This window comes from Haemaphysalis longicornis, unplaced genomic scaffold (assembly GCF_048455015.1).
Source record: "Haemaphysalis longicornis isolate Haplotype H1 unplaced genomic scaffold, Haemaphysalis longicornis Haplotype H1 scaffold_8, whole genome shotgun sequence".
In the NCBI taxonomy this organism is placed as follows: Eukaryota; Metazoa; Arthropoda; class Arachnida; order Ixodida; family Ixodidae; genus Haemaphysalis; species Haemaphysalis longicornis.
Window position 1 is genome coordinate 84,213,605 of NW_027526445.1, and position 72,089 is coordinate 84,285,693.

At 43.8% G+C, this 72,089-nt stretch overlaps 1 protein-coding gene across 1 annotated transcript; it reads left to right on the top strand.

The window, feature by feature from the left end:
- The first annotated feature begins 12,376 nt into the window (after window positions 1-12,376).
- On the top strand, window positions 12,377-57,816 carry LOC144149118 (uncharacterized). Its single transcript, XM_077680656.1, has 7 exons — window positions 12,377-12,525; window positions 21,293-21,517; window positions 24,508-24,711; window positions 29,455-29,658; window positions 40,870-41,073; window positions 42,896-42,976; window positions 57,595-57,816. The coding sequence occupies exons 1-7, from the start codon at window positions 12,492-12,494 to the stop codon at window positions 57,765-57,767; spliced, it is 1,125 nt and encodes a 374-aa protein (XP_077536782.1). The 5' UTR covers window positions 12,377-12,491; the 3' UTR covers window positions 57,768-57,816.
- The last annotated feature ends 14,273 nt before the right edge of the window (window positions 57,817-72,089 follow it).

Below are 72,089 nucleotides of genomic sequence, written 5' to 3' on the forward strand. Positions count from 1 at the left end.
GTCACTCTCTATTACTGCTTGATGACTACAATCAGGAAACATTTTTTTATTTACCCGGCGTGAATCCGTTAAGCGGGACCTTTCATTTGATACCTTACACTCATTAGCGTCATCAGTATGACATTTCACCCAATATAATAGTGCCATTATTCTGTTTAAAGGGGGGTTGCCCCGTCAATTCAGCTAATTCATTTGAAACAGCAGAAGGGACAGCCCCCGCCCCGTTTTCCCCCCGGCTCTCACCTCTTCCTTTGTGGCCCCTAGTATATCAAGCCGTAAACAGTTGCAGGCGAACAACAAGCAAGCAAGCGCCGCAGTGTGCTTTCCCAGCACCCTTTCCCATCCTCTTAGTAGATCCATCGGGAGGAAAAGTTAATACAACCCTTTTTTATGACCTTACAGTCAATTATCACTCACGCGCCACGCGCAAAAACTTGGTATACAGCAACTGCTTAGGGTCATGAAAATTGAAAAAGAAAGTAAAAAAAAATCAGACACCCCATCCCTTCCAACCAATCACGCTGATCGCAAATTGTTCCGTACCCGCAGGTAACCTGAATTCCGAGCCCACGGCGACGCATGAAACTCAACACTCAACCATAGCTACCTGCTAGGCTACTCATATGTACTGAAACTCAAAATGGACTTAAAACTCATATGTACACAGAACTCAAAATGTACTCAAAACTCGGTATGTATTCAAACTCAAAATGTACTCAAACTCAAAATGAACTCAAACTCAAAATGTACTCCGAACTCAAAATGGACTCAGAACTCAAAACGGACCCAGAATTCAAAATGGACTCAAACTCAAAAGGTAACAGAACTCAAAATGGACTCAAACTCAAAATGTGCTCAGAACTCAAAATGACTCCAATTCAAAATGTACTCAAACTCAAAGTGTACTCAAATCACGTGGGAGAAGTACAAAAATCCTTCTTGGTTATAACAATGAGATAGTCATGGCGAGTCTTATATTGGGTTAAAATTCGAAGTGACCCCTAGGGCTTGTAGGGTATCAAATTAGCGGTCTTGACGAGGGAAATCACGTGGTACAAATAAAAAAGGCTTCGTGGTTCTAATCATGAGATTGTCATTGTGAGTCATAGATTGGGTTAAATTCAAGGTGAGGCCGCTAAAGCATGTGGGGTGTCAAATTGAAGGTTTCAGTTAGGGGAATCACGTCGGGCATTTTAACAGTGCGTCCTGGTTACAGTCAAGAGAGTCATGGTTAGTTTGACTGGTATGAGTTCCATAGGATCCTGCTAGGGTGTGTGGGGTATCAAATTAAAGGTCTCCTCGGGGGGGATCACGTGGGACCAATATAAAAATGCTTTCTGATAATAATTATAAGGATATAGCAAATGGTACCTTTCTTTATTGCTGGATAGGGTTTAACCAAAATTCCCTGCCAACCCTTAAGACAGTTGTGCTATATACATGCGAGGGCTTGTCCAGAGATGTCCGTCAATGCGGAATACAGTAATAAAAACATTTGTGTCTAATTGCTGAATCATCTAGGCAGGATGGCATGGGGTAAGAACAAAAGCCATGCCAAGCTCTCGAACGTAAATCACAAGACTCAAAAACTATCTGCCAATAGCTGCCATTCAAACTTTACTTCCTCCATTTCCCCGTGTCCCAACAAACAAGCAAATCCTTCGACACATTCGGTGTTGTGGAAATTGTGGACGAACATAGATAACAGGGGGCAACAGAGCTCATCAGAAAGGCTAATTTTACACTTGTTTATGAATAAGCCTTGCGGCCGCGTTTCGTGTCCTTAATATCCTTCCCACATTGTTCCAACGTGCACTCGGATCCAGAATTCGCCAATTATATGTGAGACATTAACTCCTTGCTAAGTTTAGGAGATAGAGAGGCAACAGAGCTACCAAGGCATAAGCAGACATTGCGACAGAACGAAAACACTTCAGAAAAACAAGCAACAGCAGTTTGTGTGTGCGTTCGAACTGATTTTATTACAATCTGAAACAGGCGGAAGATATCAAAACAAGCACATGATGACAATGTAAAGGAAAAGAATTAACTCGGGCTCTCAAGTTATCCAACGACTACATCTCAAACACAGTGAAAGAACAGACGACTGACGCCACACACACACACACACACACACACACACACACGTGCGCGCGCGCGCGCACACACACACGCACACACGCACACGCACGCACGCGTGTGCGCACGCGCGCGCGCACACACACAGACACACACCACACACACACAGCGCAAGCGGACGCGTGCACGCACACACACACACACACACACACACACACACACACACACACACACACACACACACACACACACACACACACACACACACACACACACACACACACACAGCGCACGCGCGCACACGCACACGCAAACGCACTCGCACTCGCACAAGCACCGTGGCATGCTGGAAATTAACAGATGGGTACGGTGGCGGTAATTGCTTACAACGATAGCGTGGTGCTGAGACGACCTAGAAGAGCTCATCCCACCTAGCAAATGCTAAAAAAACTAATACAAGTACCTCAGCAAACAACCATGCGCTTTTCTTTTTGCCCCACGTGATTTCCCTCCTCGAGAACCTCAGTTTGATACCCCACATTTTTTAGCGCCACATCTCTCTGAATTTTAACCCAATCTGAGACTATCCATGGCTCCCGTGTTACACGGTTCGCCATTTTCGATATTTTTTTTCTTATTATTTTTTTAGTTTTTAACCTTTAGTTTGATTAACATTTACGCTTTTATAATTATTACAGGTTGAACTTTCATGATATCTGCATTTTTGTGTAAATGCAGGGCGTTACACGATCCTGGGGCGGGGGGGGGGGGGGGGTAAGGAGAGGGGGGTGCTCGGCAAAGAATGCTACGCATTAAAAAAGCAAAGGCATATCCATGAACGCCTCGCGCTTCAGAGATTGGCGAGGAAAGTTCGCTTTGACGCAAGGCGTTTCTTCAGGATGCAGAGCAATATTGCACGAACCCGTAACCCTAAACAGCTTCGACATAAATGAACAGAGCAGTGAGCGCACATCCGCTCGTCCAATCTTGCTTGTTTCGACCCAGGGACCCAGCACACCGTCGAGTCTGGAACGCCTGTGTCATAAACACCTACACGGAGCCTATATCAAGAGTTTGGTATCCAATATATACGTACAATTGCTTGCAACCTGCGCTAGTCATCATGCGCAGCAGGTATAGCTGTATTAAATCTGCAACGAAAATTGTTTCCGATCTCACAGGAGCTGCGGTGTCATGTCGTGCCGAATGGAACAGTTTGAGCTCATGAATTTGCACCCGTAATATTTTTACCACGCGTGAATTTGACAACACTGAATGCTAATGAAATCAGAGTCCATCTCAGCCAGAGTAAATTTCTAGCACGAGAGAGTTGTTAGGCCATTTGAGTTCTGAATTCATTTTTAGTTCTCAGTCCATTTCGAGTTCTGAGTTCATTTTGAGTTTAGAGTACATTTTGAGTTCTAAGTACATTTTGAGTTTGAGTTCATTTTGAGTTCTTAGTATATTTGAGTTTCGGAAAAAATGTGAGTGAGTTTGAGTGAGCCGCGCCAACTTTGCCGAGGTATGCTTTCATTAGGCTCAAAAAATAAATATAATCCGAAAGGATTCCGGAAACTGGTGGAGTCCAACCGCAAGCATGATGCCGGCATACCTCAACTCACTTTTAATAAGACCTCCATCCTGAACGATGTTGATAAGGGCAAATATTTTAACCAGTATTTCGAACCTCTTCTCAAGATCTCAACCTAACCAATTTCCGAATATCATGTTGTCAATACTTCAGCCTGTGCCTACAATTATCTTTGATGGTTACGTAGAGCTAAAGCTTCTTCAAAATAAACTCTGCGCCAGGTCCTGATGGAATTCCAAATCTTGACCTCATATCCTGCGCTTCTGTCATATCTAAATATTTACACTGCTGTATAACATATCTGTTTCAAGTTCCACACCACCGGAAGATTTAAAAATATGAGACATCGTCTCCATTCACAAGACCGGTAGCCGTGATATTGTTCCAAATTATGGACCTATATTGTGGAAGAGAACTTGTGTTTGTTGCAGACCCTTGAACACATATTATATACAACCACAATTACCACCTCCAAAAAAACCATTTCTTTGTAGATTTTCAACACGGGTTTATGTACGACGATGATGTACCGCTGAAATAATTGAGTTCTCGCAGGATATATTTAAATGATTCGACAATGGTGTAGAAAGAGACTGTGTACTGCTTGAATTTCAGAGAGCTTTTGACAAAGTATCTCACAACCTCCTCTTATAAAAGCTCTCTTTTTTGTTTACCATGCAATTTTCTGTGCTGGCTTCAGAATTATTTAGCCGGCCGTTCTCTAAAGCTTTTAATTGATGGTGTTTCATCAACAAACCTTTCCGTGACATCCGGTGAACCCAAAGAGTCGGTCTTTGGACCACATTTATTCTTTATATATATCAATGATATCGGTGCTCGCGTAACTTCAAGTATAAAACTATACGCAGACGATTACGTTATCTACAGAGAGATCCGAGACGATTCTAATTGGCTGACGTTACAAAATGATTTAGATAACATCTTTCCTTGGGGTAGCCAGTGGCTCGTGGTCCTAAACGTATCTAAATGCAACCAAATTCAATTTTCCCGGAAACGCAAGCCATTCCAAACACAATAAATCATAATAACAAAACTATCCCTCAGGCAACCTACACTAACATTTAAGAGTCGCATTTTCTTGCGACCTAACATGGAACCAACATATAGAATCTATAACAATGAAGGCAACCCTCACACTCTTCACGTAATTAAGAGAAAGTTTAAGCAGATTCCACAACATGTAAGGGAACCCTTATACAGCACAAATATCCGCCCGATTCTGGAATCAAGTTGCACGGTATGAGATCCCTTTACGCAGAATCTGATTGGTAGTCTCAAAGCCAAAGAGAACATGCTGCTCGTTTTGTTGTAAAAGTCGCCATCGCCATTCTGAAGAATACTATGGAGGCACACAAACGTGTGTCCTGGCATGATGCTGAAATCCGTGGCAGCAACTAGAGGTGTGGAGGAATGTGCAATCACACTACTCCTTGGCGAAAAAAAGACTCACCGGGACTAATACATCAAGTTTGGTCAATCTATGCGTCGGTATTAGGGCAGAGCTGGGGAGATGCGGTTCGCAGCCATGGTTGCAAGTGACTTCCTGGCACAAATGTGCGTCTCCTCATGAAACTGTTGGGGAATCAACTTTGTGTCACTTATGTAAACTAAGGCCGTGAAATATACTGAAATATACTCTTTCATTTTAAACCTAACGGAAATTAACAGAAAGAACCTGAAAGAAAGGATTTTAAGGAAATGCGTAAATGTGCCATAGGCCAGGGGCATCGTTTTTTGCTTTTTCAAGATAAATACATCTTTATATTTCAATATTCATTTGCGATAGTATGAAAGAAACGGTTACTTGTTTTATTTTACATTCGGGATTTGCATAAAATATAAGTTTTAATAGAAATTAATGTTCTGTAGGAAGACTAATGCATTGCTTTGAATAGATATTCTGCCTAGCGATTCTGCTATGCGGCAACCATCGTGTGCTTAGCTGTGATTTAGCAGATGCTTAAGAAATCAGCTGACGTGAGGCCATACTTATCCCTACCAAGTTTTCTACGCCAACTGGTAATAAAAAGCAAGTGGTGGGTGACTTCATACTTACCTTTCATTTCGTAAGCCTGGTACGGTGAAAACAACGCCCGTTTCGGTGAGACTAGCAAGCAGTAGCATGTGTCCAGCCTGCGAACACGAATAAATGCCGTGAAAAAAAGTACTAACAGCGCTTGTATTTGGTGAGTGTGCCTGTATTACTGGAGCAAGCGTTCGTTCTTGGCGGTGGGGTTCGGAGAATTCCAGTTGAAGTCACTTTCGCCGAAATTGTTGGCATGAGCTTGGTCAGCCATGAAAAGTGTACAAGCTTCAGATTATTGCTCCCCGAAACGTGCACAGATGACCGTGTCCGGGTTCCAGGCATTCACCTGGCCTTGAACACCAGATAGTATTTTCCCAATAGCAGTGGACTAGCAAAACAACCATAAGATTATCAGCCAGCGAAAACACTTTCTGTGCTACCTGCAATGATGGCGTGGTAAAATGTCTTACCTGACACAGCTTGTCGGTGCCAGGCCATCATAGTGTTATAGGAAGACATTCAAATTAGGGTAGCCTTTTATATTGTATCTGAATACAAGATTACGGCAATGTGTAACCCTTTGTTGGGGGGGATCGTGTTTACCCTTTGAAAAGGAAATTGTGGTGGTGCAATATACGCGTAATTTTTTGCCAAATGCAAAAAGTGAATACTAAAATGCTACTGCAAGGGGGGGTGCGGATGGGGGAAGCGTGTATCACCTGGTTCTGTGAATTCCCACTTATAATTCCACCTTTAGTAGACTCAATGTATTTGATTGCTAGAAAACAGCGTGAACAGTCATGGTCGTGTGCGTGGCGCTGTAGACTACCGTAAAAACCCGCGTATAATACGAGGTTGTTTCCCAAATTTTACTATCTAAAATTTGGGCCTCGTATTATATGTGGATCCCAAAGCTTTCAGCCTAAAATTTGCACTTTCGGTTTCAGCGGAGGGTGCGCCATCTTGCGGTGGCGTTAGCTGGCTGCTGCTTCTCTCAGCCGGCGCCATTTTGATTGTTTTGACCACGCGAAGGATCTCGGCACGTTCACCGCAAGTCTATCGCGATGTTGGGTGCACCAAAACAGTATTCGGCTGCAATTAAAAGAAAAGGTATTTTATGCGCCCAGACCATCAGGAATTGCGCCGCAGGACGGCAGTTCGGCGTCACCGAAGGCAGCATTCGTGGGTGGAGAAAGGAACTGGTGCATGACTGGATAAAGTCTGTGCGGTGTCGGCGGCCTGGAGCACTGTTGGGGATTCCCGTCAGTGCTCGTGTTGGACGCCTAACGCTGCCACCTGGCCGATTCCGTGAAGAAGTTGTAGCGCGAACGCCGCACCGAACTCATTGTCATTCCAGGAGGAATGACATCCCAGCTGCAACCGCCAGACGTTTGCATCAACAAGACTTTCAAAGACTACATCAAGTCCTGCTACCAAGAGTGGATGAGGTGAGGAGACCCGTAAGTGACAGCTACCGAATGGCTGACGCGGGTTTCTCCAGCGGTGCTTTGTGGCTGGATCGCGGATGCGTGGGCCAGCATCCCAGAGGAGCTCGTCAGTCGCTCTTTTAAGAAATGCGGCATCTCGAACGCCTTTGATGGCACTGAGGACCACTTTCTGGGGGAAGACATTTCCGACAAGGCGACTTCAGGAGACAGCGGCAGCGAACCTGACTATGACTGAACGGACGTCGGGAGATAGTACCACCGAAAACTGACAATGACTGAACGGAAACTGCAGTGCAAATAAATGTTTTCTGTGCTCTTTACCTCGCATTATATGCGGATGAAAACTTTTTTTCTGATTTTGATGTCCCCGAATTACACCTCGTATTATACGCGGGTCCGTATTATACGCGGGTTTTTACGGTATGTTTTCTAGAGGATTGCAAGATAGAGTTGTGCTTTCCAGACGGTCTTTTGGGACACTGTAGGTCAAAGTTCTATTCAAGTAACCTAGTCATTTTTACCAATATTACTTCTTTAATATTACGAAAGGCCAAATGTAAAAAGAGCCTCTAGCATCATAACGCCATACTTTTCTTTAATGTCAGCAGTGACGCCAGCTGAAAAAGCAACAAGCGAGTCTAAGACAACCCTTCTGCTCCCAAGTTGGAACTGCTTCAGGTCGTATTTTCTTTCCTCTAGACGGAACTTTCACAGAAGGCGAATAAACTAGCAGTATACAGTGATGTAGAGAAACGATAACACACATTTAAATAACGCCTGTATCTTAGCATAAACTGGCTTTGTGCGAGTTCCCAAGTATAGTATTTAAATCGAAGGTTCTTAGAATATTATTTAGTAACAATGTAGCCAGTCATATTCACTGGCCAATAAAAAAACATTGGTTACGTTCATTTGCCAAAACGCGTTATTGAAGGTGCCCAGACCAGAGTTATGTATCTGTTTGTCATACTTGATTTATAGAATATGGACGAACTGGCGACTGTATTCCCGTGTTGTTTCTAAAACTAGCGCCTCTAATTTACGTTGTTATTTTGTGTGGTTATTAACCTTCAGTTATAGGTTGACCCTTAGCTACAAAATTATTCATGATATAATTTCACAAGCCCGAAAATACCACGACGCCGTTAGCAGCAACATTACCAGAATATCGTTACTTCCAGGAACTATCTTATTACAATTGGGGAAGAATATGTCAGTGATTCTTATGCAACATTGAATTTTTAATTATCCGAATTTTTATGTTGGTGCGGTCTGACATCCTCAATGGTAAAATATGTCGTGCTAAAATGGTTTACGTAGTTCTTCGAAAATATATTACTACATTTTTTCAACGTTACGCAAAAACCAAGCTAATTTAAAAACTTCATAACAGCCTCTTATGCGTTTAATTTCTACGAGCTCTGCTCTTCAACATTCGCCATAAATGTACTCGGTATATTATCTCTGTTGACGGACCCATACAAACGTTGTACTGTATCACTCTGCGTCATGGGTACGCATAGGTTTCATTTGCTAGTCGCACAAAATACCCAATTTTACTTCGTCATGATCGCTATTTTTCGATTCTGTTAACCAAGTTTGCTCTAATCCAGGTGGGCTCTTTTGCTACGATGATGTTCGATATCGCTCGACAGTATCTTTGGTGCTTCTCATGTTCTGCATTGCAGCTTTACATACAGCCCTACGTGCTTTCCGCAAATAGCACGGCATTCTTCCTCTTGTGCTCCGTCGCTGTTGGCGGGCGCGGCACATATTGACTCCAGTTGTGTTTTAATGCGACAGTGTTGCTCTTTCTCAGTATTTCTCCGGGTCCCCCCTTCCTTATTGAGTGGTGTCGCTGATATATGTGCATCTGCAGTTACCATTGTGTGGTGTGCGGGTGAAGGCAAGGGGATGATCCAATATTCTCCTCAGGTTGCAGTGAACTCAATTCCTTCTCTGTCACCGAATCAATCTCAGACGCGCACGCTGTTCGAAAGGACGGAGAAATTGCACATCATTGTGCCGCTTTCACTCGACCACAAGGTGAAGTCGCAGGAGCCTGAGCAGTTATGTCATCATGGGTGAAACAATTGCTATGGGTGCTAAGTGTTGCTATGGGTGCGAATGGCGATAGACGAAGATGACTTTTGCACTTCTCTAAAGTACAAATGAACAATTGCAGGTAGATAAATACTTACCAGCAAAACCTAAAGAGCTAGCGCCTAACCACATTGATCGCCTACATTAATGCATTGAGCATTGTCTTAGCTTCGAAAGTGTTGCCCATGAAGTTTTACATATAAACGGTGAAATTATCTCGTTAGTTCAAAACCATAGACGCTGGTAAAAACGCGCGCGGAAAGCTAATGCATAATGTAGTTTTAGTGCGTCCGACAATTTTTTTTTCATAATTTTGGTAATGGTGTTAACAATGAGGCGATCCAATGGTACAATCAGCACAGCGCGCCGCAGTGTATACAGAGAGGGTGTATTGCATGTAGTCCTGAACAGGTGCATTAAACTATGCATGCGTGTAATAGGGTGTGATTAAAGAGCGAGCTTGTGAGCACCGTGAGCAGTGAGGAGATGGCTAAGGTTTATCTCTTCCTGTGTTCCCAAAGACGCAACTAGGGCACTATATTTGATGGAACTATGGTTTTCCACAAGGAAGATATACGCTAGAATGGCGAGTTGGAGCGCGAACTCTGTGCGAAAGATCCTTCGCACTCAGTTTTGATATCTCGAGCACACTGACCTTTTCGAAGGGGGACCCCGTTTGTGCGAGTTGAAATGTCGCTTTATATAAAGTTCAGCAGACAGTGACTCACTGTCTGTCACTATAGTTTCGTCTTGCGGCAATGCCGTTCTCCATTTTTTCTATTTCAACTATTATTAAGCGAATGACCCACCTGTAGCTCTTAAGTATTATTGTTAGAAATAAGTTTAGAGTAGGAGATAGTCACTTCTATATCATCACCCTTTACACGTTAAACCGTCTTATTATTTGAGTTTGCTGATACACGTTGAGCACCGAAAAGTCTATGTTACTCCAGTCTCGAAGGGATCATAACTGCAACCCAACAATTGTGCGAAAAAGGTTTTTTATTCGCTAAATATATTTTCCAAATACTACACAAGTATTCGAATCTAACCTCTAGAGAATCCTAACTGGCTGCTGCGTATATAAATAGGAAAAGTGTTTGCAGTTACAAGATGAGTTTTTCTTTTTCTCTTTACAGCAGCAAAGATGACCGGTGAAACAATCATTTCAGCAATTGGAAAGGGGACGATGTTAGCAAATAAGTGTTACTGAAATATTATCATACAGTGTGATAACAACTTTTTGGTGTGGTTTTGAGCCAAAAAACACCGATGTCCCTCCATCTAATGTGGAGGAGGGTTGAAACGCGAAGCTTTTTTGCGGGCAAAAATAAATATCGAAGTACCAAAGTCAAAGCCGTTACTCAAAGTCTAACCGTCAACGGTCCAGGTTCTGGCCACCTAACAAAGTACAGGAAACGGTCCAGGTTCCGGCCACCTAACAGTCAAAGTTCAGGAAACGACCATTGAAGTTGAAATTAGCGATACGTCAGAAGTCCAAACTAAGACGACAGCAAACAAATCCTCGACGAGAAATGTAAGCAACCCCCACCCATCATCAGGGTTAGACCATCGTCGGGGTTCAAAATCAAAACGCGCAAAGTGCAACGCCAAAGTCCAATAACATTTATCAAAGTTGAAGCGGAGCTCTCGTGTAGCTGTATACAAAAGTAGTGCTAACGACTCAAATATGATGTTGGCGCAATCGGAAAGATGTTGGCTTCATAAGGCGAGGAATCCGTGTTGATTCCGACTACGGGCACCACTTATTTCTTGTTCAATCATCATCATCATGATCTGCCTTTCCCTTGCTTAAACTTGGATACCCTGCACGGCGTTTCGGTAACCTCAGCACAATCAGAGAAATAAAAAACAGGTTCACATTACAACAATATCGCTCATTATGTGAAGGCGACGTGAAGACAAAGTACGAGATCGGTTTATCAAAACGGGGCTTTTCCGGCGATAACCAAAATTCCATGTTATTTCCGAATTCAAGAAATGAGCGACATAATATAGAAAACCTATTATCAGTGAAGACTGCCTCGAAACTTTCTGGCCAGCTTTTTGTGGTGCCACATATTCTTGTTTTTGCGATTGGCGGCCGCGACATTATGCCAGAGCCAAATGAGAGACTGGGATATTGTAGTGGGGAGTTCGGTTTCGTTTGGTCGTATCAGTTGCACTCTATGATGCAGTTAACAGGTTTGTTGAAACATTTCTAATGCCAGTTCATAATGCTCCACTTCTAGCCAAATTGTGTAACCCTTGCGTAATATTTCAAGGTTGTTTATATTTCGCGCTGTTTTTAGTCGGACAGCCCCTAGTTCATGGCTGGAACAGGAGCCTATTGATTTACCGAGCTAGAGGTCTTAGAAACAGAACGAAGTTGCAATTTCTCATCATGGCAGATTTAGGTGTAACAGCGGACGCTTTGCTGGGATCGACAAAAAGTGGTTGCTCTTTAAACTTTTTTTTCTTTTCGGGGAATTTACACTTTACATGCCCATTTCTACGGGTCATTTGGGACCATTGCCTTTTTTCCAAATAATATTGCCCTTCCCTGTACATTCACCTACTGCTGTAAAAAGCAGTGTTTTCAGGGGTACATTGATTTGCAGTATAATCAAGCACGAACTAAATCATTGTTTGCGACAACAACAAAATACGATGGCACATAATTTGTGTAGGTTCTCTGTCATTTGGCAGGGCCGATGTTGAAGAAGGCTGCGAGAGAAAACGATCAAGTATAGGTTGTCCGACGTCCTCCCCAGCTGTTAAGGAAACCTGTTTAAAGCATTTCTGGCACCCCTGTTCTTTTTTATTTACAAGGGGCACTTTTGGAAATCAAGCAAGAAAATTAACTTCAGTGAAAACACACAGCCTTTAAATAGAGTAAAAAGCTTTTTAAAGACATACGCATCCACGGCGGTCACGAAAATGTTCAAGTTGTTGCCAAATAGTGAAACCAAGCTGATTTTTGTAAGACATTTGGTATTTTTCAAACTGCTAACTCTTTGTTTTGAAAACTTCGCTCACTAGCCTGGACGATGACTTGTGGTGACAATGCGGCGAATAGAAATTATCAGCAGTGAAACGTTGACCTTGTGACGTAGATCTGAACCTTTCAGTTAAAAAACGAGTGCTCTACTGGTGGCAGTAGTCACTGCAACGTGCTGTGGGCCTGTCGTGGCGAAAAACTTCGTCTTGCTGCGACACCAAGATGAACTTCATAGTTTTTGTTTTCTTTATTCTTGGTGAGTATTGAAGTGCTGTTGATCACACATTCTGTTTCAAGTACGTTTAGCTCCGTGCATTCCTTCTTCTTTATATTGTCTGGAAATCAAGCTCCACAACACCCTTACGGGTGTTTATTACCGTGTGGATTAATTTACTCTTACCAAACCTCTACAATAATTAGAGAGACTTCATGCTTTGAAATTTTTGTAAAAGATAGCCCCAAGACAGGTATTGTATGAATCAATGTTAATTATGTCTTTTTTCGTTTTAACCTAATACATGCATGAGTGTCTGGATATTTAGCCTTTTCGATAGTCATGTATTCATTGAACGCATATCACAAAGTTAATCGACGGTAGGCTACGTAGAATTACAAGTTTCAAATGAAATGCATATTTGCATAATCAATAAAAAGCATGGTTAGTAATAGAAAAGATGCATTAATGAATAATTGCTAAAACAAACACTGGGTTCTATATCGACAAATAAAACTAGGAATAAAACCCGTGTATCAAGTTCACAATGCAATAACGCTAACACAACATACCACACGTTGGGAATGAAGAACATCGTCAGAGGTAGCAAGCTAACATGTGTTTGTGTTAACCGAGAGCAGCAGTGTAAATAATGTACAAGGCATTCGGAGGAGATACAATTTTTACTTGCTCTTACTTTTTGTTCATTTATGTGCTGGATATTGTTTAGTGCGCGAAAAGTCTTCAAAAGCATGGTCTACCTTAACTGATGACGGAAGATCACTCAACACTTCAAATCCGACGCATTCGAGACGGTGATGTAGCTATGTGTTACGAGAGAGAGAAATTGAAATTTTGGCAACAGAAATAGAGCAGCTTTTTTTAACGGGTGTTTGGAAAATCGTTCGGATAAAGGAAAGTAGATACAAATGTTCTTATATACAAAAAAGCTATACGATAGTCTCGTAGATTAGGCAAAGACATTATTGCGGTTCTGGAAAACACTGCAAGAGATGGTGTATCAGGTGGAACATGGTCTCATATTATCAAGGCTTTCTTTCGTAGGCATGCTGTGTGCTTGATAAGTGTGCGATGGGTAGATCCTCCACACTGGATAAAAATAGTAAGTGGGATTGGGAGACAGAGAAGTAGAGAGCGCGGAAGCTACGAAGTTCAAAATGCTCTCTCGTTTGTCTGGGTAAAACAGACACACAAAGTTTCTTCTCCAGTCTATCTAAATTGGGCTTCCAGTTTAATTCGTCATCCAGCATTACACCTATATACAAAATCATACCCAATTTTTTATTTGCTTTATCAATCACCTTTAGCTTCGCCATTGTAAAATCCTCCGGTTTGTCAGGTGATTTATAGACGGTATATTTGGTTTTCTCGGTGTTCAACGCAAGCTTTTTTGTAGTAAACCATTCTTTCATTTTTAATAGTTTATCGTTTGTAACCTGTGCCCTAGAATGAAAAGGTGGGGTGCTCAAAAGAAGGGGTGTGTCATCCGCTCATATAATAATAAAACTACAGGTCCTATAAAGGAGCCCTGTTGGAAACGCGCACAGACTGGTCTCAAAGTAGAATCATTCTCCTCAATAACTACCGTTTGGTACCGCCTATTAGGATAACTATAGAAAACTGCGGTCATTGGACTCTGAATTCGTAAAGTGCAAGCTTTTGCAGCCAAATATAAAGATGAACTGTATCGAACGCCTTTTTGATAATTAAAAACACAGCTGTTGCAAAGCGCTACTTGTTGATGGCCTGGGTTATTATATCCGTCGCGGGAAGTACTGCTGATAGACTTGGCTTGATTTTTTTAAAACCACTGTGGGCCTGGCGACAGAATACTGTTCTCTGTACTCCTTTACTCGCATCGCTAATAACGTGTCTATCAACGTGTTAATGGACCATAATTTTACATAGGTGTTTAATTGCTGAGTTCCTTTGAATTTGTAGTTTAGAAATTCGTATTATTTTTATTTATTTCTGGAATGTCAATGTATATAGCCGCATATAATGTTTAATGAAATGTTATGTAAATTTTGTGCTATAATTTTTACATGTTCTGACGACCGAAATATGTATGCCATCAATGCCCTTAGCCTTCCCTGAATTGAAATTGTTAGCGGCTGATATGAACTTCCTTTCTGTTATGTTGATGTAACTAAATGAAGGGCCCTTAATATCTTTAGAAGTAAAGATTTAAGGTAAAGATATAAAGGTAAAGTTATAAAGCGGCGTCATTCCATATTGTAACTGGAGAAAAAACTCTCCAGGAGATATTACCTGTTTCTAGATAAACTTTTGACTGAACGCAAAGATTGTCAAAGATCAGCCTTTAATGTAGCTCCAATGAGCCTTCAGGCCCTGTTGTCACGTACAAATTTCTGCTCAGATTTAAAAAAAATATTGTTATGAAGTATTCATCAGTCTTCTGCCATAGAAACAATTTGGCGCGTACTGCAGGTGGCAAAATTATTTTATTTTAGCTCATCTTAAACATTGGTCTTGAAAAATTAATTATATTTGTCCCCTCATTTTGTTGGGACTACGGACGATAGTAAAAATTTACTTGCCGCAAAACGTGGCCCCACTTTGGAGCTGTCATATACAGTCCCAAATGCACTTGGAACAGATTCCAGGAGCTTTTCTAATATAAATGTCGTGAGGATATATCTTACACAAACGCGAATTACCTTTTTGATAATCTAGGAACGCCACCTACTGAAAAATTAAGAGTGTTTTAAGTGTTGTATCGGTCATCGAAAAAGCACAGCCGTTTGGATGCTGCCGAACACCAGGCTTATTCTCTTCAGTTTGTTCAGTTCCTCACGTACAACTACACTGTTATTAAATGGATTCACAAGCACCAGCGAAATTAGGCTTTACCCTGAGGGTCACCTGAGATGTCACCAAAAACACATAAGTATTTTTTTAGTGTAGAGCATGTTTTACAAAACAGTACTAGGCTTGCTTACTCTTGCCTAATAACTGAAGGGGAATAACAGGAAAGTGCTTCGTGGCTACACCATGTCGGCTGGCAACTAGTCAAGGCATTTGGCAGGCTCACAACGCCTCCCATAGATTAAATACTTTTTTTTTTCACTGGATGGTATTGTGGGCACGGAAACAACCTCGGAGCGATAATGCTGATGACGACCCATGCAAAATTGTATGCAACTCTAATTTCTGCGTTCCCTTGGGTTAAGAAGTCACTGCTGCTAAAGAAAATGTGATCGGTACAGTTGTTTTAAATGCTCCTTGAGACTACAACTAGCTACCAACCAGTTAATTTCCGAATTTGCTAACTGTAGAAATAGTTTTAGTGCAAAGCTATCAAGCATGCAAGGTTGGAAATTTTACTGAATGAATTGTTGCATTAAGTATGAAGAAACGCTACACCAATGTGGGATTAAAAGTCGTGAATTTTTTTACCACTCAGACTGTGGAAATTTTTGCGAGCAATTATTCTCCTTAGGCCTATTTGTACACGGGTCTAATAAATTCCCCTGAGTGAAACATTTTTTCAAATAAGAACACCCAAAAACCTTATTTTACTCCCGGTAAAAACTTTGAAATCATCATAAACGGAGCATTTTGACAAATACACCAAGTATTCATGCTGTACATGCTTGTTTATAACAAACAGGCGGACATGGCCGCACAGGCCTTTATTGATTCGGTCAAACGAAACCCTTACTAACCTTATTGCGTTGTGAAAGTACTAAATATGTAATAATTTAAACATGTTAAAGAGTGTACGAAGTTTTTTAAAGCATAATACTGGTTTTAAAACACGAGTTACTCATTAACACCGAAATGAGTTCAACGTGGGAAGAACATACGTAGTATCTTTTTCCCACACCATTACTGACATGCGGCTGTGTAACCAGACTCACTCCTGATGGCACGACATGCATACCAATTTTGGCACCTCTATAAAGGATACGGCTGTCTTATAATTGAACTTGCTGCTTTCAGCTCTTTCCACACAATGACCACAATGCTAATTTTTCTGGCGCCCGCGCTCGCATATATAAGCAGCACTGAAAATCTCGCGCGCAATGAGCAAGCTTGTCGCCAAAGCAAGTGCATGTCACCCATAGTTTCGGAGAAATACCAAAAAAAGCAAAAGCCCAAGAGCCAACGAAAAAAGCCACCCACATCCCCAAAGCAGAAGCATATAACGGCTCTAGTAGCAGGGGAACCGTCTACCAATTGGAGTGTGTTTGAGTCAACACAACAAAAGAACGCCTATTGCTACAGCAAACGCATATGTCCGCTACCGTAAGAGCTGTATGTCTCTGTGATTGTATGAAATAGTCCTGAAATTGTGCGCGTCTGATAAGGGGGCCTAAATCGGGTCGTTGCAAAACAAATGTTCTCGTGTACGTGCTAAGAGGGCGATCTCATCGCCAACGTTCCCACCACAACGAACGCAATTGAGCATGTCAAGCAATCACGTCTCATCACTTGAGACCTGATTTTCGGGAAATTACAAATCGCCCTTCAGGCATAAATGTGGGCATAAAAAACACGGTTTTAGGCTTCCAACATCGTAAATATAGGCAAGATGAGTTTTTACCAGGAAGGGTGCGCCACCTGCAGACCTACAGCAATTAAACGAAAAATTTTATTGTTAATGTTGGTACAGTGGCGCCACCGGCGACCATATTCGCCAAATTGTGTAATAAACGTGCTAAACTAATGCCGGTGCACTGGCGCAATTCTTAAAGCGGGACTGCTCACATTCATGTAGAATACCCCCTGTTGGTTACTCGAGCGTCACAGTGAAACAGACATAAAAAGAATAGTTCAGAAATAGAAATACGGATAAAACAAAGCCCCACTTTATGTCCACCTGGTGTAGTTTATTACGAAACAACAAAAACATATCTAAGTAATAAACGCAGGGAAGATGCTGATTTATCAAGACATTGACATACACCTGCATGATGAGTGTTAGGTAACGGTCTAGGAATTTTCTTATATACAATTATATTACCCGAATTGGCCAGGAAAGAAGTTTTATGTCTGCCAAATACACTGACACATTCAATTGCATTTTTTTTTCAAAAAGGTGTTTACTAGCCGAAAAAGATTTGGATGGAATACTGTGCTTTAGAGCCCCTCAGCAGTGTGAATTTTAAAGTGTAAGGAATTCCCGGTGCGAAGTGAAGATTCATCGTTATTTCTTCAATATAGGAATGATCTTCTAACGAAGGCGTATTCCATGCCCTTGCGTTGTCAATAGAGTTGTATTTGAGTGTGGTTCTAAAAACGAGGATGAGATAGCATATGTTCTACGAAATATGTATGGAGATCCCACGAAAAATAATCTAATAGTGTGCAAAAACTCTGTAAGCAACAGAAAGGTACCGTTACCTCCAGATTGCCGGATTAAAACTTATGCCTCGTTTTACTGAGAATTACTGTCCCGTTCCACTGCTGCTAGCGGTTGTTTACTGGGAGTAAGATAAACAAGAGGACTAGGTTGGGCCCCATAGAGTTACTAACTGTCAAAGATAGCTGAGCGGTAACACAAGCGGTAACACGAGCGGTAACACGAGCGGTAACACAATCACACGGTAACACGAGCGGTACTAAGGCTTCATGGTGGGCTAGTTGGGTACACATTATTCACACTAAAAACAGCGCAGTGACGACGACGGAAGAAGCGACAAACTAGAGCGCTGACGAACAACTGAAGTACGATTTATTGCACGACATTAAATACACGAAAAACCAGTGGCTGCAAGCTTGCGCCAGTTCAAGGATAGGATATCACTCCAAGTATGCAATGAAAGCTTACATCAAGGATAAAACAATCACATTTGAAGTGTCAAGCTTGCTATCTGGTGCAAGTGAGGTTAAACTGGCTAGATATGCTACCTCTTTTTCCAAAAAATGAAATAGATGGCGTGATCGCACACTGCTCCTCCCCAAGGCCAATCAGTGAGGCCTCCAATATTCGCCGGGACCGAGCATCTCGATAGCGTTTCAAAACACCCGTTTTTTTCAACTTTGGGTGGCAATCGCTTTTCTCGTATTTCTTGCAGTGTATTGCAAGATTGCAGCCTGTTCCTCTGCGCATAGTGTAAGCATGATCTCTGAGGGCGATCATTCAGGCGTCTACCAGTCAGGCTTACGTAAACTCGCCCGCATGAATGTGGGATGTCTGAGTGTGGGATTCATGTATCTAACCCTTGCACATATATAGAAATGCTGCGATAGGAGCGCAAGATAAAAAAATAGGCATGTGCCTAAAATCTGGGTAATACTCTTCACTTTGATATGCATTTCGTGAAAACTGGTCATCAATAATTAGCACCATTTTGATGATGTATAGTGAGAAAACAAAAGTGCGTGATTGCATGCATGTAATTTTCTTAAGGATGGTCGTCATTACGCTCAACAGAAACAATTATCGGTCACCTTTCACCTTTCGTAGCACCTTTCTACTAATTTCTTCGTCACCGCTCTACCACGTGATAGTAGGTTTCACTACTCGTGCACTTTGGAGGCACGGGCACCGAATAATAAAGACATTATTAAAAAAACAAATTCCGAATTTCTATAGAGAGGATGTCGAGATAACTCTGAATGGTAAAATGGCATAATTAGCATGAACTCACAATTACATCAGCCTAATAGAAATATGGGTGTACAAAAGGACGCGGCTTTATTCTCGAATTATCCCAGCGCGCGAAAAGTGCCTCGCAAGTGAACTCGAGAACTCCAAACCTAGCTACGGTGTATATCGAAGAGCTCCAAAATTACGGCCAGTCAGCCTACCACGTCTTGAATACAAGATACATACAATGCGGATTCTTTATAGAGCGAGGTTCCGCAACCTGCGGCCCACGGGACAGTACTATGCATTCCACAGTACGTCGTCACTAGCCCCCCCCCCCCCCCCCCCCCCCCCCCCGTCCCCTTGCCACTTCCTGTCTGAAGGCGGACACGGCAGTTTTGACCCCTAATGAGGTTAAATGGGAGACAAAAACAAAGAAGTGATTGCTTTCAGCTAGAATTGTCCTTTATCAACGAAATTAGCTTTTTTTTTGTCGCATGTTCCCAGCAAACTAGGGCCCTATTTTTTTAAGCCCGATCCCAACCACACGGCCCAAACATATCATACCGTGAGGCCTAATGACCCAGCTGGACTCAATCAATATTTTCTATCACCAACATGGCTTCCTAAACCTATTGTCGTGCCAAACTCCACTGTCCGAATTCACACGCAATATACTACGTATCATTTACGACAACATTCAAGGAGATGCGATATTTTTGGATTTTAAGCGCATTAGACAATGTCCCTCATACCCAGTATTATTAAAATTCTATAACCTTGGAATCCGTCTCAATTACATTTTTTGACTTGAAAATGTTTTAAAACTATAATCAGTGCACAAGCGCTAAAAAATACAAATCACCTATTTCTGATGTAACGTATGGAATCCCGCCGGCTGCCTGCCTATGGGCGCTCCTGTTTCCGATTTACATAAATCATTTGCCTACTAGGATATCAACCAAAGTACGTCATTTTGCCAATGATATGTTTTATACTCCTCAACACTTCATCCAGACTACCGCACTGCTCTTGAACAAGACCTACAATTGATTGCAACCTGGTGTGACACACCAAGAATTCTGTTAAGCCAGAAAAAGTATAAAGGGATGTCGTGCGCCAGAAAACACAGACCATCACATTGCGCCTAAACATTGAGTGAGTTCTCTATATCCCTACACAATCATGTATATAAACCAGAAACCATAAGTCATCGTCGCTATCATAGGCACCTCTAATACAAACTATCTGCTCGGAAGGCTGACGCCCACTAGGATACTTGCGCCGTAACCTAAAATTAGCATGCCAAGACCTTAGATGGCTGTCTTTGCAGTCTCTCGCCTGGCTGAAACTTTAGTGTACTTGTTCAATTGACCCTCCTGGGAAACATATTTTACTAATGATATAGAAAGATTACAAAACCTGGCCAAACGTTTTATTAGCTACCAGAACTCTAACAATGTCATCGTCACCACACCAAAAAAATCACGGAACATTCCGTCACCTGAATCTCGTCTTATGGCTTCTCGCCTGTGTGTCACCCACGCTTTTTTTATCGCTCACCATCACGGCACGTCCTTTTGCAACCATCACACCGAATGTCATTCAGCATAAACCACATTCGCTTTATACCACTAATCAAAGGCAGCACTTTAGCAATGAACACATCTTTCACAACGGAATAACCCCATACCACTACCTTCGCCGCAACATATTCGCGGGGCCAACCGCCAAACTTTCCAATTAAACCAAAACTGAAGTATCGCAGGTCGCAATCTCACTGAATGCAGTATATTTATGCCGTTTTAAGTTCCTTTTTAGAGCCCTGTTTCTTACCTTCAGTGTGGTTGTAAAATTTCTCTGTACGGTGTTTTTCTATTGATTTTATTTTCTTGTATTTGTGTTTTTGTTTTGTGAGCTGTGAATTATACCTTGTACTCACCCCCACCTTATTTAACGCCTTCGAACCTAAGAGAGGGAAGTAATCAATGAAATGAAATAAATATGTCACAGGACGGCCTCAATGAATTAATAGGTATATGATTTCTTACAAAATGTAATTTGATTCTCATAGAACCTGAGCTAAGCTGTTCCACTGGTAATTCACAATTTTTTTTTACGAAGGAAGTAATTGCTTGCTAATATTTCAAGGTCATTTATCGCGCCGCCAACCATAGCCTTATGAGTCTTTATGCAGCTATTAAAACTTATATGTTCATTTGTTTTCAGGTAGTACAAAAGTATGCTTCAGCTATGAAGGCGCGATTGCAAGCGTGCTTGAAATTTCGAACCATATAAACAACGCCTCAAGCAATGTTTCAAGTCCTGCTCATGGAGAAAATCATCATAATTCCACTATAATTAATGAAACCGAATGCCCTCCCGTTAATCACAATGACACCACGTTAACCACGAACGCTGACAGTTCACCACCCGTTGGAGTCAATGAAACAGGTGAGGTTTCAGTAGAATATGAAGAGATAAACCTCCAAGCAACGGCGTAGGTGCTTACGTTTTTCAGACTGCGTTGGCATGCGTTATTGTCAACTTACTTACATATTTATTTTTTGTACTGTAAAACTTCTTAATGTTTATAGATGAAATTGCAAAATATACGTTCAGATATTGAGGCGATTTTTTCATGTTCTGCGCAAGGGATTGCCAGTACAATATTAATCCCAGATCATCACTCGTAAGCGTCGTGTTGTTTTTTTAAAGGAATAATCAGAATAACGATACAAGTGAAGCTCCACTGTAGCGACAAAACTTTAGCAGAAAATTCTACCCTGTTTTCAATTGATAAATGATCGGGTTTAACTCGCCGACGCACCACATGCGATGACGCGCGCGTGATGGCGGTCTCCGGAATAATTGTGACCACCTGGGGCCTTCAACGTTCGTCGAAATGTCCTGCGCAAGGGCGTGTTTTTTTTCTTTTCACCTCCATCAGAAAAGCGGCCACAGCGGCCGGGAAACAAACCCGAGTTTCTGGGTTGAGCAGCACAACACCTTAGTCACTGAGCCACTGCCGCGTGTTGTTTCATTTTTCTGTTAAGCATATTATCGTCTAAGTTATTCAGTTCACATTGGTTTTAAGAGGAAGCTATATGGGAGATCAGTTGGGCAGAATGTCGAGATATCTCACCTCCAACAACTGGTGCGATCGGCCAGCTATACTGATAGGAAAGAAACTTGCTAAAACTGCGTAATTATAATTTAGCACAATGATAAACACAGCTACTCTTAATAAATTAAACAAACGTTCACGACTTTTTACATTTTTCACAAATTCAGTCTTTTAACGCCTTCGATGGTACAAATTACAAATAATATTGATTGCCTCCAGAAAGAAATATACATACCACAGCGTAAGCGTTGTCATCACACTGCTATCTGCTAATCGCCATAAGCGTTCCAACGATACAGTGGGAGCAAATTTCAGGTCTTGTTGGAGATGATGCCTGCTTAACAGCAATTAACGGGTATCACAATGCTACTACAGGTTTATAATAGACTTTTCAAGCTTTTGAGTATGGTCGATTGGTTTTGTAATCATGAGGGAAGCTGTGCCCGCATGCTTTTGGTACCTCAACCGGTCGGTATATGTCTGCCGGTTGCAGCACTGATATACTAAATTTGACAAGAGGGGCTTATTAGATTTACAAGGGTGGTTCGAGTGCTCATGCCTAAATAAAATGCAAAATTGGTTGTCGTGTCAAAAGCGTTGTGGTTAGAGGGCGGGAACCTTAAGCATTTTTTTTACTGAAAACAGTGTTGGAAATTTTTACTACAGATGGCAAACATGTTCGAGATTACTAAGTTACTATTGTTTATTCTGTGTGGTAATATAAAATGCGGAAAAATAGTTACACAGTTTATGTTGACGAAAACGTTGCTGTAGCGCTATGTCTAACAGTCGGCGCGATGCAGCTGCCTAATGTACTCAGCTCAAAGTACAACAAAGCCATGATCCAGGTTTCTGTAAAAGTAATCTTTTTTCTGTTTTTACAAACTATAGAACGATAATCGTTTCTTTTACTTTTCAAAACACTAAAAAAATGGAAGTCACAATTTAAGGTTTGCGAAAATCAAGAAGCGACATGTCATCTAACATACCCATACTTGCGGAGGGCACTTTTGAGCGCGGCAAGCTAACGTTTCCGGTTACTAAAATAAAATTTGAATCACAATCGCACAAGCCCTGTCACTCATCCCCATCACACTGCCTGTAAAGGCACGTTTTGTGCCCCTATTTCAACATGAACGTTCTAGTTTTTGTCCCGGGCAAGTCTAATTGCTGCTTCAAAAACCACCGATTTTGCTATAGAGAAAAATGCAGTTTAAATTTTTTTCCGCGTTGATACGTTTTTCTACGTTTCAGTAGCACATTGTGGGCTTTATTCGAGAGAAAAAGTAAACGTTAATGAATAATACAGTTTCATAATTCAATTAAAATGTTCTTTTTATGTCCATGATAGCTTTTATAAATGAAAAATTGAAGGGGAAAATTGAATAATGGAAATTAGGTGAAATACTATTTTTTTTCGAACGTTGGTGTAGAGTTAGATGCCAAAAATATGTATTGACCATTAAATGATAAGCCAATTTTTTTGTCATCTCAAAAGCATGAAAATGTTTATCCGGCAGCGTAAAAGGTCGGAGTCGGTCTTTCTACTGCTGTAATGACTGCAGATGAATTATAGAGAGTGCACATGACGAATGTGATCATGTTTAGCTGTAGACACCCGCACATTGAATTTCACGTTGCAGGTATCAAACTACATTGAAAAGACTTGGTGTTCTAAACTGATTTAAGCTGTGGACATTGTATACAGACGCACGTAACAGTGTTATTTTTATGCAAATAGGGAACCACTCCACTGCACAAATTGGGTTAACCCTGCACGAAGCGCAATGAGTACCTGTATTTCTTTCATAACAAAAATTACAAACCTAAAACGAGCACTTGCATACCCATGACGCCAGAACGGTCCTACATTTTAACAGAAAAAAATTATGTGGCCCACGCCTGTGCCCCCACTGACAAAGCTTTTGTCTCTTTTGTAAGTTGTTGTGAACTCTAAGAGGAAAATAAGAGTGATGTTGTCGCCGCTGTTGGAGCATCTATGCAAACGATATAATCCCAAAAAGTAAGTTTCGCACTAGGCACAACCAGCCAACAGTGCGATTGTTTTTATGATACATTGGTCATATTCAACCTTAACTATGACTTGTTATGTTGATATAACATTTAACATTAGCGTGGGTAACACGGAAAGCATGTTATTATTTCAAACTATAACAGTGCCTTTAACGGATATGAATCCCAAGAGGGGAATGTTCGTGTTGTTTTGGGTTCACATGTGACAAAAATAATAAGAAGGGGTGGCAAAAGTAAACTGCAAATTCAGTACGACATATAGATGCGGAGTTTAAATTTTCAGATACCATCAAAAATTCTAGTACTTCCGATGATGAAAAGAGTAACAGTTCAGAGAACATATCAACAAGTACGTTGGAACCGACAACCTCTTCAGACGAAACCAGCAAAGATAGCAATCCGGAAAATGCCAGCGAAGGTGATGGAGCGGTCAACAGTGTTTCAACAAATGGTACAGAATCGACAGTTGTTGCAGAAACTACGGCGGGTAAGTTTTTCATAAGTGCAGATGCGGAGACGTGCAATTCTTACTCAGAACAGAAGTAATAAATATAGACTAGAGCCGTGATGGTACAATTTAGGGTGTGTACTTGCACTATACATTGGTTTGAAGATCACCTTGTTGCAGTGTTAAGCCTAGTACTGAAATATTGTTTTCACTTCTGCGTAGGCATTAGCGCGTTTGTGGACGAAAACGTGTTAAACAAGGCAGTTGTGCAAAAGCTGTTGGCCTAAAATTGCAGTCACGCTCGCCAGTGAGAATTTCGGTGGTTCGACACAAGAATATTCACTATTCTGGCAAATCTTGAGTATGCCTTCCAATATATACACAGAAAGAGGCAGTGTTTTATGCATTTTGCTAGAAGGGAGGATAGTTAATCTATGTTTTTTTTTCGAAGCCATGACTTCTTAATGTCTAATGGCTGCAACACTAGCCAAGCCATTAGGGCCTAATATATTTAAGGATTGTAATCTTTTGGTGAACGCAGTCGTTTATGCCAATGTTCGGATCACGTCATCGCATTATAAAAATTTTCCGTTTTGGGTCTCCTTTTATTATTATCATTCCTTTCCCGTTTCGTTGGCACTAAGGGTACGGGCACAGCATAGCAACACGGCGTTGTACAATGCATATTCGCACGAATGTCTTTTTGTGCGTATGTAAAGACCTCCTTTACCAACTTGGGTTTTTTCTGGTTATTTGTTCTATTTCGGAACAATGTTGTTAACGTAAAATTTAAACGCGCTACCGCACGTTTTAAGGTATACTTACACAAAATTTTAAAGCTCTGATAACAAAGTCAAAATATTCTTTTTTATTGGAGATGCCCCCTAGAAAGTCTAAACCATAAGCGCTTAGTAGAACGTGTTTTAAACCAATGTTAAGCCTTGCGTGCACAAGAAAGCTCATCCGCGGTATAGAGCAAGCTCATGACGTTGTCTACGCTTCGACATAAACGGCTGACGTATGCGCTGCCGTGAGGTATCGAGGAGGAGACATTGCTGTTGAATGCGCGCTTTTATGTCATGCGCATCGCGTCACAGTTTTTGGGACGGATGGCCTGTGCGACTACGGCTGGTCGGGAGAGTCTGGCACGCGCGCGAGCGTCCAGAACGGCGTAGGCTGTGGTGCGACGAGAACTTCGACGTCAAATGCCGCTTCCTGTCGTGGTGTCTGGCTCGGTGTTCGCTCCACCGAAACCAAAACTTCAGGAATAAAAGGAGCGCCATTAAATATGTACTCTGCATTAGACAATATAATGTGCTTTCTATAATTTTCGTCTACCAGGCACCTTTAGCTGAGAGAAAAGGTAACAAAAACATTTCGTGTCAGCATTTGTTTTAAGTACACTCGGTACGTTCCTAGGGCATCGTTGGCGATGTAAAACCGCAAACCATTACGTCAGGACTAAGAACGGCTAGTAGAATACACAAGAACTATTATATGATTATGTATATGATTCGTGGGTGTGGGTATTATTATATTTCGTGATTTCGTTTAACATGGATAGCTTCACCGCCAATGGGATTTTATTGGTCGTGAATAGGTCTTAATTTAGGAGCGGTAAAAAAAAGGATATATTTACATAGCTCCGTCTCCATTAACTCGCGCCGGAAGCCGCACATTTAAAGAGCCGCACAAATATACATTAGCGACTAAAACAGTTAGAGCGTTCCTATTGCCCCATGTCCAACTACTCGCTCGGTAACATCCAGGCCCGTCATTTAAGTCTACAGATTACGTTGTTTTCCTTTTTAGAAGAAGGTAGTATGTTTTGGGCTACTTAAAGTAGAAAATTGTCGTCTGTCTGTCTGTCTGTCTGTCTGTCTGTCGGTCGGTTGGTTGGTCGGTCATTCTGTGCCTAAATTCGGAAACCGCGACAAACAAAAAAGTACCCATGAACCAGAGTTTTTTATAGCAAAATCTGTCCGATGCCATACATCTGAAAACAGACTTGATACTTGTTTAAGGGGGTTGCTGAAGCAGAAGGAAGGATTTGGAATATTTGAGACAAAACATATGCACACAGTCACTCGCGGTCTTTTTTTATTAGAAAATAATGTGTTGGTTATTTGCAACAACTAAAAAGAAATGAAGGCATAAATCATACTTTCAACCCAAGTTACACCTACAGCTGCGCCAGCCTCCACGTGGTGGAAGTGGGACAGGTTTAAAAGTAACAAAAAGTTTCAATAGATGAGCGAGCGTGGTTTCTACGGAAATTGATTTGCATATAGAAAACCTCTTCCATGTTTATTTTGTGAGGATTTAAAAAGACGGGAACAGCTTGACAAGTGGGGAGGGAGACAGAAAAGAGCCATTTACATTGCAGGGGTCTCACTAGGCTATTGTCTTTTGTCGGCATCTGCAAAGGAGCCACCAAATACACCAGTAAATTTTGGTTTGAAATTTTTATTGGCGACTCAAGAAAGATGTCGCAAAGACGAGAAAACGAATGTCACATTAGTCAATGTTCATGGTTCGTCTGACAGTGAATGTTTTCTTCGTGTATGAGTTCGTTTCTTGCAAATGTCGATATAATTATTATTGTTGGCCTTACATGAAGGGATTGCTTTAGCCATATATACAGAGCGCATCCTGTCCTTCTTGGTCTAACTGACCTACATGGCAAAGTACTTCAATGCTGCTGAATGTTGCGCTGGCTCAACAGGCACTGGCGGAACCGCGATGGTGCTCTTATAGACCTCAAAGAACACAGGTTTTATGTGCCACTGGGACATTGAGTCTCGGCTACGCCACTGACGCTGGCGTGACGAAGTTTATTACGGGGTTACCCGTTCCAAAGCAGTGGGCTTCAGCCGCTCGATTTAAACCCGGCATAGAAAATTGCGCTGTTATGATTAGAGGGCATACATCCCCGCCGTAGTTTAGGGGGGAAGCTGGTGGGAGAAGCGACGTTTTCTTAGCTGCATGAATAAAGCAAATTCGAAGATATCACTCATCTCCCCTGAGTTCTGTGTTCGTCCATTTTGTTTCATTTACAGTTCTCTCTGGATTGTCGTATCAAATAATGGTACTTTTTCTAAGCTGTTTAGGCAGCGACAAATACCCTTCCGCTGTATCGCCGCGGGGGAATGGTTTCGAGAAATGCAACAGTGGCCCCTGGCCGGCAGAGAATAATTCGAGGTGTTATATTTCCTGGGGTATTAGAGCCACGCGGCTAGCCTCGCGGGGCTCTTGCAGAGGGGCTTTTGCGCGAGGGGAAACCGTGATACACCAGTATCAAGAAGACGCCTTTTTGCGCGCGCCAAAACTTTGTAAATACAATCCAGTTCAGTTGTAACGGCACCGTTTATACCAATGTAGCGGGTATAACGATGAGCTGCTATGGCACGGTCAACTTTTGTATTCTTCCTATGGTAAAAAAAACCCCGCTTATTACAATGCTCCAGTGCCACGATATCGGATATAACCATTTAGTCCGGTGGTATTGTGCACGAAAAATGCAGGGTTGATGACTCTAATGACGCGGTTCCGCAGCCTACTCAGTTACTGTCTTCGTAAGAGGCCCAATGCGTGACACAGTCCCTCGGGCACTTTGTTTCCGCCAAGCACATCTATCACACATAGGTGAATCTCCTGTAGATGATCTTGGAAAAGATTTGCGCTAGCTTCACATGCGGCTTCTTTTACTAAAATTACTACTCGTACCACCTTGCTGGCATGCGAATAAATTGTTTTGAGCTCTGTTCCACCTTTTTTTCGCAACAAGATTATAAGAATTATCAGTTAAAACGACGGGATTTCCTTGGCACTACGATATTGTTATTAGTGGACTAGAGTGCAGTGTGTTTCCGCAACTTACCCCAGGATTACCATGTTGCTTTCGCGTTAAAATGGGTCTTGTTAACCAAAACTCTCAGTTGCCCAGAGGGGTCCAAGAGGTAGAAAATAGGAAGCTGAAAAGGATAAATTGGGTATGAAATAAATTTGTGTGAGTGCTTGTTATGTTTAGACAACAAGAGCTACGGTACACACTAAACATTTTTCCTCCCAAAAGGGTGCGTTCAGCTTGTCGCCGCAGGAGCACCCTCATAACCGAATATTTTACACCCTTTAGGGTGCTTGGATTCTGTCACCGCAGGAGCACCCTTTGTGGTGCACCCCAGACGACGGGTGCCTTATAACACCCTTTTCGGCCTACGATAAATTAGGGTGCTTACTTAGCACCCCAATCTGTAGGAGGTTTTCCTGCAGAAGCACCCACCTTAAAGGGTACAAAAGGGATGCGTCATCTTCGGTTACAAATGGCGCTGCAGGTGTGCAGCCACATAGGTCACAGTGTGACACACGATTACGGTATGAAACATTCGTGCTTTCCAAACTCTGTTCTCTGAGACATTCCATTGAAGCTCAACATTAGCTGATAATTTATTTGAACTATTTGTCCCACCGATTTGTCCAAACAGTAAACGCATACATATTTCTTGAATTATCGGTCAGGATCTACTTTACGGTGGTATTATCCATTTTGCGGCAAACATTTGATGGTATTAACCACACGAAAACGCATTATTTTAAGTGACGTCAGCCACGAATGAAAATAAAGGCGTTTTAAGCCGAAAAACATACTGCGCCGAATCGTATCATCGAGATTCCACTGTATCTTTTCAATCGCTTCCTTAGTATTAATAATGTGCAGCACGTACATGCTGAAAATATCCTGGGAGTGGCAGTAGTAGTATTAATGAGCAGTTCCATTTTCAGGCATTAGCGAAGAGACAACCATTAAAAAGGAGGAAAATGATGGCACGACAGAAAACCTCCCAACAACTACCGCAGAATCTACGACCACTTCGGAAGTTCCCAGCACTAATAGCAGTCAGCAAAGTGGCAGCGAGGGAGATGGGGTCCCAGAAAGTACGTCAATCAGTGGTACAGAATCAACTATCGCGACAGAAACTACAACCGGTAAGTTTTCTCTTACCCCAGATGAGCATTATTACATATATTTAGGCTTATCTAGAATATAGATGATAAAGATGGATGGAGTGTGCTTTCTTGGAGATAGAGTTTCGGGATAAACGTCCGTGGATGTGTCTTCCTAGAAAATAAATTGCTGTTTTCGCATCTAATTGTGCCGTACCCCGTTTTAGCGAAAAATCAGTACTCATCATAGTGAAAAAAAAAACGCTGCCTTAAAAATTATAATTGTTGCAACCAGGCAATGTTGGCGTGGCCCTGACTGAAAATATCTGTTATTCTAGTAAATTCCTTAATATTTCTTCGAGAATCCATACACAAGGAGGCAGTGTTTCGTCTGCATCTTCTACATAGCTCAAGCTGGCGAGGTATCCTTAGTTTTATATACCAAAGCTGCTATTTTTAATTCATCCGAGGCTGCAACAAGAGCTAACCAAGGAGCACAGAGTAATATATCGGGTTCATTATACTTTCTAATGATTCTGTGAATGCGAAATTGTTTCCGTCAAAATCCGTAACGGGTAGTCTCATTTTCTGTATTGCCCCTTCGGGCACTCCTCTTGACATTATTGCCATCCGTTCCCGTTTCTTTTGAGTTCACATTTGCTCATTCGATTTACATGAGGTTTTACTGTATTCGAATTCATGTATGTGCTTCTAAATGTGAATGTAACTTATTACCTCCACCAATATTGAAATATTTCGTTCTTGTTAAAAAGCACGGCTCTGGCACTACACTTTAGATGAGCTTCGGGACTTTCAAGTAGAGTCTGATTTTCGCTGGTTATGACTGAAGATGCGAAACAAGGAACCGCGACGTCTGACCTAGCCATTGCTAGCAGAACACGCACGTGCCCCAGTGGTTGGACGTATCATTCAATTTCATATTTACAACACATTTGGCATATTCATGGCTAATGAAATTTTGATACCCCGAAAATGTGTTACAAAACGTGCTTTTCCAACCACTAGGACTTCTTTAAAGTGTGTTTTTCGAACTTGCACTGTAATGATCAGTTCCAGCACAGTTCGTTGCATTAAAATTGATGTTATTGAAAAAAATATTTGTCACCAGAAATGTGCACAACCTTCGGATGAATGATCCTCAAGGAAGACGTTTTGGTAAAAAATGGTTTTGTGTGTGCTTGCTGTGAGTTGTACGTGTTTAAATTTATATAACAAAAACTGGTCCGAAAAAAGGAGCAGTCCGAAAAGTTCGAGAGTAATTACTCCGGTGGGAGAACTGACCATTCCTCAGAAAACTCCAGAATGTCAAAAAGTCCGAATTTTTGTAGTTCCAAAAAACGATCGACTACGGTGAATGTATTTATTGTGACGTGGAAGCAAAAGGACTGGCTACATTCAAATGTATTAGCGAGTAAATATTATAACGCACAGGTTGATATCGTAGCGACAATATCGGACACACACCGCGCGTTCCAGTGGCTCCCAGCGTCCTCGTCTTCTTTCTTAAGGCTATTTATGAAATTTGTTCGCAAGCAGTGCCTTCGTGCCTATCCCTAGGTAACACGTTGGCTTTCGCAAAAGACATGGCCAATCCTGGCTCCGTCGTTGAGGTTGTTCCGTGATAAAAGCCCGGCGGCGACTTCCGGCGGCGACACCACTGGCCCGACGCAAACGTCAGTAAAAGGTTATGGGATGTTCGTTTCGCAGGTATGATAAGGCCTGAGACGGGAGTCGAGGACGAGTAGCACCGTTGAATGCTATGCTGGCTGCTAGGGTGGGAGTGGACAGATTTCGTAAATCATTGGAGTTACTACGCGCAGCATGCGTTAAGGATCCGCGAAAGATCACAGCGGTTCTTGAAACATCCCGATGTGGCGACATTTGGTCCACAGGAATACTAATGTGCCAGGTGAACGAGGGCAGCCGACGAGTCTGGCAATGGTGACGAACGCACCGGCAAAACGGCAAGGAATCCCTACCCAGAAGCGAGAGACTCGGACAAAGAGACGGCGAACGCTGGCTCGGTCAGGAATGACGGCCTCATTGTTATGACCATTCTAGATTCCTTGTGGCGTCGATGAGCAACACGGGAGACAAAATCTGAGTGCCTGTAGGCTCTCCTGCATACTGTGTTGTCTACGTCCTACAATTGGGCGTCGCGGTGTCGACCAGTAAGATGGGTGCGCTGCCAATGAGGAGAAAGAAAAAAGCGTATCCAGCGGAGTCGATGCGAAAGGAAGTTTAGGCATATGTTATGTAGGGAAGCGGAACATCCCTGTCACAAGGTTCGGCGGACACGTACCTGGCGAGCATATCCTTGAGGGTCTTGTTGAAGCGTTCAGTAAGTCTGTTTCTCTGGGCGTGATAGGCGGTTGTAGGGTTGTGTTTTCTACAGTGAGTTTTATAAGTTACCTGTATACAAATGATGGCTCCAATCTACGCTGTGAATCAGATTTACGCTGTGAATCAATCTACGCTGTTAATGAGCGAGGGACGCCGCCACTCAGCCCGGCCGAGCGTCGGCAGAAAAAAAACGGAGAGGAGCGTCTTTGGAAGAGTGACTAAGCCGCACCTATTCATGGTGATGTGTGACTACACCGCCCCTCGACACACTCAAACAATTCCGCATGTGAGGTTAGTGATCCCCATTTATACCCATTTAAACTAGTTAGTTTATAAGTTTGAGAATTCGGAGGAGGCTGTGGAAGATTTATAATCGCTATATATCAGAACCAGTTGTTCCTTTCCCCATTTGCAATACCTCCCAAAGCAAAACAGAATTGGTATTCCCAGTAAGGAATCTTTGTACCATTAGTAGCAAGCATTGCGCGAAAGGTAGCGTTTCTCTTGCTGCCAGTTGTGTGAATGTGGTGCTTATGTTTTATTTTCCTTCTTTCAATCGTTAACGTATCTTGGCCCTACGACCAATTAATTTATGCGGGTCCAGATTACATAGGAGGGGCGGTCTATTAAGTTAATCAAGACGTACAAAGGAAATGAGGAATCAATGCGTAACTGCGTAAAACAGGCCAAAAATAACCGTCGCTAAAGCAGAGGACAACGCGACCCGCCGACGCGCCCGTCAGTATTAGCAGCCACCTCCACGCAGGGGACGCCGATAAGCATTCGCCTCGCTATCTACCCTGTGCTCCATGAGTGAAAACCACCGTCCCCCTTCCAGCCGCGTTGGAAGTTTCTCGTCGCGCACGCCGGGAAGGAACCCTTGGCTCGTGAAGGAACAGGGCTTTGCTTTATTATCGTCCACGGTATGTAAGCAGCTGACGAAAATTCCCGTGGTGAAAATTTACGGCAGGTACAAGGAATTCGGCTACTGCTATTGCACAGCTGGAGGGACGGCATGCCTTATTGGTGCACGCGTTGCATAATTGGTGGTGACAACAATCCACTTGTTTCCCTACGGGGACAAAAGGAAAGGGTTGAGTAGGTCTATATTCTGCTCAGAGGAATGATTCCGGGGAATGTCAATTGGATAAAGGGTATCTGCTGGAAGCAACAGAAGCGTGTTTCGGCGTTCGCAAAGGGAACGAGCCATGACGTATCACCGCGCGGACCGGGAGAGTGCCTGCCAGTAAAAGCGCCGACGCAGGCAGTCATAAATCCGAAGCACGCCGTGGTGGCGTCAGTAAGGGACATCAGAGCTAAGGGACATCAGGACATCACAGCTAAGATGCTGAAGCACAGCGAAAAGACGGCGTGTCCGTCTTTGCGAAACTTTCGGTGGAAGTTAACTCCATCACGGAGCATAACCGCACGAATAGAGTGGTCAGCGGACTCCGACGTGAGACGCTCGTGGATTTAGCCAAGCAAAGCATCACAGTGCTGATGGTCAGCAATTTTTATCAATTCCAGCAAACGACTACGCAGGAGCAGTCATCATTGCTTGTAGGGTCAGGTGGGCGAACAGCAGGACGAGACTCACAGCCCACGTGCTTGTGAACACTAGACTTGTAACCGATCGAATAGTCATATTCCCGAAGGCGTAATTTGCAAGGGCCAAGTCGTCCTGTGGGGTCCTTTCGAGAGGAAAGGCATCATAAGTAACGGGGATCCGTGACTAAAGCAAGTGATTTGCAATAACTGTACGGATGGGGCTTGCTCATAGCCGATCTAAGCACGCGAAATTCGTGGAGAGGTATAGAACAGGTGCGTTCGACGCAGCTGTAAGGCGGCCGTGGTATGCTATCACTCGAGTGCGAGCTTCCTGTGGCGGGACCATTGCAGCTCCCATGCCATGTGCAATTTAGTTCATACGAACTTCAGTGTGAGGTGAATCATCGAAATAGGCCAAAAATACGACAATAGTCAGGCGGTCAATGAGAGTGGTTAAAACCTGTGCCTTGTCCTGGAGTCTTGTCCTGGAACCTGCCCAGTCAGCAAGTCGGGACCAAGACAGCAGCATCGGTGAACGGTGGGAAGAGCTCGCCAACGTTCCCGATTATGTCGCGAGTGAAATCCGCCCGACGCTTAAAATAAAGCGCTTTCGGCAGTCCATGTGCTCCGCCAATGCTTCTTAGATTTTTTCGGACGTGGACTCGAACTGGAGGAAACAATGTTTCGTGTAGAGAATGCTATGCTAGATGAAGCCGCAAAACAAAAGTGAAAACAAAAATTACCGTTGTTTTTTTGCATCGTGGGTAGCTAAGACGGAAAGTAGCTTTATTATTTGCAATAAATGGATTATTTTGCTATGGTAATGGCTACTGTACTGTGTTAGTTTCTGAATACGCGAATGGCGGAGTTGGGGAGGAGGCGGGGGGCTCATGCGGATTGCGAACTCGTAACAATAGCCTCGTTATAGGCGGGTTCGGCTATATCAAACTATTGTATATATCGAACTAATCGCGGTGCATATTGCAGTTCACTATAACGGGTTTGAGTGTACTCAATAAGAAACTCTATGAGTCTGGCAGTGCCACAGCTATGGAGAGCGCAAGCACGAAGCCGCTGGCGATGACGCGGCGGATCTCCGCGCGGCGAGTCAACCGATGGGTTACGAAGGCTAGGGTGCCACTACGGGCAAATAAAGTACAGTAGCGGAAGCTACTCGGCACCCCAGCGCAAACGGCTCCCACGAGACGGGGATTTTTCTTTCTCTCCAGTCTGTGGCTAGCTTGACGGCAGTGCGCATTTGGGGAAGACGCGTATTGGAGACGTCGCCGATGGCATACTACTGTGGTCATTCCCCCGCTTTCTTCAACGGTCGCCGTCGGGGAAGGCATAACTTGTTTTCCGACTTACTCTTGGCAATATTCCTGGGGCCGTCGCCATCTTCTCGCTTGGGGGGCATTTAAATGCAGAGCATTTGAGCAACTCACGATGTCACCCGCGTTGACGTCCGTAGTCCGCACCGCACCCATCCCTGCTATATAAAAAAAAATACTACCCGGCGCCCGGTTGCATTCCGCCGTTCCGACCCTGCGGGCAGAACGGCGGAATGCAATGTACATGGTGCTCTACCCACTGCGCCACAAAGCCGACACAGAATGGGGCACTACGAACGCGCCTTATATCGTTGACTCATTGAAATTACTGCTGACGAGCGCTCTCTCGTCAGCAGTTGCCACAAGTGCAACAACATTAACGTAACGCAAACTACTTAACGTCGTGCGCCCCCGGAAATGCTCAGCATTTGATCGTGCCCCTCGCGTGGGGGATGTTTCACTGCGTCTTCTCTTAGTCGCGGGACCCGTGGCGCCATCTGGCGGAGGTTCGGCACAACTCGTAGCACTTTCTTTGAAAAAGCGCTTTGAAAGCGCGGCAAATATGAAATAGGGATCACGCGCATTCGAGTTTACAGTAAGAAAAACAAGCCAGGTGCAAATACGCTCAGAAACAAAGCAACGGTGTACTAGAAGTTTTAGAGTGGCCCCAGCGGCGGCCTCTCCCATTGCTCCGCCGGGTCGACTTTCGCGCAGAAAATAAAACCGGTATAGCAGCGGCGCTGCTGTTGTCGACGACTGAACAGCCGGCGCTCCCTGGCAACAGTTTCCTCTCACTTTCGAAGGACGTGGGGTTCCCCTTCTTTCCCTCGTCGTGGGATGCTCTCTGCCTACGCATCCTTTGAAATAAAGAGTCTTGTCCTGAAACTGCAAACCAGACCAGGTCTGCTTTTTGTCCTCCTTAAGCAGCCGACATTCCTGGCTGCTACAGTACAAACCGCTCGTAAGGGGCAGACTCCGCTCAGGTAGGTTAGGAAATGTTTGCTTTTCGACGGAGAAAAAACAAAGCAATTGCAGAAGCGGCGCAAAGCGAATGTGCGTCTCCCCCTCACAGAAGAATATAGCGATAGAAGCCAGTAATAAAGAAGCGCTGATAAACCCGCCACGTATGCCACTCCGGTTCTCGGTAAAGAAATCAAAAAAGAAGGAAAAAACAATGAGGATTACTGCGTACAGTGGTACCGACCACCCCCCCCCCCCCCCCCCCCCCGCACCTAGAAACAAAAAGAAGCCAACGATGTATTCTCTCCGCCAATGGTGTAATTACTGCCGCTCACCGACTAACCAGAGTCACTGTTAATTATTAATTTGAACTCCGACTACGCATAAGCGGAAACGGTTTCGGCGGTTGGGTAAAAATCAAGACAGATTACACCCATCCAGTACAGTCCACGCTGGTGTCGTTTCGCACCTGGAAAGTGGCCAGTATCTCTTGATTTTACCCAACCAGACAAACCGCTTCCGCTAACTGACTACCCAGAGTCATTATTAATTATTAACATTGACTCAGGCTAGTCAGTGAGCAGAAGCAAATCGCCTGGTTCGGTAATAGGTGACTGCTCCCATCGCAGCCATGATGCGACACTAATTAGTCGGATCTCTAGTAACCTATTTGGTATAAAAAAGTCCTGACTAATGCCGTCGCTCAGCGAGAGCATGTGTGATAATGTCACAACGACCAACATCGCCACGGCAACTACACCTATCAGCCTTGTTGTACTCAAGTAATCTGCGTGTTAGCCTCGCAAGGACAACTAGGACAACTACAAGCCATGTCTAGCAAGCTATGAAATCTCTGAAAGCCCAGCGCTCTCTAAGAGAAAGCCGATATTTCGGCATTCATGGGGGTCGGCAAGCTATCGACGATTTATATAGCCCGCAAGTTCGACATAGCAAGAAGCAGCCAATAATTCTTCAAACACGAACTTTTACTAAGATCAACATGTTTGCATGCTTAGTTCGAGTTCGCTTACAAGGAAGTCTACTGCATATAAATCATTCTGTATTCTGCCCATAATATATATCTGTTTGTGTTGCACGTGAAAATTACCCGTATTGATGTTAAGTGTACGCGGTATTTATCCGCCAAGTTGTGTTGAGATATTGCTTTTTCTGCTTTATTTCTGATTTCGTTGAGACTACTTGTCCTTGTGGAGACCAGTCGCTTAATTTCAATAAGATTCGTTGGAAAAAATACCTCAGGAAGAATCCGCACCGAGGCAACGGGTTTTAAAAGGTGGCTGAAAGTAATTAGTGCGATCAGTATCAAGCATTAGTGGTCGTATTTTTGTCGTATGTGGCTAGTGCTACGTGAGCTAAACAACTGTAATGGATGCAACTAAAGATGAGGAAAAAATGCTGCTGTTATAGCGTAGCAGGACAGTTAAATTGCCAAACTGACAAACGACAAAACAAGTTGCTTTTGGCTGGCAGATGTGGTTTAATGATTTTCTTTAATTGCCGTTTTAGGATTCAAGGCGGTAATAATAATAGCAACATTGAATGAATATGTAAAGACTATATCCTTGGGATTCATAAAATATTGCTAGAAATATTGTTACTATACTCAGTTACAACGCAAGATTGGCACCACTTCAGGTAGTGTATCACTCCGCCAAATCACCGGACCCGTGACGTCAGTTCGCGCGCGTTTTCAAAGGGATTTGCTATGAATGCGTGATATCGTCGTCTCCCTTTTCTCACGCAGTTTGTTTGTCGTTATTGGAGTCGTTTATAAGCATATTAAGTCCAAAAAAACACGGGAACGGCTCACGCCATGTTCAAAATATTCCCAGTAACGCCCTACTTGCGCCGCGCGGAGAAACATCCGGCTACGGTGATAAGGCACAGCGGCAACTTCCGGTGCCGTTCTTAAGTTGTCACCGAGTATAGGAACAATGTTTGTTGCTTATAAATAAATAGGTAGAAATGTGGTTTGCCTTGGAATGATTAAGGAACGTATGTATTTCTTCGCTCAGAACGTAATACAACCAGATTCCAAGCACGCCTATACGTATGTGGTCGCTCTCCATTTCACGTGCTCGTATTCTTTTATTCAAAATTTTCAATACTGAATTCAAGGTGTTATTTATTTATACTTAACTCTCAGGTAGTCACCCGTTTTCTTCGCTATTTTATGTCGGGTTGGATTGCGTTACGGGAACAATAGGCTCGTGAAGGCATCTGCTGCATATGTCGCCGAGCACAGTCTCGCTGACGCCGCTTTAGAGGAATCGCTTCGGAAAATTCTCGTTTGTTTCCGTAATGAACAATCCAACGCCCTACTGGTCTATACAAAAGTTTGATACGCGTCATATTCAGCAGTGATGTCTCCTCTGGGGCGTCAGCTCGTAAGACGTCTTCAACTCGAAGTAATAAGGGAATTAGCATCAAATCCGCTTCTTTCACAGAGCCTGTGTTAGCGCTTCTGGCATGACCTTTACCTAAAAAACTGTTGCTGTCCCTTTCACTGAAATGCGTCCCCTGTAAATCACTTTTTCAAAGATCGAAAACGTTAGCGATTGTGCGAGCTATACTCGTTCCTGGAACTTGCCCTGGATAAGCGTCTTTACTTTGCATGATATAGGTGAAGGCTATGGGGTAAACCAAAGTACGCTTTTCATGTCGGTAATAGGTTCCAGGCAGGCTGGGTCTTGATCAATACTTCTCAAAAGGCTGACTTCACTAATCGTCAAAGAATATCTTGAGGAGCAGAAGTTTACATGGTCATGTGGAGAAAATGTGTGATAGAACAAAAGGGGTGGTGGGCAGTTTATACATGCTAGAATATCGGTTCCTGAAGCCGAAAAGTACTCTAATACTTCCCGATGTCAACCAGATACCAATTGTAGTAGTACTGACACCACTCTTCCTTGGGTAGTAAAGGGCAACTAGAGACCTGTGGGAGAAAATATTAGCAAGAAAACCGCTAAAACTTTTAATGCTACAGGAAGGCACCCAGGTAGGCGAAAGTTTCCACCTCCCCTACACTTGATTACAAATGCCTTGTGGATGCCTCAGTTATTCATTCCACTGTAAGATGTTCCGTGAAACGCGGATGCAGATTCTAAGCGGATGCAAACCGACTTCAAGCGCTCGACCTTCTACACCGCTGTGTTATGTCGGTGCAGAAGCGTTACTAGCTTCTGTGTGCGACTGAAGCTTTACTAAAAAGGATATCGCACGCTGTCGCTTCCATGGCTAAAGAAAACACCAGGAAACAAAGTGCGGCCGAATCTGTTTATATTACAGAATCTGTGTAGTACCGGGATTTTACATGACGTTTTTGCAACCCGATTTTGACTGAAAAACATGAATCCCGGCATTTATTTCAGTAGCGTTGCACAATGGCAAGGTGACATTTTTCCTTATATAAATCATCGCTTTTATTCTGTCTCGTGTTTCTGAGAAATCAATAAAAATTTTGTTTGAAGTCTGGGAGCACTAAGCACATTCTGTCAGCATGATTTGAAACTAAGTTATCCTTACAGAACACAGGAACTGTTACGATGAACTATAAAGGTTCTCGAATATTCATTGGTGATATTGGTAATTGCTGTCGCTAACAGCTCAAATTGCTTTATGATTTGTCTTGAAAATTGGAGGTTGTTCTAACGTATATAGGGAAATGTTGACACATTTATCACGAAAATCGGAAAAAAGGTACTATGCAAGAATCGTATTATACAAAGAGGTCAAACAAAGAAATATGACCATATTTTATGACCAAATCACTTTTGTTGAGCAACACTGCAGTAAACGGGCGATTGGTACTGCACTTTTTTCTTTTCATCGTACAGGAGTATATTCGTCTGAAACGTAAATAAAGAAGCTGCCGGTGTTGTTGGCTTCGTCAAACATTGTTTTGTAAAACAATCAGCGTCCTACTTAAATCGGTAAACACAGCCTGCGGGTACCTTGGAAGTATTCAATGCCCAAGAAGAACTTGATGTCACCAACTTTTTTCCATAGGACTTACCCGTCCATGTTCGCTCCTGCGGCTGTAACTCTACGTTCAACTTCCTAGAGACACTTAAGCAAGACGGCGTTTAATTGCTGCTGCATCTTCCCGAAGGCTGACAGCTTTATAGAGACGGGAAGTTCCCCTCGTCTTCCTCGCACCTCGCTTTCGTTTTATACCAGGCCCGAAAATCTGCAGCCTCTTTTGAAGTTCGTCTTGCTGACCGGCGACAGTGTTGAATGTTGACACTGGTAAACCGAGCCCGCCTGCCAAGTCCACGCGCTTCCTCAACGGGTTCTCTTCTAATTGGCATAAGCTTTCCTCGTTTTCATTATACTGAGCACCCTGAGTTTCCTCGACATGGTCACAAACCTCGAAGCACCATCACGCAATGAAACAAGGCAGTCAGAAGAAAAGAAGAAAAGTAGCCTCAGATGACAGTGTCACCACCAAACGCAGCAAGAAAGCAGGAGGTGAACCAAGTACCGCGCCGGGAAGGGAAGGGAAGTCATAGCCTGCTGAGAGTCATTCCTCCATTGCGCTCCTTTCTTGATTATGATGCGTTTCGCTAGATGGTCCGCTGAATCACTGGACTGCATGGACATCATCACTGGAAATCATCATTGGATTGCAGGGCCACGCCTGGAAGTGATGTTTGCGCCGTAATACCGGCGCTGCTGTGGTCTCGGCGGCTCTGCAACGTGCAGCTAGTGGCTTGCTGGAATGCGGTTAGAACTAGTATAGCGAAGAGTAAACGTATATATATTTCTAGAAATATCGGCCGGGATCTACTTTACGGTCGTATTATCCAATTTTCGGCAAACATTTGATCGTAATAAACACTAGACCACCAATTATGTTTAAGGGACGTGGGCAGGGAACGAAAAGAAAAACGTACTATGCGAATCATATCATCGAGATTCCACTGCATCTTATCAATCGCTTTGTTGGTGTTAACATTGTTCAGACCGTACATGCTAGAAATATTTTGGGAGTGGCAATAGTAGTATAAATGGAGAGTTCATTTTTCAGGCATGAGCGAAGAGTCAAGCACTAAAAATGAAAAAAGTGATAGCTCTACAGAACACCTCCCAACAAGTACCGCAGAATCTACGATCACTTCGGAAGTTCCCAGCAACGAGAGCAGTCCGCAAAGTGGCAGCGAGGAAACTGATGGCCCAGAAAGTTCTTCAACCAATGGTCCAGAATCAACAATCGCGGCAAAAACTACAACCGGTAAGTTTTCTCTAACACCGAATGAGCAGTTTTACTATTTCACATTTAAGCTTATCTAGAATATAGATGGTAAAAGTGGATGGAGTTGGCTTTCTTGGGGACTGAGTTTTGGGATAAATGTTTGTCGATGTGTCTACCTAGAAAATAAATTGCTGTTTTCACATCTAATGTACCGTACCCTGTTTTCGCAAAAAATCAGTGCTCATCTTAGTGAAAAAAACACTGCAGGCTTATAAATTATAAATGTTGCAGCAGGCCAAAGTTGGCGCTACCACACACATTTTTGCAAAGTTCCGCACACGGCCGCTGAAGGCAGTCTCCGCGGCAGGACCGACCCAGAGTTGCGCAGAGTCTGCCGCGGCTAGTGTTGCGGTCACCCGGCAAACTTGGCTTCCGGAGCCTACACTTCTTTGCAGTAAAGGGGCACCGCATTACCACACGGTGGGGGATGGAGGAGGGCCATCACGTGGCTTTTTTCGTAATTTGCGGGGCTCCTTTATCCGCTGGAATAAATGAGCACACAATAATTCCTTTGCTTAAAGTATCGCAGTTGCATTCTTGTCGTGGAAACCTAGAAGTGACTCGTGGACTTAAATGATTGGCACAGTACTTCTCGAGTTAGATCATTGATTGAAATAAGGATTTATATACCACTAAGGAACATATTACTGGCCGCTACTCCATTGTAATGGAAATATTATGCACTAGGTTTTCTTTAAGTAACGCGAATGCTCTTTCTTAAAAATCTTGGTGGATGATAGCTCGGACACGCTTTATGCATATATGTGTGCCGGTATAAATGTGTGTGCGTCTGCGTGCGTGCGCGTGCGTGCGTGCGTGCGTGCGTGCGCGTGTGTGTGTGTGCATGTGTGTGTGTGTGTGTGTGTGTGTGTGTGTGTGTGTGTGCGCGTGCGTGCGTGCGTGTGTGTGTGTGTGTGCGTGCGCGTGCGTGCGTGTGTGCGTGCGGTTGTGTGTGTGTGTGTGTGTGTGTGCGCGCGGGCGCGTGCGTGTGTGTGTGTGTGTGTTTGTGTGTGTGTGTGTGTGTGTGGTTTTGTATATACCCAGTGTAAGTGATTTGCTGACCATAAAGATTTAAACCCTTGAAATAGACATAACAGTGAGCGCTTCGTCTGCAAAACCTTTTAAAAGTGCATTCATTTGTTACAAATTTTTTTTAGACTGGGGCTTCACTGTCTGATGTGGGGGTGCTGGATTATTAAAAAAATTAATGTTGGTAACGTCAGCTATAGAGGGAAGAGGTTTGAAAATGCAGCTGAAAGTATTAGCCCTCAATAATATCACAGAACTCAGAAACATATTTTTGTTGCACGCGCTTTGCCACTAAATTTTGAAAAAACAAAATACCGCTGCTTTGGAAGAAGTGGAATAATGGTTTCCTTTCTTGAATAGACGCTGGAGTACTGTAATAAAAAAATACCGCTGCTTCGCCAGAAGTGGAATAATGGTTTCCTTCCTTGAATAGACGCTGGAGTACTGTAATAAATGTAGCAGGTAAAAAGGACGCAGCGGTCCTTAACTTCTCTGATTTTAAAAAAAGTACATCACAGTGGTCCATTGCGAAAATTTATCTTTGTAGGTTGTGGGTAAAAATTGTCAAGCAATTATATTTGATCAGAACAGTGCAAGGGTAACATTGCGGCAAAAAATAAAAAAAAATATATGGGAAATGAAAGGAATGATTGACTGGCATTGTGTGAGATCTCCTTTATGCTGGCGGAATTAGTCCTAATGTGTTTCAAACTTTCCTAATGATGTACAAATTACGTGTACAAATTATTTATGTTGATGATTATTGGAACAGGTGCCCCTACACGTAGATGGAGCTGGCCCCACAAGGTACTTAGAACAAGGACAACAACAACTACCACGAAAAAGCCTTCAGGTGGGTTAAGTTACTTTCCCACATGCACAGTCTTTTTAATGGTGAACTTGGTTTGCTAAGTGTTTTTATTTTTTACGTGAGGTCGTCATGGAAGGTTCTCAGGATGGCCTACAGCATTCGAGAATTCCTGACATGGTAATAGTTTTCCTTACCCCTTTCTAACATAGTGTTGTTTCCCGACACCGTACAAAATATTTTCTAGCACCTCCAGAACGAACCAAATATTCTAGTCTGCTCGGAAACAGTTTTCCGGGGAAATTTCTTGCGATGTTCGTCCCATTGCTGAGTTGCGTGGGTAGCCGGATGCTATGATAAACAAAGTCAAGTACACAGGGGATATGAACAGGACGGGAAAGAAAGTTCAAATCCCGGTTTGTAAAAATGTTTAGAATTTTGTGAATACTTCCATTACCAGCTTCATTTTTCTCATTTTTCACCAGCTCCATTTTGTGAATACTTGCATTATCAGCTTCATCATGGTTCTGGATAGGAGAATTTTTTTTTTCTTTGCAGGGAACTTTTATTTCATTAATGACCGAATTGTAAGGCCTGCGAATAAAAAATACTTGCCCTCTAAAATGGATTCTCGCTCGAAATAGAACAATTTCTGCTTGAAATAAAATATTTCGGTAATCTATCAAAATATTGGCTATGCAATAATCAATTGATATAATTTTTAGAGGAAGTTTTTTCTGACGAAGGAATGCATTAATAGCGAAATTTACTATCGCCTTTTGTAGACAATCTTCGAATTGATAAAAGAGAACATTTGGAGCTCTTGTAGGAAAGTTAGACGATATTCAAAAACCATCGAATGGTTGTCGTGAATAAAACGTATGTTCGCACATTTCAACCTTGCTAAAACAACTAAAACTTTTTCCACGTTTAATTGTAAAAACAGTCTACTTTTGTGACTCCCATATTCTCTTACAAAATGAAACCAAAAAAACGCGTCTACCACAAACGAAAAGAAAACATCAATGCTGCTTTCAAAAATGCCAACCCTTTAAAATGCAAACTCCCATGCCCGTGTTTGGCAGTGTTTATGTTGAACAGAATTTTTCAGGGCAAACAATATTGCATTTCTCTGAAGTTGCATAACATATTACAATACAATATAAACCGTATATATCATTCAAGTGCGTCTTCCTAATGGAAATGCTCTACTCATTTGTCAAATGCCAGCCTGCTGTCATTACGTCGTCAGTGTGATGACTTAGGGTAGTTTCGCAACACTGAGATAAATAGAAAGAATGAGGTAGAATTGATTAAATATAAATAGCAGTGATCCCCAGGGAAGCATACGCAGAGCTATGTGGGAATCGTTAGATTAAGTCGAGGAAAACTAACCTCAGCCATTGACTGTGTACGCCATATGAGCTGGATTATCTTACGGATGGAGGGATAACCGAAGTGTGTGGCAGTAACGGTTAGGGTGACGGAACAAAATCTGAGCGTGAGGATACGATTTTGTTTCAGTGTATGAGGGTCGATGCGTGAGTAAAAATGTAAGGGAGCGGTGTCATTTTATCCGAATGTAACTCGTGGGTTTGTCCTGGTCGAACGGGTACGTTACAGAAGTTCATAAATGGGCGCGAATATGCAACAAAAAACTGTAAAATAATCTCCATATCAGGGGGATTATCTTACAGTAAGGGGGGGGGGACGGGTACGTTGCCGAAGTTCATAAATGATCCGGAGTATGCAAAATATACCCCTTCTGAATCGGAGGAGCGCATAGCTAAACTCGTTTTCCAGGAGAGTCTGCCAAGGGAGGACCTTTCAAAACGTGAAAACTTAGTGCAGATTTAATAGTTTGTTGAGAAATATCAGGAAAAGCTTACAGTCTTTTTATGCGCCCGAAAAGTTAATGCTGACTGAAGGCGGTGGTGCAGCAAAGCTGAAGCTGTAGAGCAGGAGCGCGTGTAGAGAGTTGCCATCAATATGTTTCAACTACCATATCGAGAGACCTACCCCTTCGCAGTGTTATGAAGGTGTGTAACGAATGGTAGAAAAGCATGAAAATTCTTTTTTTTTGGTTTGCTTGTCAGATACATTTGGAGCAATATTGTGAGCGTGGTGGTTGTGCATTCTTTGGGAGTATATATCAGCCTATGGCTTTATGTAGGACCACAGCGTGGATTCAAGGACCATATCGAGTGACCTACCTCTTCGCAGCGTCATGAGGTTGTGTAACTTATGCTAGAAAAGCAGAGTAATTCTTTTGTTTGGTCTGCTTGCAGATATATTTAGAGCACTATTGTCAGCGTTGTGTTCGTGCATTCTTTGGGGGTCATATATCCCGCTGGGGTTCTATGTAGGACCAGAGGGTCGCCGCACCTCCTGGATGATGTGCGCTGGAAACTCGCGACTGTGGTTATTTCAGCGAGGCGACTAAATTCATCGTGTAGAGAGAAGGAAGATTTTTCGCTCCTGTAAGGCACCGAGAGTATCGCTTCGAGGTACGCAGGCAATTAGTTTATGAATAGAATTACCCACCCGTACACAGTTATGACATAGCAGTATTGCTGGAAAAATGACGTCACAGTTGAGGGCGAAAGGTGGCAGCGCCTGCAGAAATTGACAAAGTATGCGTGGCTCTCTAGTCCGGGGAACAAAAAAATAATACCGCGCTTTACCTGTACTTGGTCTGCAAGCCGTCTTTTATACTTGGCCGGAAAAAAGCAAGTGTGGATGATTTGGGAGTTTTTCAAGCTTGGTTTAATTATAGGCATTTCTGTGAAGACATTTACCTAAAACAGGTGCGTGGTGCATGATGAAACTCAAGCAAAGGACAAACTGAAACCCAGCTTATGTATGGTGTGGGCTGCGTTCTGTAAGTATATATATAACATGGTTGTGATTTGTATTTTCTGAGCACGAGGTCGCGGGTTCGATTCCCAGCCGCGGCGGCCGCTTTTCTGATGGAGGCGAAAAGCAAAAACGCCCATGTGTACGAGATTTCGGCGCACGTTAAAGATCCCCAGGTGGTCAAAATTAACCCGGAGCCCTCCACTACGGCGCGCCTCATCGCCTGCGTTGCGTCGGCGCGTTAAACCCTACAATCAATCAATCAATGTGATTTGTATTTTTGTTTAAAAAACTTGAACACGAAAAAAGTGTTGTGAAGGTAACGACATAGAGTGGAGAAACTTGGGGTCTCACTAGGCAGCTCGAAATGAAAGCTAAATCTCACCAACCGGCCATGCAACCCAGAATACCAGTGGTAACATTTCAAGATAAGAAGTGATATGTGTGAATAAACGAACAAACCCAGGAAGACAATGTTTCATTAAAAGCTAAGCACAGAAGTTGGCTTGGGTAAGGTACTTAATATTACTTAGGGATAACAGGACCCCACTCATGTAACGAAGTGGCTACGCATGCACCGCAAACCAAACAGATGCAGACGACAAACGATAGTGGATGATGAACTTGAATATATGGGAGCAGGGAATGAAGTCCGCTCAATAAAAATTATTCGGCTTGAAACATTTGCGTGAGTCCACCTCCTGATGTGAAGGTAAATAGCTGGTGATGATGCTGATGATTTTGTTTTGTGCTGCCTGCCCTCTATGGCGCTCGCGCTAACGAAAATGGCAGCGTGTTACTTCCTAAGGCACTGCTTTTAGAGCCAGTGAAATATGCGCTCCACCATTGTAGCGCGAACTATTGTCAGGGCTGTTTCTTTGGGTGGTAATTCACCGCAAATACAAGCCATCCTCTGAGTAGGGCTTTCTAAAGGAACTGACATTCATTGCAGGGGGAATCTATTCATGTGCTTATTGGACCGGATCAAACTTGATTCGCGAAAGTCTATTTTTAGGTAATTCTTTCATGAAGTTGAATGCGACTAGATACTCTACAAAATGCGGTGCTGGGGGGTGCCCAACACTTTCGTCTTAGCACTACTACAGTGCAGCAAGACGGTGTGCGAAGCCCTTTAGGTCATTGTGCCAGCTTAGACTCTGGTACGACACTGAAAATTCCTACTGCAACAAGCGCAACGCGCAGAAATCTCTTCTGTAAAATTAATTGCACGTCCAACTTTCGTAGTCTTCGATGATAAAAAAGATGTTCAACGCCACGTCGTGTAAGCGATGACATGACGGGCAGTGCCATGAAAGTAGACTCGGACAGTCTCTCGGCCAGTTCCCTTCTGTAATGTGCAGTTTAGTTGGTGCAGGTGGCCTAAACCTCGCATGTAATGGGTAAGAAGTGAGTGACTTATTACCCTCTGAAATTAGGTTCATATCTTTTTTGCCCACAAAAGCAGTAAAAACTCTGTGGGCGTCAAACTTTGGAAAAGCCCTTTTAAACCGCAAAAACCAACGACTCTCCTGTATTCTCTTAAATCTCAGAAACGAAAAACTCTCCTGTCTTCAAGTCAAAGTGGTGTCCTGTAGTTGCGCACTGCTGCAATATTTGGGTGTCATAAGAATCAGAGTTAGTATATTTAAACCAGTTGCGGCGCTCTTCATTGTCCACACGTACGAAAATCGGGTCCGCCGTTGGTTTTCTTGAGCTGCGTGAAAACCGGGGCATGCATGGGGCACGGTTACTAACTACCCCGTATTCCGTCAGCAGAAACTTTATTAAGTACTGAAGCGATTCCGCGTGCTGCTTTAGTCATAAAATAAATGTTGTAGAAATATTACAAGAAAAAAACGCAATTTTATGTTTCCTCATAGAAAGGCCAACTTCTATGTTAATATTGTGGGGTAAAAATAAAGAGTTAGTAAATTATGGCTCTTATCTCCTCGGGGCCGCACGCATGCACGCAGATGCTCTTTAGCTTCAGAAAAGCAAGAGTCCTCGTACCACCCTGATTCCTAAACGGAGTTTCTGAAATGCTGTTTATTGAGCAAATCTGGGACGAGTAATATTGTTGCGAACAGAAAATATACGACAGCCCGACGTTTTTATAAACAAGAAGTTTCACTTCATATTTCCAGTCACCTCTGCGTAAACAATTTTGTCTAGAACAGTGTCATGTCGCTAGATATGTTTGTTGAATGTTGCGCCATAGATGACGATAATGCCCCTAGTATAGCACATAAAAATCTCCCTTCGAAGATGGCGCGGAAATGCGTTCAGAAGCTGTCATACGTAGAAGCGTCATATAATCGAAAACATGACATAATTTACATGGGCCTTCCGTTTTCACGAAGGTTGTATTTTCATGGTCCGAGGAATGTACCGAAATTGACCAGTGCCTTAATCAGAAATCGATGGAAGAGAAGTACATACACAAATGCAGACCATCGAGGCCATCGTCGTAGTGAACTGCGGGACCTACGCAATGTCGCACGAAATAGCAGTTCTCGCTCACCCACAAGACTCTCGCCATCCCGGACGTTGTGGACGCGGTTACTATCCCTCCTAAAGGATTTCTTACACTTTATTGCATGGTTTTTGTTCTGAATGCGATTCTGATGTGCCTACACATTCAAAAATTGCATTGTGTGTGCTGATTTTATGCTTCAGATGAGGCATACCTACAGGAGATGGAAGCCCGTACTATGCAAATCCTATAGTCGATACGCCACGAGTGCGCATTTCACCTACTTTAGAGTACTGTGCTTGCCGAGGGAGCTGGAAATAATGCACCCAAAAGGCGATTAGCTATTCGGGATTTCCTCACACGAAATTGTTTTTATTGTTCACTGCGTAAATGGCAACTTTCTCTAGTTCGTGCAAAATGGTAAGTTTCACTCCTCTCCAATGTACCATTGGACCAATGGGATGCTTCAGCCCCTGCACATGAAAACGCCCGTGTATACCTTCGATGACAGAACTTGTACAGTAAACTGTTTACAGTAGAAATGCTAAGGCTCTTGGTTTCGCTGTCTATGGGCAGAAGTAGCAGCCGCAAGTGAGCGTGAGCCTCGTGAGAAGTGCCCACCGTCGTTCAAGATTGCGCATAGATTTACACAAAGTGTCTAGATTGCACGTGGTGTAAATACCGAGAGCACGTTAGCGAGCGTCCCGCGAGGGGCATCTGATGTCATCCAGGCTTGTGCTCGGGATTGCACGTGGGCGTGCGTGGGAGGGGATCCAAAAGAAACATTACTGCACGCACTTAATTGTCTGCCTCGCGACTAGCGCCAGGACTAACTCTACCTTCGGGAATATTGTAACCATGGCTCGCTTGCATGCTCTTCCCGTCGGCAGCTCACGCCGAGCTTGCGCAGATGGTTACCGCCGGTTGTAGAGCATGCTAAAGCGGTCTACTTGATGATAGCTGTGAAAGGGTGCGGGCAATGCGATCAAGTCCTGCCAAACATGGAGACCATTCCCTCGCACTTCCCCGAGGGGGAGAGTGTGTAAGTGCGAATGCACGGTTGTTGATTGCGCGATTACGGTGGATATCGTGCGATTACGGTGGATATCGTGATCTTTGAGTGGAGAGGAGGCGCCCAACACCCGCAGTCACTGAGCGGAGAGAGGAGGAGGAGAGTAGCGCCCGCCGTTACGGCGAGGGCTACACGAGCGCCCTCGCGCATCGGAATGCGGAGCCCCCGCTACTCGAGCGAGAGCTCTCCCGCCCGAAGTGGAGAGGAGGCGCCCAACACCCGCAGTCACTGAGCGGAGAGAGGAGGAGGAGAGTAGCGGGCGCCCATCTCCCCCCGTTGCTAGGGAAGACGAGGAGGAAGACGAGGAGCGCGCCCACCCGCAGCTGTTGCTATGCGGACGACAGCGGCGGACGATTCAGGCTCGCTTAAGAAGTGCATTCGCACTTAAAAGAAAGTTTTGGTATTACTAGAATAATGCTTCCTCTCCACAACGACTAAAAATCACCAAGATGAAGTTTCAGCCTAAGTATAAACTAACACTGAGGTTGATACACTGTTAACCAGCATCTTCACTTTTTATTTTGGTGTAATTACCACCAGAGGCATCCGTGAAAGTTATCCACGAATGACCTGAGCATCTATCATGGGCCCAAGTGTGGGCTTCATGTTACCAACCAAGGAAGCGGGAGAAAATCCCGTGTAGAAATACGGGAAAATCACACCGAATGGACTCGTGCAAAATGGGGGTAAAGAACAAAGAAAGAAAATACGGGAGTAGGCCACGCTGCTGGAACAAGACCCGGCTCCGTTTCACTAGAGGGCGCATGAGCCAGCTGACACCTCAGGCCACAGGACGGTAGTTCTCGCGTCGGAGAATCTTGGTAAGCGATGAAGTCATGAGAGGGAAGAGATCGTCTGTTATTTTTGTCGAAAACTCTAATTTATGGTTACCACAGGAACAATAAAAAAATTACACCACCTTTCCGTAAGGAACCCTGATGAGGATGCGAAGCATCGTGGCCGTTCCGTGTGGTTCCATTGTGCTGCCGGTATGTTGAGCGATCTTGTTTTTACTAGCGCCAGAGGGAATTCCTTGTCCGGGTCCACACCGGTGGCAAAGGCACGCAAGTGCTGTTGTGTTACGTTGAGTAGGCGGTGGTTCTCGAGGCACCGAAACTCGTCCATCATGTTCTTGTCGATGTTGTCTCTGTGGTAGAATCGCTAGTCTTTGTCAGCTTTGGTGAGGTAAAGGTAGTTGACATTGGTGCACCGGCTGAGAGCAATGTACACGCCCTCCTCTTCGCAGCTTTGTCTTCTCGTTCTTCTTCTTCGGTGGTTCCCCAACGGGAAGATGACGACGGTGGTTGAACGCGAACCCATCTCGTGATGGATTCTTTGGTTGGCCATTCCCTAGGGGCATCCTGCCACAATCAGCATCAGAGGCGCTGCGGCCGGGGCTGGTTGAGTTGAAAGGCCGGTGGCGTTTCGTGCCACAGCTTTCCCACGGGAAATTAAGCATCCCCCTCTAAAGTTTTCAGTTCGTCGTTTCCGCTGACGTTCAGTTTCGCGTGCCTTAGTTGTATCAGTAGCTTCTTGACGTAGTTTGAATGAGTCAAGGACATAAGGCGCGTTCGTAGCTCTTGCTCCGGTCCCGGATATGTAGCGTAGTCTCTAAAAGGCTAGAACCGAATTGTGTAAGGGGTAATGTCCATGTCCTTTTTAAGAGTTCGTTGCAACACATCCCAGAAAAACACCGCATCCCGACACAAAACAAAACAATCAATGGTTTCAGGTTGATTGCATAAACGGCAGTTGTCAGACCAAGGTATAGACATTCCTTTCTCCCGCAACCATGTTTTCACTGGGAGTGTTGATGTATAAAGCTTAAAGAAAAACATTTTTGCATTTGGACGAAGGCACATACTTGTCGCCCGCTTCAAAACACTGTCCTTATGGTGGCCAAATCAAGGCTGGCGATAAACCGTTACTGGGAACACTCTCTAATAAAGTGTTCGTCAAAGCCTTCCTGGAAAGGGTAAACCGATATTGCAGGGAAAACCACGCAGTAAGGAAATTGAAGGTGTCGACCACCTCTTTTAAAAACCCCCATGGCGGCTTCGTACTGACTTCACCAGTAGAGACAAGCAAAAACGGTAAATGAAAACTTATGCGCTGTTGAATAACGTTGAGCAGAAGTGGATGATGCGTCAGCCTATAGAAGAAAAACCGAGATAAAAGCTGGTGTACAAACAGATGTATCAGCCCAGCACCCCCATACACTAATGGAAGAAACAAATTGCCCCTACGCAAAGGTTCCCATTGGGACCCCCACAAAAATGTTGTTGTGATCGGATTGTATAGCTTGTAGAAGTGCCGCATAACGGACAGGCATGCGGAACCCCCTCGCCCAACGAAGTCCATTTTTCGGAAGCAAGCTGCGTTGGTGCGGAGCATTTATGCGGCGCAAAGTGACCCACCAGAATGGCAGCATCTGTTGGGCGCGTGCGCCTGCTTGCTAGAGTTTTAACGGGCGGCTTATGTTAGCTGCAGTGATGTGCATCTTCTTGGATGACTCATAACTTTTGTAGGTTGTATTAAGGGCAGTTTTCCATGCAGTAAAGAAAAAAAAATCGTAGCGTAGTGGGAAGAGCACCGCGTACCTCCCGTTGCAGCCAGAGAGTCATGGGATCGAAACCGGGCGCCGCTATTTCTTTTTTTTTTATAGTGTAGTGTCGTGGAGCTGTGGGTGTAAGGAGGAGAATTGCACATGCGCAGTGAGCGTGTGGACTACGCCGCCATCAACGACGGAGGAACAGGCGAGCATAAGAAATGCTCCGCATTTAAAAATTTTGACAACGGCATTGAAACAAGACTAGATTTCTAAAAACGTTTTTTTGATATACCTTTGGAAACGTCTCAGGTGTACAAACCTTTTACAGTCCCGACTCCCAATGTACTGCCGATTGACTCCCTAAACTAAATAAAAAGAAACTCCGCACACTGCTACGGCAGAGTTAAACAAGCACATTAGTGATTCACCCGCCGCGGTGGCTCAGTGGCTAAGGCGTTGCGCTGCTGAGCACGAGGTCGCGGGTTCGATTCCCGGCCGCGGCGGCTGCTTTTCCGATGGAGGCGAAAAGCGAAAACGCCCGTGTGTACGAGATTTCGGCGCACGTTAAAGATCCCCAGATGGTCAAAATTAATCCGGAGCCCTCCACTACGGCGCGCCTCATCGCCTGCGTTGCGTCGGCGCGTTACACCCCAAAATCAATCAATCAACATTAGTGATTCGCCACACATATAGATAAAGGACGTGGGAATGTCAGCAGTCCTTAAAGATATCCTCATGATGGAGGAGATGACCCCTCCCAAGGTTTTATTGATTTCAAACTTGATTCATTGATTTACGCAAGATAATAAAACTGCAGAATCAGCGCCAATCACTAGAAGGGACGTTATCATCAAGTAAGAGGGAAATGCAGATGAAATCATTAAGTTTACAATTTTCAAATTTGAAACGGCTTCTTCACCGAGATCGACATTTTTCCCTATACGAAAACCCAGGCCACTTGTCGCACCGCAGGATATGAGATAAAGTTTTCGGAACAACGCATGAGTACGTGGTCGAGGCAATCGAGGTGGAAATCACATGGTTATAACAATTGTTGATACGATATGTTGGCCCGGAATGCCAAATGAGTCCAAGTAAGTACATAAGTGCCCTGGCAAGTCAACCAAACAGTTTTCCCAAAGAGCCAAGATTGGAATGTAGAAATCGCAGTAGCGCGTAAGTTTGGCATACATATTTCTAGAATTGACGCAGATGGTCTACGGCATCAGTCCCAGAAGAAGTGTTCTTGTAGAGAAGAGAAAAGATAATAAGAGAAGAGAAGAGGTTCGGTTGAAGAAGGGGTAATCTCGTAGCGAAAGCGAGAGTACAGGAAGAATGATATTAGCAGGCGATACACAGCAGAAAGAAGTCTCGTGGCCGGAAGGCGTAAATGAGGGAGCACGAACTTTGAATAGTACAAATACTGAGGGCACATGAATAGGAAGGAAACGGTAGACACAGTTGAGACGAGTAGGTTAAGTAGTAAATGAAATGATTGATGTAGTCACTTAGATGTTGGAAAATGGTGTTCGACGTGTGGTGCGGTCCCTGTAATGAAGTGTTCAGAAAGGCACTCTGGTGACTCTCAAATGTGGGCTTCTTGGTACGGTGAGTAAACTGTGTTCAGCTACTGCAACATGAGTGAGTTGTGAATTTGAAAAGGCGCTCCAAGACAGTGTGCCAGCAGATTGGAATTCATAGGTGCGGTCCGTCCCTAGCAAGAAGTTCACTATTTATGGCGGGAAGATAGAAAAACACTTAAAGAGGTAGGTTGTGTCAAAGCAAACCTCCGCATAATTACGGGCTGCATGCAACCAACCAAACAAGACAACCGTAATAATTCCCAGAGGCAATCAGGGAACATCCCAGAGAATGTGTATGGAAGCATTGAGCTAAACAAAGGTCAGATGAAGAAGAAAAAGAATGAGAGTCGGGGCACAGTTCTACGACGTGACCCGGCTGCTCTTTACGGGTTCGCCTTGTGGGTCGGATGTCGTACCAGACCGAAGGTATTTATTTTCAGGCCGCCCTTCTGGAGGACATCCCTGCATTACATCACAGCACCATCGGTGGTTCCGGATTACAAAACGAGGACCAGTTAGCTACCGTTCTGACAGGCTCGAGCTACGCACTCACGAAAGTTGTAGAACGTACCTGCTGCTACGAACCCCTGGCTTGTGGAAGACGTGGCTGGAATCACTAAAAGCCCTACAGGACATGAAGTTCGCCTTCATCTCTACATATACTTTGAATAAATGAACTACAACGGGAGTATACAACGTATATAAGGCCTTTTCTGCAGACTCTAAGTGCAATAACACTATTTCGGCTGAGCAGAGTTATTTGTGCCGTTGTAGAAAAGACTTTCCTTCAGTTTCTGATCCGATACTCCCTCGGCAACCGATAAAGTGCTGTGTCACTCTGCTTGATAGGAACACATAATGAAGCGATGTTTCTGAATGAGCAGTTACTCGGGTATTTTCCTTTACAATTTGCGTTAAGGTATGAGAGAACATTATTTCCGATATTTTATCACCACTAAGAGTATCTATACGTCCAGGTGTGACATTTTCCGAATATATATGAAGTAAATAAAGTTACCAGTTAGTATCACCCTTGTGTTGTCATTGTGAAATTTGCCCAAGAAGCTGGTCAGTTGTTCTAGGAAATCAGGCGGGGTACGAGGTGGCCTGCAAACTGCTCCAATAACACAAGCCACTTTTTCGACGAATATTTTGCACCAAATCGTTTCGGAGAGGGAGCAATCAATTCTTTCCGTCTTAATAGGGGACCTCACAAGAATGACCACGCCCCCACCACATGGATTCCTATCCCATCTGTGTACAATAATCCGGGGGAATAATACCACCGTCGAGAATTGAAGGGATTTCCATGCTACAGCGATTTCGGATCTACACGACAGCAACAAGAAAAAGAGTTCCGTGACCTTATTGAGAGTGCTGCGACCATTCAGCAGTATTAGGCGTAGTTATGCTGTCGGCGAAGAAGTGGAAGGAGAAGTGTGGTTTGACGCCGGTGCGGCAGTATAGCGGGTAACAGGAGCAGCTCTACCACCCCTCTTACTTTGCTTTTCGAAATCGCACAAAGCTCATTCTTGTTCTAATCGCAAGTGTAGAGCTTGTCGTTTATGTTAAGCTTATCGTTATTCAGAGAAACCTTCAAACCACTATCACCCTCAGCAGCCGCACTTTGCCATAACTTCTTCCGCACTTCCATTGTTTCACTCCCATAGTCATTACTAGTACTATTCAACTTCCCTTCAGCTTCGGGAAATTTCTCATTACACGCTCCATTTTCCGGCAGTCATAAAATCTCATGATGACCAGCCTAACCACCCTGGGCTTTACGTTTCCCGCGGGATGTATTCTCTCGGTGGTGGTAGCTTCTACACCATCTTTTTCCTTAAATATCGCGTCCACGACTGAAACCATTAAATCTAAGTTGATTCTATACCTTCTTCAGCTAGACCAAATACGGAAAGTTTGTTTCTCCGGCTTTTTTTCTCGTAGTCAACCAGCCTTTCCGCCTGCTGCCCGACAAAAGCTTCCCAAGCATGAATTCTAAGGTTCAGTTCATTGATTAAAGCAACTGAACGGTTTAGCTTATGCGTTTTAACGATTATTTCAGATATTTGGTCTTTTATAGCACTAAAGTCCCGTTCAGTCTTGGCCTGAATTTTAAGATCGTTTCCAAGAGCTCTGCCATCGCAGCTGGCACAGGGTTTTCCTCGACATCTCCCGACATAAGAAACATCATCACAGCCAACCAACATTCAACAATACTACAGTAACATCTTCAAGGGCACGGCAGGATCAGCAAGCATATATCATCACTAGAAGAGCCTATGTTATTGCGGTAACCAAACTGCAAAAGCAGAAGCAGCAGTTTAGCCATGCTGTTCGCAGGTGGGCGCCGTGCCCTCTGAGGAAGCTTATGTCTCCTCGCTCTTTATGCTCCGTCCCTGAAGGCGACGTCACTCGATTCGGTAGATTATCGGCATTTCCATGTTCTAGAGTTCCGTGAGGCTGCAGGAAGTGTGCAAAAATGCACATTTTTATACTCCCCATTCGCGGTCCTCCAGGTACACCTCTGGCTCTTCCGTTCACAGATATATTTGTATGTATGTATGTATGTATATATGTATGTATGTATGTATGTATGTATGTATGTATGTATGTATGTATGTATGTATGTATGTATGTGTGTGTGTGTGTGTGTGTGTGTGTGTGTGTGTGTGTGTGTGTGTGTGTGTGTGTGTGTGTGTGTGTGCATCTGAGAGGGGAAAAGCCGCACAGAGTGTGTTTTAATTGTGTAATAGTCGCAGACACGGAAAACCGCTAACAAAGATGCTTACTCACGTATCGCCAACGTATCGCCTTCATTAGGGGACGCTTACATGACAGATAGACCACAGTTTATATAACCTATACTTTGAATATTTGATGTCCTTTGTGTTAATAAATAAGTAAACATCGTTATTATAGTTGGTATGGTGTCTGTGACTTCTTACGTATAATATATATAAATGTTTCACCATCCGCTACTGCGAAAGGATCACTACGGGTGCACCTTCCGCAGTAGCGAATGGTGCTTCACCAAACAAGTCGCGACAACCCGTTCGGTTTCGTTGGAGTGCCTGTGGTTTCAATCGGGTTCACGCTATGCTCTAGCGCGTGTAATCCAGTGTGTAATATTGACTCGTCTAACAGCGCCATACCGTGGAAATATAGATGGCGATGGGCAAGTTCATATCGACGCACAGTGAACATGCCGCTGCTCCTGCGAAGGCACATTTAATCTTTTTTTTAATCGATTTCAATGAAAGAGGAATCAACCATAATTTGTTTTAACGTTTTAACCTATAAGCCTATAAATAAAAAAAATTGAGTTTGTAATGCTTGTAGTTAGCCATTTACACTACAACATCAAAGCGTGTCATACGGCAATTAAAGTAAGAATTACAGCAGAAAAATTGTTCGTCCCTATTTTAAATATAGTGAAAAGCACTAAGCACACATACAAAAATAACCCCGGAATGCGAGTATTTTAAGTTCGACAGCCTGAGGTCAATTTGGTCTTCACTGCAATTCCTTCGTCTTTCTAGCTTTCAGCTTTAGCATAAAACAAACAATGGTGATATCTATCGCAACATGCATCCTTGAAGAACTGTTCCTCAGAAAACTAGGTGCTTTAGTTGTGTTTTCAAACTCCTGGACGACTTTTGAGTAATGTCCAAATAAGAGGACCGCGTCGCCGAACAGGCTAAACAAAATCCAGGCCTCTTACACGCAATTTCATGCAACCCGCTGAGTATCTTTTCCTGGTTGATAGGTATTGTAATCACTGAGCAAATTGAATAAACAGCTAGATTTGCCCGATGAAGTGCGTCATAAAGATTACGCCGAATTTTACTTGTCTTGAAGTCGTGTTGCTGTCTTTGTCATCCCCTGGTAGAGGCATGCAATATTACATTCTTCTCTCGGTGTGCCTTTAGGGCGTGATGGAAGCTTTCAGCCTTGCCTACATTGCTACTAAACTTATTCTCAACAAGTGGCCGTAAAACACCTTCTAAACTTTGATAATGTGTTGTGCCTCCAGCTACAGTTGCTTTATCTATAAAACGTGGAGTATTTTATCCAAACGAACAACTACAAGTTTCATTTTGTGTACTAATAACGATGTTTTTGCAGATATCGTGGAGAAGCCTGATGATCTTTACGATGATGATTTTGGTGGAGAAGTTCTAGATAGATCCAAAGTTAAATTCCCCCCCAAAAATACAACACTTTCACCAGCACTACCAAGGCTTCCTAGAAATCCCCAAGTGTTGACTAATAATACCCTGGAAATGAACAATGACTGACGAGATTTGACCAATACTACAAATAAATTTATTCTACCAGCCTAAAGGAGTTTTGCGGTGTGGACTTAATTGAAAAAACTGCATTCTAGTGTTACCTCAATATCTTTGCAAACAAGCGAATTTTTTTGCTTAATTTTCGGGCAACCTTCACCCGCACAGCTCGAAAAGTGAACACAAAATAATAGTTATTTTAATAGTTAATACAATGTATAATGATTAATATATCACACCGGCACTGAGAATGAAACAGGAGCACCTTGACTTTAAAAATGCTGCCACCATATAAACAATTATTATACGCCTGCTCTATAGTGAAAGCTGAGAGAATGGATGGGTATTTATGAATTTTTGTTAGCACTACAAGCAGTAAATTATTTGAGAGCAAAATTTACAAAATGCAAATGTGTTGAGGCTCGCTAGCCAAACCACATCTTGCAAATCAAGACACGTTTGCCGGTCGGGTTCTCAATGTCTCCTTCTTCAGGACTATTAAACGGTCTTGTATGCTCATTAAGTGACTGTCCAGGGACTTTCCCCTGATAAATGTATAAGTGGTGAAAAACGTGAAGTATTATGCCATATGCACAATTTATTGCGTTTTTGTAGGGCTTTTCAGGAGGGAGGCTGAAGAGATGCTTGTACGGAACCCAATTACGTGTCACACTTTTATGTTAGTGCAAGTCAGTCGTATGCAAATTAATTGATTTACTTACAATTTGCAAACGAGCAAACGGGAAACAATGATAGGATACCGGCTCTCTAACGTGGTGACGGGGCCGTTTGGTTTCTTCAGGCAAATTTTATATATTTCCTTCTTTGAACATATCGCCTTCATAAATGTTAGTGTATATTTTATTGCGTTTTGAACAACACAAAGCGGGACTTAGTCTCTTTTCTAGGGCCCTCTACGGGAGCATCTGCACTCACCCATTGTTACGATAGCTCTGAAAACATGTACCACAGGTCCATGAGAAATGCAACTGAGAGAAAAAGCTTAAGAACCAAGACTCCTCTCTCTATAATAACCCAGCGTTCAAAATAAATTTTTGTTCGACAAGGAACAAGATTCCCCTATGTGCGAAAGGTTTATGACTCGCCTTAAACATTTTCTCTTACACTTTAGGTTGTTTTACCTAGTAGAAGCTAAACAACGAAGGTTTACGATACCACACAGGGTTTTCCAGACGCCATCTGCAAAAAAACCAGGACCAGGCTGCCAGGCTACACAATACTCGCGTCCGGTTGGTAGTTTAGTCGGTGGCTGCGTAGGCGTTACTGTTTCGGATGAGCGGACCTTACGGTGATGTTTCCCAGAAAGGGTCTACTAACCCCGCCGGTATGCTGGTATGCTTGCGAGAATATTTAAAACAACGTACGCTACTTGCTTTTACATTTATTTTTACCTAAGCCCGCGCTCCCGTCCGCACAAGAGCGCACTTGTGTAGCAGCTTAGTGTTACTAGTTTATCCATGATGCAGGTGAAGCGTCCTGGTATTTCTGGATGTATCAGTGGATACATCCACAATGTATCAGTGGAACTGCATGTATCAGTGATACTAGCACATGTCATGACGAGCCTCCGGTGAGCGCTTTCACTCATCTAACAATAGTCGTTAAGTGACGAGTCCGCAACCCGAGTCAGTCACTACTACTACTGCTCCAACTTTTCGACAGGTGGAGCTAGTCGCCCGCACCACCGCGGGTGATTAGCTTGATGAGTGCAGCCAACCTGTGCAGTCGTGTTCTTTTGTACTCAGTCAACAGCGTGTACTGCAGTGAAGGACAGCGGTGGACAGCTGAAGCTGAGTATCCAGCGGAACGGTTCCTTCTCGATGTGTCGGATTTGCGACCGAGTTGACGAACACGCCTCGAACCCTGGTAGAGTTTGGTAGCTGTCCCCGGCAATATATGCAGATAAGATTCAGATGACGTTTTAGCCAAAGCTTTTTCTACGCTCTCAACAAGTTTTATTCTCTTTTTAAGACATTCATTGACCCTCTACACCAATGATCATAACCATCTTTTATCGAAAGGGTGCAGCAGATAACTGACCTGTGACATTACCACAATCTTTTTTTCGCGTTGTTTGGCCTAGAAGCACTTGTGCTACTAAACACAATCATCAATCAATAAATTTGCCACTCGAAAATTTTTCACCGACAACTTCATGTTTGACCCCCGTTTTGAAAATCACAAGACGAGACTGTAAATATAGTATATACAGAACTTAAACTTTCTCTGTGCTTCCCCAAGCCCCATTATCAACACAGCCAAGAAGTCCCCCTGGGAACAAAAAAACACCATCAGAGTCGCGTGTCAAGGCTAATTTTGAGGAATATGTTACCCCTATGATTCTATCCCTGTGACCTGCCAAATTATCAAAACCTTTTTTGCTGGTCAGAGTGCGAAAGAGCACTGAACAATATAAGGTTGACTGCGCGATGATATAGTGTCTAAAAACACGTTTGAGTACTTCCTTTTTCGTTTTCCGATGTATCTCGTAGCAACGCAATTTTTTTTTTTCAGGTGACTACTGGGATGACCGCTGCAACATATCAACATGCCCAGACTATACTTTATGTTATTTTTTTAAGGTACAGTGTGTCGAACTGTGGATGCATATCCTTAAAAAGAACTGACGCAACAAAGGATAGAGTGAAACCACGAAATCCAGAGTACTTAAAAACTGCGAGAGAATTTGCATGCCAGCGTTATTCTTAATACCCATAGAAAACATACATGTGGCTTGTTCCGCACTGAAGGCCGGCCGAAATAATGACCAATTACTAGAGTTTCAAGCAAGAAGTAACCACATGTAAGGTAAGAAGTGTAGAAATAATGAAATTTTTAAAATTTTGGCTGGTGTCTGCCCTGCGAAAAGGAGTTATCTTTAAACATGCATTTCGCTTTAGTGTCTTTGATTTATTTAACTTTATTCATGTGTCAGCAACCGCACTTCAAGGTTGTCCTTTTTTCAGCGCAAAGATTGAGTGTACGAGCGCGGCTATGGTGAACGGGTGGCTGTGCACTAAAGTTCTGTTGCAGATAGGCAGCTCGGAATTCCGCCACTGCTAAGGCGAAGCACGCGTTGCCTGCAATGATGTTTTGACTTACTCCTACTTTCTTACGCCTGATGCGTACTTTAGGTTTCTGAATTTCAAATAAAATATCTACATCGACATTGAGAAGATTACTCAGTAAAATGTTTCTGACGAATTTCGCCCAGCAGAGAGCCTTACATGATGAGTATAGTGAAAATTGAGAGAAAAAAAGGTAATTAAAGAAAGATAAAAAACATTGACCTTCTTTATGGATTAGGACAGAGTTCAGTGGTTCGATGTAAAATAAATGGCAAAATACACTCGAGAAAGCATCGTTTTCGGGTTCAACGGGTTCTTAAAAACGCTTAATAACAACAAACGAGCAGGGTACGTTGAGCGCAACAACGGCAGACGTGCTGATCGCACACACCAAATGTTTACTAGGACTCACTTTGATTTGACAAGTCAAAGATGGAGAACACCTTCCTTTGTCAGATGTAGCATGGCAAGACGCATAATCGACACGCGTCTCTGCTTTTCCTTAGTGACTTTCAATAACAGTGTCTGCGCCGGCATACGTATCTACAAGGTCTTCGGGGTGCTCTGGCGCTAAGCCTCTAAATTCGAGGCAGTAGACGCTTCCTGCAATTTTTCTCTTTTCGTGGTTTTATAAAATACTGATGTAGACCTTCCTACGAGGGGGTTCAGCAAAAGCCTCGTCAACACTTCATCGTACAGAAAGTTGTACGAGAGAAAGAGGGTTTACTTTGCAGTAGAAACAAAATATAAATACCACAACAGGCACTTTGCTTCAGAATTTCAATATCCGGAGCATTATGGCTCGGAGCGACGACGTACGGCTGGCTGCTTGCTATGGTGCGCGTTCCTTGAAGGTGGCTGCTGGCCACTCGTATCTCCTGGCTGGCGGCACTCCCGGCTGAGGACTCCCCCCGCTGGCAAGAGCTACTGCGCTTACCTAGGGCGCACAAAACGTGACAGGCCTTCATACATCGCAATGTCTTTACATCGTGCGTTCACAGATGGCAGGAGAGGGGGCGCGGGGCAGTTCAAACATCGGTTCAAAGGGAATACTAGCAGTCGCAAGGGATATCCCTTAAAAATTTCTGAAATTCAGCAAAATAAAAGCCAAAGTAGGCCTTTTTAACACGATGCCGCTTAAACTGGTGGTTCCTTCGTGAAGCGTGCACAGCAAGACCCCTACGAGAGGGGCATGAATCTTGTCCGCACTTGTCAAATCCGCGATAAAACTGGTGCAAGGACGGCTTCGGAAATGTAACGGGGTGCCTCGCTCCAGCAATTGTTGCGACAAGAGGGTCTGTTGTGATGGTGGAAAAACAATTATTGCCAAACAGAAAAAAAATCCGTAAGGCCGAGAAGTGACAACGCTAATCACCTAAAAATTAGCGCTCCAGACGCGAGACGACAATTGCCGGATGGTGGCCACTGAAGGAGTTTAAAACTTTTTACAAACGCTCGTCTACCGGCTCCCTCCGCTACTCTGGGAGCTTCATCAAAAAGTGTGTGTGGAAGTGTGCAGTGTACACACTTTATTGGCCTAGTGTTCACTGCTCTTTCGGAGGGTAACGACGGCACTACGCAGAACACTCCAGTTAGGCTCAAAGCATAACCACACCGAAAACTTGTCCCATGCTCAATTCCTACCCCTGCATAAGCTCAACCGAACCAAGGACTAAGTAGTACCACCTGCTTCGCTGTTTCCCCTGTCTTCGCACCAATATAGCGAAGCTGAACCAACTTTTGTTTGCGATGCGTCATCGGAAGCCTGGTTATTGCTGACATTTGCAGTCAATCTCTTTACTCGGTTACAATATTGTATTCTCTCCGCATATATTACCTTCGACTGCGGAAACCTGAAATACTGAATACATTACTCGGCTTCAACGAAAACCATCAATAATTCGGTGGTTCTGTTTTGTCTAGCTCACCAAAATAGTGCGAATACTTTGGGAGTTGTTGATATGTCATGGGCTCTAAGGGGGAGGTCCGTTAGGGTGATCATGTTTATTCCAACAATTTTCCAGGGTTTATCAAGGTGTATGTCGCAATTCCAAGGCTTGCGAGTGGATTGCTGATCTTTTTAAACTTTCTTTCTCCGGATGACAATGTACTCCCCATCCAGTACGAAGAAACTGTGAGGAGGATAAACATACATCACTAAGAAAACTAGGTTGCTTCGTAAAAATAATTGGGATAATTAATAAAACAATATATATCCCACGGAAAGGCCCAAGAAAGTTGGATCATCAAAGTGTCGATGGAGTGAGTATAAAAAAAATACTAAATGATCTTTGAGGGTCAACATTCTAGGGAAATTGGTATGGCTGCGAAGTTACAAATGATAAACATAATTACACTCCAGTGAACCGTGCACAAGTTGGAGAAGCCCAGGTTCGACTCGCCTGTGTTCCTTCTTCACGAGTTACTGGACCACACCGAAGCGGCGTTTTACAGCCTTTCAACACTGTGGATCTCTCACAAAACTCCAAGCTCCGGGACGCACCCGATGTGTATACACAGACAAAAGCACTCCCAGCCAGTAATGATGGTTTGGGCAAGTTGACAGGATATACCACGAATCTTGTTAAAGCCTCTTCGTCCAGTTCGTTTCCAACTTGAGGGTGGCTATTCCGAGGACACAATTTTGGTGGTCAGCTATCTCACAGTTCTTGGCGACACGGCGGCGTTCTCTGATGGATTTCCGGAGGTCGTTTTGTGATTCCTAACATTTAACGTTGATTTTTAGTTGCACCATTGCATGATAAGCGTATAGTGGTGCACGGAATGCGGTCAACCCCTTTCGATGCTTTTTCTTATGTCATTCAGCCTTTAGAGCAGGCAAGAAAGTAGCTTACAGCTGTAGAATGCTCTGGATGAAGTATAGCTTTTCCCTTTTGAATACGCGGGGCAATGCCTCGCCAGCTTCTGTGATGGTCGCCAACAGAAAATCTATAAAGATCTCATGGTCAATGTGTTCGTCTCACTTGTCGCGCTCTATTTCTCTGCGCGGCGGATTATGGAACGAATGAATGTTTTTGCGTAGCCGTTTGTTTTAGGTTTTTCACTTACCCGGCTCTCCTGTTTGCTGCATTCGTACGCCGAAGAGCAAACGCCCCTTACCCTGCGGAGTAATGTGGACAGAAAAGAGGCCTAGTGGTTGACGGGAAGAGCCGAAAAACGATGAAAATGGCGAAAGTTGTGCGTTGGCTTTCCGTGAACAGACACGCCCAGGCTCTTCCCTTTCCTCGTTCTTTGCCCGTAAAAAACTCACTGAATCCGTGATGTTTGCATCTACCTGAGTGCTGAATGAATAGGGAATCGTATTTATATGATATTTCACCGTGAGTGCTGCCTAACACTGTACGGTGAGAAAATGTACGTCCACATAGCGCAGATAAAATTTAGGTAGCATAGGTCGCAGCGAGAATGCCCTTAAGGTTTCTTTTATAGGCCCCACATCTTCACCCAACTATTGTTACGGAGATGGAGGCGTCCATTGCAGTTCCACTATACAAGCACAGCTGTTTTTGCCGAGCCTTGTCCGTCCATCTTATTAACAAATCTGGTAGCCTCAATAAAAAAATGAGATTAGGCAAGTCCCGGGAATCGACCCCGGCACCTTTGCGCTGTGTAATCGGAAACCTAAAACCTTACAAAAGGTCGACATTCAAAGCCCGATGGGTACAGTGTTAGCAGAGGCGGGTAACAGTAATGTGCTGCGCCGATTGGAAATAAAAAAGGCGCTTCACCCTGTTGGCCTCTAACTAAGGTCTCTCGCATTATAAAACCAACGTCTTCATGATTTAAATATTTTTGCGCCCCGGGCTCAGAACTTTACGTTTGGGTTCCTAGTGCGGGCGTCAGCTTTCGGCTTGCTATTGGGTTCTAGAGAGTGCAAACGGGGCCCAATTTGGGAGAGATGCGGAACATACGCACTACACAATCCGGGCCTGGCAGTCATGGAAAGTGTTCAGCGGTATTTTCAGAAATAAATGTGAAGTGCAAATAACGGTTTTCAGGCGAGGGGAGAGGTGCCGCCGATTGTGGTGTTCAACGAGCCCTGTATCACTAGTGCAAGCTTCGCCAAAATTTTTGTTTGTAAAATGTCTTTCTACGAAAAATACGTCTTGAGCAAGCATACGTCCCGTAATGGCGTGACTCGTGGGCAATAAGGAGTGTCCGATCATTTAGGGTTCCGTCATTTGCGAGGTCCGCACGCGCAGAGACTAGGCGACATTCTCCCGGGCTTGACAGATCGTGCGACAACAAACGAAACACTCGTAGTTGTTTCCCACTACGCTGTGCCGAGTGCCTCTCATCATATACTTGTGAAAGTGGGAACCTTCCTGAATGGTTTAGGCAGCAAAATACGACGCAAGCAAAAACAACACAGAACCTCTTGCAGTCGCCGAACAACGTGATGCGGCTGAACAGAAATTCGGCTTCGCCGGCACGGCTATTTGTAAGAAACCGAACTCTAAAAAAGGGTTTTATTTAGTCCTGGCTTCACCAACGAACTATACAGAGCCGTAATCGCTCGCGTTGAACGCTGCCGGATAGGTGAATGGGCTGTGTTCTACAGCAAGGGGCTTTGTAAGTGATCAACCGCGCTGAAAGTATACGCGACCATTCTGGATTGCGACCCTCGTCACTCGTGAAGACGGAACCAAACCGCCATCGAAACCTAGTGCTCTCCCTTCTCTGTACGATTGCTTGGATGTAATTATGTTTATCACTTTTAAGCTGTCTACACTTACCTCTCCACTCGGGATAAAAGTTGCTACAATAACGCAGTTTAATTGGCAGTGGGCAATTTTGCACTGATTTATCTGCACAAAATAATTGTCCCTTAAACAAAACCTACGCAGTCAAATGATACACTAAGCTTAATGAGCGGCTCATCAGGTCATCTCCTTTCAGCCTTTTTGGGCCCATGCTGTTTGCACGCGTTAGCTATGTATCATATAATGTACGACAAAAAATAGGTTATGCTGTGGGCGCGGTATGCGTTTTTATAATTTTATCTGCCGGGTACAACCCCTCCCTAAAAACGTCACCAGCTACTCCATTGATTAGAGAAAATCGCGCTTGCTGCTCTGTAAATAGTACGTTAAGCTATATTTTTTGTGTCTATTGCCTATGATCGAAGTAATTTTGTAGGCTAATTTATTCAGATCTATTGTCAAGCAACCATTTTCTTTATTTCCGCGTGTTTCACTGTCTGTAAAGAAATAGGCCATTGTTGATGTTCTTAGCAACGCGAGGTAAGGTTTGTAAATTTAATACTTTTTTGAAATAATAGGCTCTAAAATTATAATTGTTCCTAAAGGTAGGCAGTTCTAAGCAAGTTAAACTCTCACAAGTTTTTCTATTTAGCGCTTCACCTTCATAAAAAAGTGGCAATCCCCTTAGTCTCCTTTTAAATATACGACACGTGTTTGACTGCGAAGTATCGTGTGATGTACGGACTAATCTGGGTAACTTGCCAAAAATTACTTTCGCGGTTTTGTGCGTGAAGCTGGATTCACCCCATTGGCGGTTGATTTAGAAAGCGCGACATTTGCATTCACAGTGAAATATATTTCAGGGTTACCGTATAGAACTCTGCCACCAGGCTCATGTTATGTTCCATTTGGTACAGAATTAGGATGCGACATCTAAAAAGAGTGCCAGGGAACTGGTTTTAAAGAATCTGGTTGCGGCGCGGAGACGCAGTCTCAGAGTCATTTACCGTATTTACCCGATTCTAACGCGCACTTTTTTTCCGAAAAAATAGGCCGAAAAATCGCATGCGCGTTAGAATCAGATACAAAACCGAAATTGCCGAAACAGCGGAAATTTCGTCCCACCTATCGCCATCGCCATCTCAAGATGGCGCCAAAGCTTTTAGCAACGCTTTTTCGGACGCAGCAAGCCTAGGCGCCTAGGCTTTTCTATCGGCGTTCACACAAATCGTCAAATCGTTTCACTTGCGCGCCTGATAACAGCAATGGCAGCAGCGGCTACCACGCGTTCAAAACAAGCGGTCGGCTGAAGCGTGCACCTCTGGAGAAGCTCTCGGGAATGGCGTGCGAGGCGTGGGCCACGACCCCATCACCTATGGTTGAACGTTCGTTCAGAAGTGTGGCATTGCGAACGCGCTTGAAGACACCGAGGCTTAGATGTTGTGGTCAGCGGAGAGCTACGAGGAGTGAAATGAGTGAGATTATTTCGGGAAGTAAATCGCCCGTTTCTCTCGCATTCATTTGTCTGGGTCACAGTCTCGTGCGTGTTACGATCGGAGGTGCAAGTTTTTTCGTTTTTTTTGCCAGGAAAATCGGGTACGCGTTAGAATCGGGTAAATACGTACCTCCCCGCCTCAGGAAATGCGTGTTTACTGAGGTCGCCTTCTACTTATGGCTTTGTTTCGTGCTCAATATTGTTATTTTGCTGTTATATTATATAGGCTCAGCAGCTTTCGTATACTGAAATAGGCCTCATACCAAGTCGAAATAGTGTCTACTGCTGACAGAGTGACTTGCCATTAAATAGGTCGTGGTGCAACAGCACGCGACGTTAACGTAAGAAATGTTGGAAGGCAAGTTCTAACTGGAACTGCAAAGCGATGAGTTCGCTCTTCTATTTCATTTTCCTGCTATAATCCGTCATTGTCGGTCCCATGGCCTGATGGTTATAGGCTTTATGGTACACATAATGGAAAATGGTTGATGAAGTGAACATAATCAAATTCGCGAAATTAATCAACTTCGCAATTACGCCTCTCATACCCCTTCAAGTTTTGCAAAATATTCACTAAGCAGAAGCATGCAACTTTTGCTGTAACTTGTGGTCCGAATTCCTACTTGGACTACTTGCCTACAGTCAGAATGGGCGCAGGAATCCTTTGTAGAAAAGCATTTTCTTTAAGCAAAGGGATTTCTAACAAAGGGACGCTTGATGTCGCATAGTGAGAACCAAGTAAACATGACTGGGACCCTGAACGGACGCTCATCAAGCTTCCCGGGAAAGTAAAGGCGCGTGTATGCTGCCCGACGCGCGGCAGCCGCCTCAAGAATGGTTGGCAATGGTCGCAGCGGCTTCGATTTACAACAGGATCCACCCGCCACTGGGGGCGTCCATTTCTTTATTACTGTTCCAAATTGTCTGCTGGCTGTCAGATTCGTCTAGGGTTACATAAGGCTGCGAAGGTTACTGGCACATCAATGGACATACAACTAAATTCAAGGACCGCTGATGGCTGGACTGCGGAAACGATGGAGAGACATGCGGAGAGAGGCCGACAAACAGATTTACGTACAAAACAACATCTCCGCGCTAGGTAGCCAAATCGTTAAGGAATATTTAAGTGTTGACACTCGCCGGCCGCCGCGGCATAGAACGGAGCCAGATCGTGTTCGCTCCCTACTACATGCCCAGACCGCAGGGGCGCGGGGGCACTGCGAATGAGGAGCCGGCTATCGCTTGCGTTGTGGTGACGTAGCGGCGTGGATGCACGACACGCTTGACGTTTCGTGTCGTTGAAGCTATGTTTCGGTGTTTTCTGCTGCCAGAGTTAATCACGAGGAGTAGGCAATATGTTCAACCTTCCACGTTGGGTTGGGCACCGAGCACTTTGTCACCAGCCGCAGTAATCGTTGTGGTACTCACGAGGTGGAGCGATCCGACGCAGTGCGCGGATGTCGCCGCCCATGTTGTTTTTAGATGGCTAGTCCCTGCGAGCATCAATGCAAAGTTGTTTCGCCAGCGTGCATTGTACATACATTAATATTCTAGTGATCACTATTCCTTCGGCATAGTGTTCATTGCTAGAAACACCTGATAGAGTTTTGAAGCATAGCCAGGCAGACAACATGTCTGACGCTCAATTCAAAACTCCGCCTAAGCCTCGCCGAACCCAGAACCAAGTGGAGCCACCATCTTTGCTGCTTTCTCCGTCTTCGCGCAACGAGTGCGGAGCTGCATTAATGTTTCTTTGGGATCGGCCTTCGCTACCCTCGTTATTGCACACATTCGCACTAAGACTCGTTGCTCAGCGAAAATATTGTATGCGCTCGGCATTTATCATTTTCAACTTAGAAACTGTCATAACACCAAACACATTCGCCTGCTTCCAGGTAAGGCCTTATAATTGGGTGGTTCTGTTTTGTTTCACACCCAAAAATAGCCCAATTTTTTAGGGTTTATACAGGTGTATGTAGGAATTCTTTGGCTTGTAATAAACTGATGTTCTGTTTAAACGTTATATCCCAGGGGGAAATTTTACTCATCGTCCAGTACGAAGAAACTGTGAGGAAATTTAATTTACCTACTGAGAAAACTTGCTTGCTTCCTAACATATATTCGATACATAATAAAACTGAATGTATAAGAAAACCAAAAGGAACTAAAAGCTCAGATAATGATATGTCCATGAAGTGAGTATAAAACCATACTATCTAGTCTAAGGTTAAACGTTTGACGGACATCGGTCTGGTTAGCCCCGTTACAACTGCAAGGCGTAATTACACTCCAGCGAATAGTGCAAAGAAAGGGGAACCCCACTATTCGGGCCGTATTGGTTTCTTCTTCACGAGTGTCTGGGGCCACCAAGAAAAAGCGGTTTACAGCGTTCAGACCGGTGGCACCCTCACAATCCTCACCGATGCGGGATGGACCCGATGTGTACACACCGACGGAAGCACTCCAAGCGAGCAATTAAGGCTTGGGGGAGTTCACAGGACATGCCACTATTCATGTTAAACCTCTTGTTCATTTTCCTCTCCAGCTTCTGGATGGCTGATCTGGAGAAGTAAATTTTATGGGTTAGATACATAAAAGTTCGTTTCAACTAAAGTGCATTCCCTGATCTGTGCGGACGTCGTATTATGGTGCCTTATTTTGTGAGGTAAATGTTTAGTTTTCCCGATGTATGATGAGTTCGTGCAGCGCAGAATGGGGTGAACTACTGCAGGTGTCATTTATATGCTCGCTTGGCTTTGATAGGAAGGAAGCAAGCTGCCTATAATCGTCTAGTGCTTGTGGATGAAGAACACAATTTTTCCTTCGAACACGCTCCACAACACCTCACTAGCGTCTGGTCTGTGGCGACAGCCAAAAGGAACGTGTTTCAAAGGTCTGATGGCCAATGTGTTCAGCGAGTTGGTCGCGCTCTATTTCTCTGCTTGTCGGACTTTGGAACGAATGAGCGTTTTGGGTCGCCGTTTTTTTGAAGTTTTGCTTTTACTCGCTCTCCTGCTTTTTGCGTTATTACGCAGAAGAGCAAATGCCGTTTTCTCTGTTTAGTTAGCTGCGCACAAAAAAGCCTGCCACTCACGGGAAGAGCCGGAATAAAATGAAAATGGCAAACAGTGCATCAGCTTTCTCTGAGCGGAAGCGTCCAGGCTGTTTGCTTTTCTCCTTCTTTGGCCGTAAAAAATATGATGCTGTCGTTGTCGCATTTACCCACTGGATGAGTGAGTAGGTAATGGTATTTATATAACATTTCGTAGTGAATCCTGCCTAAGTATGCACTGTGAGACGGTATAAGTACAGACAATGCAGAGAAAATTTAGGTCGCATAGGTTACGACTGATTGTCCTCAGGGTTTATGTTTCATGTGCTACATCGTCAACTAGCGATTGTTACGGAGATGGAGCCACCCATTGCGGTTACAGCTGTGCAGCTGTTTAAGCCTATGCTGAGCATTGTCCGTTCGCCGCACCAGCCAACCTCGAAGCCTGAAAGGAAAACCTGGGTTATGGAGCACCCGGGAATGGAACAAGGTACATTTGGGGTGGCGGATCGCCAACCTAACCAATGTGCGACATTAAAAGTGCGATGAGTACAGCGTTAGCAGAGGCGGAGAAAAAAAATACCACGCACAACCGATTGCAAAATAAAGAGAATATGTTTTACATGGTTTGCCCCAAACCGGGGTCCCTCGCATTATAAAACCAACGTCTACCTTACTGAACTATTTTTGCGCCCCAGGCGCAGAATATCATCTTTGGATTCGTAGCACGGGCGTTGGTTTAGGCTTCGCCACGCGTGGTAGCACAGCCCACTTTGGGACAGGTGTTAAATCTTGCGCACGACACCATATGGGCATTCCAGTCATTGAAAACTTTCAGCGGCATTTACAGAAAGAAATGTGAAGAGCAATAGCCAGCTCTTATGCGAGGGGAGAGCTTCCGCCAGCAGTGGTGTTCCAACAGCTCTGTATCAGTAGTGCAAGCTGCGCTAAAATTATTGGTTGTAAAATATCCTTCCTGCGAAAATTACGTCCTGAGCATGCAGACGTCGAGTAACGGCATGACTCATGGTCATTAATGGGTGCCCTGTCATTGAGGGTTGCGTCTTTAACGAGGTCCGCACAGGCAGATAATAGCGACCTACTTCTCCGCCTTACAGATCTTGTCACAGTGAACAAAGCTCACAGAGCGGTTTACCGCTTACGTGCGCCGAGTGCCCCTCGTCATAAATTTCTGATAGTTAAACTATACCTGAAAGGTTTTGCAACAAAAAAAAAACGACTGCTGCAAAAAACGACTGCCACCAAAGTGATGTTTTTTTGTTAAGAAGGCTGAATAATTGAATTGAAGTGATTTGAAATAAAAAGATAACGCCATGCAGTCGCCGAGCAGGGTAAGGTGGCTAAGTAAAAAGTGGACTTCGTCGGCACGGCCATCCTCCAGAAGAAAACCAACTGAAAAAGGGCGTTTTAATTGAGTATTGGCATGTCCAGCGGACTCGACAAAGCCTTATCCGCTCGAGTTGAACACAGCCCTCTGTGTGTATGAGTGCATTCCGCAGCGGGGAAATTTGTAAGTGATCAACTGCGCTGAAAGTATTCACTACGGCGCTGCACTGTTGCCCACATCACTAGTGAGGACGGAACCAAACCCCATCGAAACCTCGGCCTCTCCATTTGGTGTATGATTGGTTATATATAATTGTTTCACATTTGAAAGTTGTCTAGACTTACCTGAACAGCCGCGAAAGATCGTGTTAACTTAACGCAGTTTACGTTGGAATGGTCAAGGATTGCAAGGATTTATTCCCCCAAAAAAGTCACTTACAAAACATATCTTCATCTTATGACACACTAATCTTTATGGGTGGCGCATCCCATCGTCTCCTTTCGGCCTTTTTGTGCCCATCCTATTTGCACACGTGAGCTATATATAACATTGCAATACGAAAAGAAATCAAAAATAGGTTATCATGTGGGTGCGGACTACGTCATTAATATTTTATTGTCGGG

Bases quoted from the DNA above. Each gene is read 5' to 3' on its own strand.
- LOC144149118 (XM_077680656.1), top strand. From the start codon at position 12,492: ATGAACTTCATAGTTTTTGTTTTCTTTATTCTTG. The intron at 12,526-21,292 runs GTGAGTATTGAA...ATTTGTTTTCAG, and splicing joins TTTTGTTTTCTTTATTCTTG to GTAGTACAAAAGTATGCTTC. The intron at 21,518-24,507 runs GTGAGGTTTCAG...TTAAATTTTCAG, and splicing joins CGTTGGAGTCAATGAAACAG to ATACCATCAAAAATTCTAGT.